Source organism: Pteropus medius, unplaced genomic scaffold, assembly GCF_902729225.1.
Source record: "Pteropus medius unplaced genomic scaffold, Ma_sr-lr_union100, whole genome shotgun sequence".
NCBI classification, from domain to species: Eukaryota; Metazoa; Chordata; class Mammalia; order Chiroptera; family Pteropodidae; genus Pteropus; species Pteropus medius.
Genome location: NW_024344378.1, coordinates 38,675,268 through 38,747,356, shown reverse-complemented (window position 1 = coordinate 38,747,356; position 72,089 = coordinate 38,675,268). Strand labels below are relative to the sequence as shown.

The following is a 72,089-nucleotide window of genomic DNA, read 5'->3' as shown; positions in this document are numbered from 1 at the left end:
ATTTCTACGAAAACCAAAATGACACAAAAATCAGAGCCTGGTGTAAATGAAGCAACAGAGGTCTATAGAAGAAAAATGATTTGCCCAAATTTCCACAGCTTTTTTTCAGAGTTCCACCCAACCTAAACTCCAGGACTTAACTATTCTCCTCTGAGGGCCCCAGACTCTCACCTGCTTCCACTGCTCCATACTGTAAGTGAAAATACTGGGAAAATGATAATATGCTGGGTTTGATGTATTATTATTATTATCATCATCATCATCCATATGAGGGTTGTTGTGGCTGGCTTATATTATGGCTAGCTTATATGCTCTTACCTTATTTCTTTAAAAAATGACAAAATTTTATTATTAAGAAACCAAATTTTAGGCTTCTGGCTTTATATTTTAATAGTAGACACAAAAAAAACAACAAATTTTCCTCTCAGATCGTGAAGCATGTTTCCTTTCTTTATAATTCCACCTGTGTGCAGATACTATGGTGCCAAGGAGATTCAAAACTATTTAAAAATGAAATTACAGCCTACCTTCTTCCCCTACCTTCCCCCGACAACCTCACATTAACTTTGGCTTGAGTCCATTGAAAAATGGGCAAAGAGTAAAGGTAGAATTCTTGGTGGGAGCTGTGCAGGGTGATCCAAAGAGAAAAATATCTGCCAGCTCTTCTTCTGGGTCTTGCACAATTATTGAAATGAGAAAAGAAATTGGAGGAGGGGGGACAAAACATCTGGGGATGATAAGGAGGAAATAAGCAAACTTGGAAATTAAAAAAAAAAAAAATACTGTCATCCAGAAAGGAGCATAGCACTTCGAAACAGATGTTTCGACTTGAAATTTTCCAGAATGGAACAAATGAGAGGGGAGAAGCAAGACGAAGAACAGAGCATAGTCAGAACATCATAAAAGAATCACTGGCCCTCAAAGAGTTAATATGCTCAAGTCCTTCATCTTCCACTTCCAAATTCATTCCCTTTGAAATACGCTTATTTATCCATACCACATCTCCAAATGCAAGGAGAAGTGTACCTTGTGGCCAACTCCCATAAAAATAGGCACACCTATGTAAAACACCTAGCTGAAGGCAAATCTCCTTTGATAGGAAACTGATTCTGGGTGGGGAGAAGGAGGAAAGAGCTGAGCGAGACCAGTGGCATCCACTGGAATGGCTAAGTTACAAACACAATTGATGGTCTAAGTCTAAGTGATTGTTCCTTTCTATTACATAACCTGGGAGTTAAGCATGTGCATTGGAGTGAACGTTGAGAAAGTCACAGACCACAGTGTCTCTGCAAGGACCACGTAGAGTTTCAACAGTAACCTACAGCTGGAGGAGACATTGCTTATTCTCAGCCTCCTGTGTATGTGTGTGTAGGAGAGTACATATTGAAGGATTTTAAAAACTCAGAACAGGACTAAACAAGTCATGATTTTAAGATTATCATGGCTACCCTATAACAATATTTCTATTCAAACATCCTTTAGCACTGTGCAGCTGTTGGAAAACTTTGTTGATCCGACCATGTTTTGTCTATATTAATAACGCAGTTCTTTCATGTTCTAACAAACATCTGACTACATACCAGTGATGTCCGAAAGAGATATGAGAGCCACATATGGAATTTCAACTTTTCTAGTAGCCACATTTTTCAAAAGATCAAAAGAAACAGATGAAACAAATTCTAATGATGTATTTAATGTGACATATCTAAAATATTAGCATTTCAACATGTAATCAATATTAAAATTTATTAATAAAATATTTTACAATTTTTTTGGTACTAAGCTTCAAAATTTGGTGTGTATTGTTCCCTTGCAGCATGTCTCAATTTGGACTGGCCACATTTCAAAAGCCCAATAGCCATACGTGAGTAATGGCTACCATATTGGACAGCACAGGTCTAAACAGTCACCGGTTTGACAGAATGATTTCCCTTTGATTTCTTACTTCTGGAAAACTATACCCTAGTCTTGTATTATGGCTGGCTTATAACAATGTTTCATTTAAACAATCACAGAATATAATATGCATTCTCAGTTGAAGCAAAAACAAATTTACACAATGATGAAAATTTGTTGGCACTCCCGTGAAAGAGTCACAATATGTCTGTGAGTCCTGACCTACTTGTTAGGACCCACTGGTATAGTGAGGGAAAGAGGGGCCAAGGGAGAAACAAAATGTTTCTAAGAGAAGATTCAACCAAAAATTATCAGGTCTCTTTGATGACTTCAATAATAAATTGCCTACTCAAAGCACTCGGGAGCATCTGGTTCAACTTCCCTCAGTTAATGGAGATAGAGACCCAGAAAGATTAATGTTTGGTTCAAGGTCACCCAGAAATTAGTGCCACGGCTTAACATCTAATAGAACATTGAAGATTTAGTTTAGATCAAGAGAGTTAAATGACCACGAAACTATATATGTAATAAATATATGTAATATATATATTATACATAAACTGTATATACTATTATACACATTTTAGACTTATCTACATAGTTTGAAAACTAGTTATAATATTAGATAACTTTCATCCAAAATCATTTTATATTTTCATCATGAGATGTTTTAATACTGTTAATGGTTAGTATGCTTTCTATGTAAATAATATTTACTTTAAAGTTTAGAAATGCCCCCGTGTTGATAAAAAACAATTAAATTAACTATGGACATAGGAGTTGAAGGAAAGAGCTTTTGCCTTCTGGCAGAATAATTCACATTTTTGAACAACAGCCAAAACAGTTAAAGAACATGCATTTGCATTCTGCATTTAATGTAACAAGCAACAGACAACATAATTTAGATACACTTTCCTTATTAATTTGCTTTTCTGAACTCTGTTGTAAGTATGTCAATTTCCCCCTCTCCCTTTGTTTTTCCCTTGGGATGGTGCCTAACCACAATAAGGCCATAATTGGAGAACATAGAAGGATTGATTTGAAAATGTCACGAGTGCTGTTAATAAACTCCCATTGACATAAAATCTTCATTAATTCATTCTGCAGGCAATCAAGTTCCCCATGTCTAAGGCATACTGTAAAGAATGAAACTAAATGGCTGAAAAGGCAGATAAAAGGCATTTTTGAATATTTTAATTTTAAAGTAAAATAGGAAAAGATGTAAATCTCAGGGTTAGAGTTGCCAAAATACATTAGGCCTTTATGTATACAGTATTTCAGCTAAACAGCTCTGGAAAAAATCCTTTGACCCAGAAGAGTTTTCTTTTCACTCCCTAGGAATCTCAATTCCCTGTTAAATCTTCAGTGATAATTTAGTCTCTGCAAATTATAATTAATTTATTTTAGTGACCAAAAGAAGGAAATAAACTGCATATTCCTGAACCACTCAGTCCATTCTAAAATATTATTTTTACAGTAGATGTTTAATTGACTTGATTTTTATAGTTGCTTTTCGATTAGATCACAATAGCTCTTTCTGGGATGTACAAAAAACAGAAACGTAAAGAGCAAACAAACACTTTTTTAAAGTGGATAAAGTGCTACCCACAACGTTATTAGATGTATTCTTCTATTGCTTACTATTTATTAGAATAGTGCGTCATTAGCCTTTGTCATATATGGTCTACAACTCAAACTTATACTGAGAAAATTTTAATTTTGCCAGGCAATTAGTCTATTAGGATTTCATTTGCCAACCGAAAAAAAAATGTGAGTACCTCAATGACATACCATGTAGTTAACCTCTGTATGAAACAAAGTCTGGCTAACGAAGTCATCACAGAATTATGAAAGCTCTTTGTCATAAATTGCTTCTTAAAATATAAAAAGAAGGACAAAATTTATCTGAGGACAAAGATTCAAATATCTTTACATGGCTTAAAAATTATTTGTTAGAATGTGCTACTTTTACTCAGTATTTCCATCACTTATTATCTGGTACCTAGAGTTAATAGTTAATGCACATATGCCTTGAGCCAGTGGGTTTTTTGAGGAAATCAAGGAAAGGAGGTCACATTTTACATCTTGATAGTTTAGAGCCTGGCTTAGCTGAGAGAAGAGAAATACAGAGTGGGTGGGATTCAGAGAGCCACCAGAGAGGAACACAGAACTGGTAATGAGGATGGAATTGAAGCTCTGGGGAATGTGCACAAATCTTGAGAGGCCTGTGGTTGGAGGGGCTCAAGCTGACTTCTGCAATGGAGAGAGCTAATAAGAATCCCTGCCCAACTAAAGGTGACTGATTCCCAAGTCTCTATGTGAGTAGGGCTGAAAAGAGAAGGCTTTTCATTTTTAGCTGCAAGAAAATTATCTCTGAATTTTATATTCCTAAAAAGTACTGTATTCAAATTTTGCCCAGGCAGTGCTCACCATATAATAAGTGTCTGTTATATAATAGTTATATGAATATATAATTATATCACAGTTATATATTATATATAATAAAATATGTTAAATATATATAGTAGTTGAAACTGCAAAACCAATTGAGCAAAGCTAAGGGAGGTCAGCACATTCTAGAGATGAGTCTGCTCATGTGTACGCCCAAGCAAGAGCTGTTAAACAGTAACTAAGCAAGAACGGGTCAGTCAAAATCAGTAAAACAGAGATCTTCACCTGGATAACTCAGATCTGCACAAAATGATTTGACTTCCTTTTCTTAACCAATTTACTTGGAAGGCAACTTTTTTTTTTCAGCCAACACAGGTATTCGTACATATTCCAACACACTGTACGTTCAAAAGAAAACTGAATCTGGCTTGAATCAGTAGTAACACATTAATCCTGAAGAAGATAGATTCTTTTCTCAAGACCACCAAGAACAATTTGCAAATATAAACCAACCATAAAATCCACCACTGACTTCTGAAAGTGGCATTTTTACTGGACTAAATATAACTAAGGAACAACAATGGCAGCTTAGTCTTATGACAACCTTGACTAATGATTATATTCTTGGATGTTCACCAATAGACAGTGACTTTCTCTTGCAACCAGAAGTACCCAGCTTCGCATGCTTGTAACTTGTTTATCAATACTCTATCTTGGAAGAAGGAAGCTATTGCATTCATTGAGAGCTAAAATGAAAACTCAGTTTTTCATGTTGCTATTTCAAGAGGGCATTGTTGAAAGATAGCTCAATAATTTGCTACCAAGTGACATAACATGTTCTGTATACACAATTATTGCATGCTTCAACTTTTGAGGTAGGCTACTTTGCAATAAATCTGAAGACAGCTAATTATTAATGAAAATGGGTAAGAGTTTCATCTTCAGTGCTCTACTTATGGAAATGAAGTAATCAAAAATAGGTAAAGGATTCTATCTTTGTGGCAGCAAAGAAAAGCTAGGCTATTAACCTACCGGTGGCATACAAATTAAAGAGGGTTTCTTGGAGGTGGTTCTTCAAATTAAAAGACATATTTAACAACTATAATTCATAATATGCTCCAAAAAAAATCCAGCAAGCCCAGGACTCTCCAATCATTTCTACACAATTAATATACAATAGGAAAATGAATAATACAGGGGGAATAAAATCATCAAGGAGCTTGTCTTTATATAATACAATCTCTCTCTCTCTCTCTCTCTCACTTGCCTGCTCTCTCCCCCTTTTCTCTTTCTCCCTTCCTCTTTCTCTCCTTCCTTCATTCTCTCTCCCTCCTTCCTCACTTTCATGGAAGTTCACAAAATAGTTCAAAAAAGACTTTGGGGTCAAATGGATCTGAGTGAGAATCCTGTATCAGTCACTCCTTAGTGATGTGTACCTGGGCAAATTACTAAATTCCCTGAGCCTTATTTTTTTTATCTATAAAATGAAGGTAATTATCATTAGGATAATACTAAAAGCATTTACTTCACAAGGTTGTAAGGATTAAATGAGATTAAATGTGAAAATCTGCTATAAAAGGATAACCAGCAGGTACTTAAGACACTTTCTTTCCTTCTCCCTTTAAAGACAAATTAGAATTACAGCACATCCTATTTAATCAGCAAGTTATCATTGAATATTTTCTCTATGAATCATCTTGAGGTAAGGGGAAGTAACAGCTTCATAGGAAGATAAGACAAACACACTAATTTAAAACATATTTACTTAATATATATGCAAACTCTGGATGGCTGTCCTCCCATGCGCAGACTCTGTTATTGTCTTGTATAAACTTTGAGGTCTAACTGAGCAAAGGCTTAGCCTCAAATAGCAAATCCACCCTTCTAAACATTAGCGAGCAATATAGATTTTATTGAAGCTTTTGTGAACAGACATGGGAGAGGGTTTTAACTACATATAGAAAACAACCTGAATAAACTTCTCTTTGAAACTTTCTATTTTCTCCCATAGCCTTTTTTAGATAACAGCCACTGGGTCTCCCTTTCCCATCACAACCCATTCTTCAATTCTCTGCTATTGTCCCAAACATTTAAGCTCTGACCCTAAAGCGGTATGCACTATAAAACAAAGCAAAAGCTGGTATAATTAACCAGACCAAAGCTCTCTGGAAGTCAGTTAAGCAACTATCTGTGGTTATCCCAACATGCCCCTTGGGGTGAAGATATCATCTCTAATCCAAATGTCTTATCTAATTATTCATTTAACAAAAACAAACATTTCTGGCTCAGGGAACTGGGGAGAGAAAGTCTCTGTCAAGAAAAAGAAAAAAAAACTTTCTCTATGTGTTTGCTTTAACAATATACCAGGCACCAAAGCAAGTGCCATGGAAGATATGATTTTGTATAAGATACAGTATGTGGAAGATTTAGTAATGATGTATTTATGATCCTCATTATGACAGAAAAGCAGAGAGTTCTGTATATCAGAAATTTCCTATAGAATGTTTTTATGAGTAACTCACCTTTGAGAAAGATGATAGATAAATCAAGGTAAATATTTTTTAGTTTGAAATATACTGATTTGACATTAGCGAGTCAAGTATATCTTTGTATTGGTCAGTGAGCCCTGGTCATAAAAATGTTCCAAATTACTAGTATTTGCCTTCTTAGGTAATATTAAGCAGTTAATCCAATAATCAAGGTCCAAAAAGCCAATAGGCTAGGTAGGCAGAGTCTGTCTTCTGATAAATAGGAACAAGGAGTGCTAGAAAAACAAAAAACAAAAAAAACTGAAGCAGCTACTTGCCTCATAATATTAGGAATCCTGTTATAGAAATCTTCCACCTCTGGGTTGAGGGCTTCTAGTCTGTGGCCAACAGGAAACCACTGTGAGTTCATGAAGAGGAAAGTGAAGTGATATAATTGATATTTGTGAAGAGTACTTTGAAAACTTTTTGCAAAATAACTTAGAAGTAGGAGAGAAGGAAGGCATGGAGGTCAAGAGTGAGGGTCTAAGATAGGTGGTGTGCTAGAAAGGAATGGACGCACAAATATTGAGAATCGTTTTGAAAAGTTTCCCCAAAATTGCTGACTAATCGGATGTAGAAGAAGTGAAAAGAGGAAGAATCAAATACAATTCTGATTTGGATCTCAAATTACTGATATAGTAGTAATGCCATTTACAGAAATAGGGAACTTGAGATGAAGCCAATCTGAGGTCGGGCAAGATTAGTCAGTCAAACAATATTTAATATACTTGGTAAGCTTTCAGGGATATGGGATAAGCAAACTTGGCATAATGCTTATCCTCAAGGAGCTCACGAATGGTGGACAAAACCAAAATTACATAAATAATTACATATAGTTCACTAAATAACAAACAATAGACATAATAAATTCTATAGGGTCCTGAGAATAATAAACGTTTTGTGTTGTCATTTCAGGTTTAGAAATGTTCAAGCCATCTTTTATTTTTAAATGACTACAGAGAGAAGAAATAGGAGTAAGCAGTTCTCAGAGCTCAGAGATCATCTTGTATCCATAGCAGCATTATTCACAATAGCCAAAAAGTGGAAGCAACACAGAAGTCCATCAACTGATAAATGAGTAAATAAAATGTGGTACATCCACACAATGGAGTATTATTCAATCATAAAAAGGAATGAAGTGCTGATTTGTGCTATAAATGGATGAACTTTGAAAACATTATTCTAAGTAAAAGAGATCAGTCACAGAGTATCACATACTGTATGATTTTATTTAAATGAAATGTTTAGCATAAGCAAATCCACCAAGACAGAAAGCCAATTAGTGGTTTCTTAGGGCTTCGGGTTGAGAAGATTGGAGAGTGGCAGCAAAGAGATATAGAGTTTCTTATCGGCGTGATGAAAATGTTCTAAAATAGATTGCACTGATGTTGCAGAACTCTGTGATTATACTCAAAGGCACTGAATCGTACACTTTATGTCACAAGAAAGCTATTTTTAAAAAAATCACCTGTGTGGCAGAATAAAGAGGTGAACTTTAGGAGGAAAAATACCTTTTAAAAGCCCAAGAAAGTTCATTTTAAGTTCAGTTATATCTAACATGGTTAACAATAGGTACAATTCATGAACAGTCTTCCACATTAGCCATGATTTATGATTTGACCCAATTATCTAAATATTGGGATTTAAATGTCAAATGGGTAAAGACAAGTTCTGTCTTTATTTTCAGTTTTAAAAATTTATTAGTTTCAAGTATACAGTACATTGATTAGACATCTATATAGTTAGTAAAATGATCTCCCCAATTGCTCTCTCCCTTCCCTGACCCTTCCCTGACCTAGCCAATGTATTAATGCTAATTGCATTCCTTATGTCATGCTTCCTATCCCTGTGACCATCCGTCAGCTACTAATTTGTACTTCTTTAACCCTTCACTCCATTCTCCCAGCTCCCAAATCCCCTACCCCTCTGTCCATCACCAAATTGTCCACTATATTTGTGAGTCTATTTTTGATTAGTTTGTTCCTTTTATTCCTTAAATTCCACATATAAGTGAAATCATAAAGTGTTTATCTTTCTCTGTCTGACTTAAATAACTTCTAGCTTCATCACAGCAATATCTTGTTCCATTTCCTTCTTTTTCATATGTAGGGGTCTTGTTTTCTTATTCTTTTAGCCACTCCATCCCTTGATTGAAGCACTTAATTCTTTTTGCTTTAAGGTACTTATTGATAGGAATGTAGTTGTCGCCAGTCTTTATTCCTATTTTTGATACATGTTTTTTCTTCTTAAAGAAGTCCCTCCAACATTTCCTATAATTCTGGCTTGGTGGTGATAAATTCCTTTAGTTTATTTTTGTCTGAGAAGCTCTTTATTTGTCCTTCAACTCTATAAAGGATAGCTTTGCTGGATAAATTATTCTTGGTTGTATATCCTGGGTATTTATTCTTTTGAAAATTTTTTGCCAAGCCCTTCTGTCCTGAATAGTCTCTCTTGAGAAATCAGCTGCCAGTCATGTGGGTGTTACTTTATATGTAATTATTTGTTTTTCTCTTGCTGCTTTAAATTTTTTTTCTTTGTATTTAACTTTTGGCATTTTAATTATGATGTGTCTTGGTGTGGGCCTCTTTGGATTCTTGATTTTTGGAATCCTCTGATCTTCCTGAGGTTTTGTGTCCATTTCCTTCACCAGGTTAGGGAAGTTTTCCATCACTGTTTCTTCAAACAGCTGTTCGACATCTTGATTTTCTTCACTTACGCCGATCAGACGAATATTTGGAGCCTTAATAGTGTCCCATATCATTTCTAGATAGGGCATGTGATCCTCTTCTTTATTCACTTTGTTTATTCCTTCGTTTATTCTATTTAATATACTTCTCATCTCAGATAATGTGTTCTCCATTTCAAACTGGTTCCCTCTTATAATCTCCATCTCCATTTTTATCTCTTTGTTGGAATCCTCTACTTTTCCCAAAAGTTCAATGAGCATCTTTATAACCAGCATTTTGAATTATGCATCTGTTAAATTACTTGACTCCATTATATCTAGATCTCTGTTCTGTTCTGTCCATATGGTTTCTGCTTCTTTATCTTCTCATTTTGGCTGTGTTTCTACATACTAAGCAAAGCTCCTAAGTCTCCTGGTCTTATTAGTGTGGATTTGTGATGTAGGTGTCCAGTGGCACAGTTCTGAGAGGGGTTCAGCTGCAGGCCAAACTTAGCCCAAGCCTCTACTCCTCTGGGGCCACCTGTCAAGATCCAGCAACTAATCCACAGATGCTGTGCTTGTAGTTGCTTCAAAAGGCCACATCAGAAACCGAGGCTAGCTGCCTCCAGTGTGAGTCTAGGCGCTGCTCAGCAAGGTGCATCTGACTCGCTGAGGATACACCTAGATGTGGCTTGAGTGGAGCCTGGGTTGAGGGAGGCAGGGTTTCAGAGAATCCTCTGGGCAGAGTAACCTCTGTTATCCAGTTTGATGACATCATGGCCATGGTGGTGCTGTATCTGTGCATTGAGAGTGGGGAGGGCTCAACAAGGAACAGTGGATACTGCAGGTGCTTCTGTACCAAGCAAATCTCGCCTGGGTTCTCACTCCAATGATGTAAGTCCCTGGTGGTCGCTGCGCGCAGCCGACTTGGCACTGGTGCTCAGAGTGAGGAGGTCTGTCACCATGAAAATCCGCTCGCAGCTGCGGCCCCTTTAAGAGGCGTCTGCCGCCGCTGCTGTGGCAGCCTCCGTCTTACTCAGCCGCTCAGGACCCCGGTGCCCGGCATCCTCGCCCGTCCTACTTTCTGCCATTGCAGGATGCTTTCTTGGACTTCTCCTTAGTTGTATGGCTTGTTCTTCTAGATCCCAGGTGACTTTCCCTTGCTGCTGCTCCTTGTTTCCATCAAACCTTGATTTGGTTGCCAGAGGGATGAACAGAGCCTCTATCATCTATGCCATTTTGAAGCACTCTAATTCAGCCAGTTCAGACAAGTTCTGTCTTAAAGCTATGTAACAACTTCGGATGTTAGGGAGCAGAGCATATCACATTTGATCATACTTAGGACGTTTGCTTAGTCACTGAGTTGCCTAACTGAAGCTGTTGGTTTAGTTCACTAAGTTGTAAATTCGGCTTCCCTATAAATATTTTACAGCATGTTTTCTGAAAAACAAAATATTTTTCATCCCAATTAATGTGCTTCACAATTTCCCTTGAATTGAAACTGATCTATTTCTTCAAGGGGGACCAGTTTTTATTTCATATTTTTCTCTCTCAAAAAGGGATTTTAAGTTATTTTTTCTTCCAAGTGCTAAGGGAGCCTATGATGAGAGTCCAATCTAGTCTGGGTGGTCAGGGAATGCTTCCATAAGGTAGTGACGTTTAAATTGTGATCTGTAGGGATTTGATAGGCAAAGAAAGAACATCAGACAGAGAGAACAGCATGTGCAAAGGCTCTAGGTCAGAAAGACCATGGTACATGTTGAAGGCTGTAAATATATCAGAGGTGATGAACTACCAAAGTAGCATTGTCTGACAGTTGGTTTTAGATACTGGATTGGAGATTAAGATAAAAGGAGAATCTTGAGTTGTCATCAAAATAAAAGTGACCCCTGAGGAGAAAGAGAGCAAAAAGTGAGAACTGAGACTGGGGAGATGCCTACGTTTAAAGAGAAAGCTGTGGAAGAGGAGCTGATGCATTAACAGTTGGACAGGAAGGAGGGAAATCAGGAGAGCAAAGTCGCCACAATAAAAGGAGAATTTTAATATAGACAGAGTGGTCAGCTGTGTCAAATGCTAGAGATATTATTGAAAGAGAACAAAGCTCAAAAAAGGCATGGACTTTGTCAGTAAAAGTTCAGAAGATTTTAGAGTGTTTAATAATTGTCTAACTCCCCCTTCCCACATTAAGAAATAATCAAAATCCCTGGGTCTTAGGCTGTCCTAACGGGGCCAGTAGGATCAAATCATCGTGAACCTGATATGCTTCCCCCTACAAAGTGAGTTTTTATAGGGACATATGCTTTAGTTGATACTAATTCGGGAGGGGATGAGTTTTTTAAAAAGTGTCTTTTGCGGACATAACCAACAAAATCTCAAAGAGTTATTTTGGAGGACAAAATCAGGTTGTCCTTGAGCATTTTTATTAGACTTAAATAAAAACAAAAGTGAATTTAGTATCCAGGGATTGATTTGCCCATTTGTTACTTTTTACAATAAGCTTTAGCCCTGAAACTCATTTAAACATTGAACAGAAACAATTGACTTACCTGTCGATTTTTGATGGCTTTTTCACCCTATACTCCTTCCTTCATTTATTTAACCTTACATCAACAATTACTTGAGCCTTACCATATGTAAAGTGGAAAGCTTCACTTCCTTTTAGAAACACAGACCTCCCATCTAAGTACAGTATTTCCACAAATGCAAAGAGTCTTCTGATTCAGAGGAAATTACATGGTCTATATTTCAACAGTTCTTTTACAGTGAACTAACAAGACATTGTAGGATAACGCCATGAAATTGGGCTTTAAAATTGATGTAGGGGGTGAGGAGCAGGAAGATAACAATGGAACTAATGAAGTCAGGACCCTTTAGATGTTGGCTTAGTTTCCTATTGCTGCTGTTACACATTTAGTGGCTTAAAAGAATACAAATTTATTCTCTTACAGTTCTGGAGGTCACAGGTCCAAAATCAGTTCATGGGGCTAAAGTCAGAGTGTGGAAAGGAATAGCTCCTTCTGGAGGCTCCAGGGGAGAATCCTTTTCTTTGCCTTTTCTAGCTTCTAGAGGATGCCTGCATTCCTTGGCTCATGACTCCTTCCTTCAATCACTCCAACCTCTTGTTTCTGTTATCATTTTGCCTATTTCCTCCTCTGATCTTCTTGGCTCCCTTGTATAAGAACACTTGTGATTACATTTAGGGCCCGTGCAGATAATGCAAGATAATCTCCTCATCTCAAGATCCTTAACCCAATCACATCTGCAAGTCCCTTTTGCCATACAAGGTAATATTCACAGGTTCCAGGAATTAGGATGTAGATGTCTGTTGGGGATAGGGTGGGATGAGGGTGGGGGCATTGTTCAGCCTACCATGGGTGTCGTCCCAGCCCTTGATTTCCCTTCTTTGAGAATGAACTCTTCATCCACAACTGGGATGGGATCCTGCAGCCACGCACTATACCTCTCGGCCAGAGCAATTTGAAGTGTGGATGGACACTCTCTAGGGACTTTATAATTAGGAAACAGATGCCAGCAAGACTCTGCTGAAGTTACCCATCTCAGCTGCAGAGAGACTCAGAGCCCAGCTGAGTTTTCAGCTTTGTCTTAGGGTGGCTTTTCAATGCATGTGCTAACTTAACAAGTTGTCCGCCATTAAGCTGTAAACACTGAAAGGATGAAAGCTAGGTTAATCTGTATTTCAAGGCTTATTTGTCTTGTTTCTAAAGTTTAATGACATTTAGACAACTTTTACCAACCATTAAAACTTGCCAATCATTTCTTCCTGTCACTCATAATGTCATCAACGGTTGTAAAGAGAACCCAATGGGGAAATTCAAAGTCAAGATTAATGCCCTACTTATTTGTATAAGTAAACTCAGTGGTTCATTTATCAGCTCCCACTAAATTACATTAATTGTCTCTCCAGATTATAAATCGTTCTTATTAAACCATTTCAGTAGCAAAATTGGGCACTGTAGCCAGGGAGATAACTTACCCCCAAATGCTCTTAAGACAGAGGGGTCTGAATCATCTTTACTCTAAAATCAAAGCTCAGATTTCTTATTATTAGGTACATATTGTTTCTCCTTTACCAAAAATATTTGATTTCACATTGATGCAATCACCATCATGCAAATTACTAATTTCTCTATTTATTTGAAATTCTCCTTAAATGCATTTCCACCCCCGCTGCCTTCTACCCTCCATGAATCAAGATTTAACCAAAGACAAAAGTACCCCTTGCACAATCACATTTAAATTTTTTTTTTTTTTTAAGGGCAAGAGTTTCTTGGCTCACTGAGACCATCCTGATGTGTGGCACAAGGTAAAAAGGTGCTATGCTTTCTATAAAGATCTTAACTGCAATGGCTGAGTCCTGGAACCACATTCTAAATTACCCATTGTCCTTTGTATGCATTTGCTGTGTCCCATTGTGTCAGATAACCACAGCTAACATTCTGTGGGCAAACATGGCCCTTTTCTTTCCATCAAGCAGTGAATAATTCATATAGCAAGTCTTACCCTGGGCAAAATACACTGACATTAGAAGGCATTAAACTGAAGTCATTCAAGAAACAAAATGGTTATTCATGCTTTCAGTGTGAACCATTAAATCTTGCCAGTTAAGTTAAAGAATGAATTAATTCAATTCATTGGACATATCACTCGGATCCATAAAAAACACAATTGCACGACCAAGTTTCTTACATGGGATATTCCTACCTGAGAACGGAAATAAACGTTAGTCATTTTGTCAAGCATGTCTAAACTGGTTTGGGGGATTGGGGGAGGGTGGTGTCGCAGGAAAACAACTGCTTCCCTTGAGAGCCCCTGAAAAGAAAAGGTTTCCATTCATCATTTTTGTTTCATCTCGTTCCTAACTCCCCTTCCTTTCTTATTTTACCACCCACCAGCGGCCAAAGGAATGGCTCAAGGGCAGCTGGCTTCTCTTTACAGCAACTAACCTGTGCCGGAGATGATGGGCTTGGATATAGTTGGCATTTGTTGGCTATTGCTGACTACGTGTCCACTGCTTGCTTTTTAAAAGAAAGATGGGAATGGTGGCTATGCATGCCTTTTGGAATTAATTTTCCAGAGCCAAAGACACAGTATATTTGATGACTCCTGAGATGGTGCTTCCCTTTGACCTCCAGTCTCAGCTCTGGCTCTAGATTAGAACGGTCTCCCACATACACCTGACTTAGCCAAAATCTTCCTCCCAAGTGGATCTCCGAGAAGAGTAAAAATTTTCCAAAAGATGGAGCAAGAAAAGAAAGGGTTCCAAATGACGCGCATGTGCACACGTTATCCAACTAACTTCCTCCCTGACACTGACCCAGCCTTTCTCCTCAAGGAGGAAGAGAGACCCTTGGCTCCGTTTCCTCAGCACCTACAGTCATATGCTTTATTGTGAAATCTAGATTGTTGTGTTTAAGGTTTCCAGTCAGACTGAAAGAATCTGGGGTAAAGAGTAAAGAAAGTGGCTACCAAATACATGTTAGAGGGAAATAATCAATCATACTCCTGGTCAAAATGTCGAAACCGCCATTATTGAGGTGTTTTATAGCATCACAATATTTTTATTCCTATAACTACTCCCCAGATTGTAGGTCAGGTAAACAGTAAACACTTGTGAGTTGATATTAGGCCCTTAGCATTTAAAATAGAAAGGAGAGGGAGGACCAACTCTGTTTTCTCATTGAATCCCAGATCTGAGACTGCATTACTAACATCTGTATTCTATAAATAAGGTCCAGAGAGGTAAAAGGACCTATTTAGCTAATAAGTGGCTAAACTGAGATTTGACCCCTAGGACTTCAAAGTCTATGCTCCTTCAATTTCCCTACAGTGCTGGAAGGTTATGATGTAATCTTTCTCTCTGGGGGGGTTGGGGGGAGAATTAAATCCTAAGTGAAGTATATAAGTATTCCAGGCTATACCAAACTTACCTATTCAAGTACACCTCCCACTCCTGTCTCACATAAACTTTCTGTAGCCATCCAGGTCTCTCACCATGTCTCGAAACTGCCAGGTGACATTTAAAAGAATTAAGGAGACATATGCATGGTGAAAATGAATATAGAGATGAATGACTAAACTTTTTTTCAGAAGGTGCTGATTTTCACCATGAACCAGTTTTTTTATCATTGTAAATCTCAAAGACTTTCAGTAAAAGAATTAGCATGGAGGAATTTGTTCTTGCACAGGTCTAGACACATCAAGGCCAAAGTTTCCTGCTTAACACTTTTCAAACAGTTTTCACTCTTCTGCCTGTCTCTTCCACCCCTTTATTCAGTAGTGAAACAAGAGGAAAGGGGGAAATGGGAAGATCCATATATTTCATTTTAGGTGGATAAATGATTTCAACATAGACTTAACCTTGACCACTATAAAAGTTTGAGTCAGGGGTGGTGGGGTGGGAAGAGTAGCTATAAAGACACTATTGGGAGAATTGATGAATCCGATAATGTTAAGTACCTGATTTTGATAACCATACTGTGCATACATAAAAGAATATCTTAATTCTTAGCAAATTCTCCCTGAAGTATTTAAGGATAAAGGGGCATGGTGTCTCTAACTTACTCTCAAATGGTTCAGAAGAAAATATGAAAGAGAGAGAGAGAGAGAGAGAGAGAACAATACAGCGAATGGGGAAAAATGTAACCAGTGAGTGAAAGCGTATATGGAAATGCCTTGGGTACCATTTTTACTTTTCTATAAGTTTTGAGTTACAGCAAAGAGTTAGGGGAAAAAAAATGTTCACAGAATTAGGCTCAGGGTCTCCTAGGAAAAAATGACTGACCATTAGGCCCAGACATCTCCTAAGCAAATTCTATTTCAGAGATGGGGAAACTGAGGCCAAGAATGGGGTTAAGTATACTATAAACAGCTATAAAAGGCAGGGTACACACAAGCACAGCACCAAGTCAACAGGCTCCTAGTCAAATATCTTTCAACTAGGCTACTCCTTTTTTCTCAGATACTTTTTCTTGACTAGTTTATATCCCCTTTGATTACCTCTCTGACTTTCTCAGCTTCTCTCAAATCATTTTTATACACTTCTCCAAAAGTGTATTCCATATATAGCATGCTAATTCTGCAGGATTTTAATAGAAGTCTGTGTCCAAATAAGCTTGGAAAATATGGGGTCAAATAAGGTAAAACAGATTTCTCAAGGCCTTTAAAATGCTAATGTGTACATTGTGGGTTAGCAAGGCGTATAATATACAATGTTTTCCAAACATACTTGGATAGGGAATAGGGAAGCCTTTTTTTTTTTTTTTTTTTTTTTAGAGTTTTTTTTTTTTTAGGGGCTACACATTCCAACACATTTTGGAAATACTAGTGTAGAGTAGCAAATGAATCATGACTAAACACTGCATGACAGATGCCACGTGTCATCTCTCCCGTTCAGCATGATGAGGCTCCTACATTTCCGGGACTGCTAGGACTTATGTGGTGTTGCGAAAGGAGGGATAGAATATAGGGCTAAGTCCTAGTTTTGGCTTTGAATTTACAAACTACAAACTACTTGTGGACAAGTCAACAAATCCCTTTGATCCTGTTTCTTCATCTGTAAAAAAAAAGAGATAATATCTATATTGCAGAGTACTTTGTATGGGTTGATGAATTTTACCTATGAAAGTTCTTTGTGCTTTATAGAGAACTGCTTAAATATGTCAGATAGCATATGACTGTACCACTAAAAGTGAGGGTATCTTTGAAAAAAAAGTATGGCCACAGACTATGAAAGTACAGGGAGGTAATTTGCATAGATGGTGATTCTGGCAGAAAAAGTGGTTTGGAGAGAACATTTTTTTGAGATTTCAGACTTGTTAACAACTATCTTTGTAAGTCCATTTGAAAAACAAAGAATCTGGGTATGCACTGGCAGATGCTCAGAGTTGTTAAAAACGCAATTAGGGAAATACGGGTATTGGACGTTAGTTTGAATACAAGTATTCTTTGCAGGGAAAACTGATGAGACACCTCTATCAATATTTTGCATGATATTTTAACTAAAAGGTCTCAACTGCCTAAAAAGCAGCCGACTCTTTACCTCCTGCAGAATGAGCTTTCCTTGCATTCAGCCCAAGACAGTGGGAACAATAGTTACTTCCTGTTGCCCAATACATGGTCTCAGCTGTGTCAAAGTATTCGGACTCTGTTTGCTCCATCTCCTGCCAAAGCCACCATCTAAATGTTTCATAGCTCCCATCACAGCCATAGTTTTAACCAACACACATCCCAATACATAAGCTAGTTCCACCATGGTTCCAGTTGCTATTTTGATATCCCGTGCATACTAACATTTATGACCTTGAGATTCTTTTAAATAAAGTATTTAATTTTAATTCTCTTCACAGCCATTCTTTGAGGTGGGTTTAACTGATACTGTCACCCCCATTATAGTAGAGAGAGGACACGAAGGCCCAGGGTGGTAAGTATAGTCCTACACTGAGTTCACGATTCTGAGATTAAACTCCGTTGATTCCTGGCCCTGCACACCAACCTGCCTCTTAGTACCTTTGATTCCAGCATCTTGCCCACAGGTCAGAGGCAGTATTGATATTAGGGCTTGTCTCTCATTTTAGTTAAAAAAAAAAAAAAAAAGTGGATTATCCAGTGTGTGGATTGGTAAAAAATATTGGTAAAATTTGGTAGGAAAATAGTCCATTATTCTAAGTGTCTCTCATATATCTCCCTACTTGGATACTTCAATGCTAAAAGCTGAACCATTAAAGAATCGTCCTGTCCAGTTCCGTTGAGTCCAATTCACCATGTAAAATCTCCCAGAAGGCCACACCTAAACACAGCTGGAAGAAGGTGAGAGGAGAAAGCAACTGACTGGCACAGATCCTCTCATCAGGTACTAAGAACAAACAGAACTCCAGGCACAGACGGAGAGAAAGCTGTTCAGATGGGGAGACGAGAGGGTGGCTTGGATCAGTTGAGACTTCTTTGTGCTGGTCACGAAGGAGAAGACATGGCACTGCAGAGACTCCCAGGTGTGTGTGCACTGGATGAATTGGGCTGGAAGCACTGCTCTAAGGTGCTGCATCTCCAGGATCCAGGAAGCGTCTGCTTGCACATGTGAATTCCAGAGAGGATGGGAGGCTTTCATTAAAACACAGGATCCTGCAGAAGGCCACAAGCTGAGGAAAGGAAGTGATGGAAACAATTAAGAAATCTAAGCAGAAACGGTTGCTGGAGAGAGGGCCACAACTGTTCTTTCGACCACATCCGATATTTGCTTCAAATTGTTATGCAGGACAGTAATTGTCTCCTGGGAGGGCAAGAGGCAAACTGGGCCAGGCTGGCCTCTAATAGGTTTCAACAGCAAAGCACCCTCATAAATAGTGCATATTGTGAAACCAGAGTTTTCTCTTTTTCCAGTAGACCTCTCCCAACCCTCCTCCTTTAATTAAAGAAATATGGCTTACCAAGAAACGAATACCTCTTTTCATAAGACATTAAGTATAGATTTAGGAGAAAAAAAAAAGAGAATTCTACACTGAAGAAGTGAACATTCAATAAGCCATTCATGCAGAGACTGTGATATATAGGTAATTCCACGTCTATGATCGTCAACATTGCTTGATGATTCCCCGGCATCGCCTGTCTGCCACGTGACAATATCATGACCCCAAGGACCATGGCTTGTCTGGAATTAATATGCATTGGGACTCAGTCTGGAGTTAAGCTTTTTTCCTCATTAGTCCAGTTTGTCACCACCCCCAATCTGTTACCTGCACCAGTCTTTCCAAATTTGCTCACAGTGTGTTTTCTTGTGCCATCTGGTGGATTTCAAGTGAATATTCAGAATCAAAACAAAAGAAAACAAAACAAATAGTTCCATTTACTTAAGTGTTGACTAGTTCCATTTCTGAACTCACCTCAGAGAACTTGATGACATCTCTAAAACCTTCGTTTTCTTGATCTTTTCTAATCAATTTACCTGTCCTTTTTACACATTTTGACTTTTAAAAATCACTTACATTTTTGAATCAGTAAATCAAGCACATCTTATAAAACTCAAATGATGTATATGGTGAAAGTCAATCTCCTCCAGTTGCCCAGTTCCTATTCTAAGAGGTAACCATCACTTCCCTTATTCTAGGAATCTATGGCACATATATACATATCTTTAACAAACTTAACAAGTTTTGCATGCTGACTTGTTTTGCTTTATTTTTTCCCACTTAACATATCTTGGCGAGCTTTCCATATCATTATACATCACTGCTTTGTTGTTTCAGAGAGCTATATCATGTCCTCTATCATGCTGTAATGTACCCAGTTCTTTTCTATAGATATTTAAGTAGTTTTCAATTTCTCAGTATTCAAATCAATACCACCAATGAGTACTCTTGTACATCAGTTACTTCATTCCAATGAAGGTATTTATATGTTGTGGAAGTGAGATTTGGAGATCAAAGGGCATTAGAGATACTTTAATTGTTGCTACGCAGTTTCAAATTACTCTTCAAGGAAGTAGTAACAGTTTACACTTCTATTTGCAATGTATGTGCATGCCTGTTTCCTACAATCCAGCCAACAGCACATTATCAAACTTTTTGAAGTTGTCCTTTAAAATAAGTTTTACACTTTTTTGCATGTGAATGTTTTCCCAGAATCTGACTGCTTCTCACCATCTCCACCGCTGCTCTCCTGGTCTGAACCTCTAATATCTCTTTCCCGGATTAGTGCAATTAATCTTAACTGGTCTTCTTTCTTTCGCTCTTGACCACTTGACAGTCTGTTCTCAACACAGCAGCTAGGGAGAACAGTTAAAACACAACAAGCAGGTCATATCAGCTCCTCTGCTCAAAGCCCTGCTTGGCTCCAGTTTTCACTCAGAATAAAAGCCAAAGAACTCAAAGGGACCATATGGCCCTTCATAATCTGCCTACCGATTCCCTCACCTCATCGGCCCATTACCTCTCTGACCTCAGACTTTTATCCCACACTTCTCATTCCATGCTCACTCCACTTCAGTCACTCTAGCCCCTTTGCTGCATGTTGAACATGATTTGCATGCTCTTTTCTTGAGCATTCTCACTGGCTAGTCTCTCTGCCTAGAAGAAGTCTTGCTCAAAATATAGAAGGCAGATTCTCTTACCTTCTCCAAGTTTACCCAAATTGTATCTTCTTAATAAAGCCTACTCTTATGCCCATATTTAAAATTGCACCCTATTCACCTACCTCATCCTAAAACTTCTAATACCTCTTACTCTGCTCAGTTTTTCCTATAGTATTTATCACATTCTATTAAACTATATCATTTAATTATTTTTTATGTTTATTATTTGCTGTTTATCTCTCACAACTGAAATATAAGTTCCATGAGATCAAGATTCATTGCCTATTTGTCCGCTGATTAAAATACTTAAAACAGTCCTTGGAACATAGTGGGCACTTAAGTATTTGTTGAATGAATGAATCAATGAATCAATGAATCAATGAATCAATGAATCAATCAATGGTAGGCTCTTTTTCATGACCCAATTGTCCAAGGGAAATAACTCATACACTCTTGACTCTGGTGGTCCAGGCCATTCCCAGCACAGCCTCTTTTCTTGCTGGACTTTCAGAACACTGAGCCGGCCATATTCTCTTCACATTCCATTGATCAGGCTCGACCTCATATCAGCCCACTGTGTTTAATGAACAACTATGGAGACCATCAACCTCTGAGTGGTCCCACGGGAGCTTTTTTCCTTTGACTTGAGATGAAAGCGTGCACTTCACCCTTCTCAAAATTATAAAAGCAGGAGAGACTCTCATGGACACTTATTCCAGAGCAAATCTTTCTTTAATCTCCATTATCTCTCTTGACATCTCCATCTTTTTTTAAAGACTGGAATTGTTGTCAATTAAGGAGCACATGGCTGGACTTCAAATAACTGCTTCATCACTCCTGAGTAACTGGTCTACCATCTCTTTTTTAAATGTGGAAACACTTTTGCCTTTTGACTTGGAGTCCCAGTCTAAACTGAAATAGTCTTATTTTAATATCTTGTTTCATGTAATTTCATAAACAATATAGAATATTGTTTTGTGTGTTTTTAACTTATAGTGAATGGTTTCATAGTGTGTGTAACACTCTTCAGTTTGATTTTTCTCTATTAACATTATGTCTTCAAGAGCTGATACTTATGTTGATACTTAAAGATCTAGTTCATTCATTTTAATTGTTGTCTAATAGTCCATTGTATGCCACGGTTTACTTAAACACTTTTCTATTCATGGATATTTGAGTTGTTTTCAATTTTTTATTATTACCAGCTGCAACAACTTCTTTGTACATGTCCCCTTGGACACATGTAAAATAATATTTCCAGGATATACACCTACAAGTGAATTTGTTGAGTATGCACACTTTCAATTTTAAGAGCTGTCGCAAAGTTATTCTTCAAATTACACTCCCACAAGCAAATTACTAAAATTCCCTTTTTTCTAAATAGTCACTTCTTTGCCAACACTTGTTATAATCACAATTCTTAATTTTTACCAATTTTCTGAGCATCTCATTGTTTAAAATTGAATTTCTTTGATTACCAGTGAGGGTGAGTATCTTTTCATATTTTTAATTGAAATTTTTGTTGAGATAATGTAAATCCATTTGCAGTTGTAAGAAATAATATGAAGGGATTCTTTATACATTTTACCCAGTTTTCCAAGGTAATATTTTGCAAAACTATAGTACAATGTCACATCCAGAAAATTGACATTGATACATCCACTGATCTTATTCAGATTTTCCCAGTTTTACTTGTACTCATTTGTATGTGACATTTTCTTTTTTGTTTTGGCTATTCAAATTTTCTTTTCTGAAAATTAACAATTCAGATCCTTTGATGATTTTTTAAAGATTTTTGGGATCTTTTTTCTTATTTATATGTAATATAGGTCATTCTGGATAATAATCTTTTGTCTGTCATATGTGTTAAAACACAGTACCTTTGTTATTTCTAGTTTGTCACATATTTTAACTTTATTGTGAGTTTTTAAAATTTTGAGTAGTCAAATTTAATACTTTTCTATTTTGATTTCAGCTTTTTATCTTGTTTGATAAATCATTTCTTATCCTGAAAACACTAGACATTCTCTGATATTTTCTTCTAACACTTTTAAAGTTTTTTTTTTCACATTACAGTTTTAATCCATTTGGGATATTGTTTTTATGTATGCAGTGTAGTGATCTAATTTTACTATTTTATATGAAAACCAATTTTTCCTGTGCAACAGTTATTTATTAGTTCATCCAATATCTATGATTTATCTTATTTTTTTTTCCTCCTCTTTTATATACCTAGGGACTGTATATGCTTGATTTCATGCCTAGGCTCTCTATTCTGTTTTGATGATCTATTTGTCTCTTCATGCATAATGCCACCTTACCTTACCTTAATTACTGTAGCTTTATAATTAATCTGCATATCAAGCAGCACAAGTCTGTACTCTTTATTAATAACTGTTCTTATTTGAGAACAGTTTTAGCTATTGACTATTCTTGATTAATTTCTGACTTCCTTATGAAAAATAAAAATTTTCAAGATTCGTGAAAAATCTAATTCACTTTTTATTGACACAGAATTGAATTTATGGACTACAAATTTTCTATTTGAATAGAATACTATTATTTTAATTCAGTACTAAAGAGTTTTTAATTTCCATACTTGTTCTCTGAAACAGTTGCGGTTTTTCAGAAATATAGTTCTCCCTTAAAGGTATGACCGCTGCCATTGTTTTTAATTGTCTTTTTATTGTTGTTTTCTAATTTAGTAATTTTATTGTGATTAGATAACATGGGCCCTATGAATAGATTTTTTGGAATTTGTTGAATCTCTTCTCATGACTTAATATGTTATCAATATTTATAAACATTTAATGGGTGTTTTAATAAATGCATTCTCAGTCAGTTGGGTACAAAGTTCTATATCTACCATTACATAAAGCTTTTAAGTTATGTTGTACAAATCTTCTACACTGTAACTGATTTTCTTTTGTCTGCTTAATCTACCAGTTTCTGGGAGAAATGTATTAGGAACTCCTGCTATAATTCTAGACGAGTCAGTTTCTCTCTGTAATTCTCACAAATTTTGTTTTATGTATTTTGAGGTTAGGTCATTAGGCATATGCAGGCTTATGATTTCTATATCTTCATGGTGGGGTGTTAAACTACAACCACAATTCCAAGAAAGCATTTGTTTGTTCCTGAATCACATAAATCACAAAATATTCCAAATCGCAGGTGTCAGTGTACAATTAAGCTACTTCTCATTTGGGCCACTCTGTTTAGCATGCTCCAAGTGGAGTGGCAATAGCAGTATATTTATGTATCCCACATGCAAATATATTATATAAAGAAAATAACATATTATATATTATATATAAAATACATTATATAAAGAAAATATTTTAGATCTTTATTATTATAATAATTCTTAAATATCAGTATAACTCCAAATTTATTTTTATCATTTATTTTAAACATTATTTATTGAATACCAATGATTGTCCTGAAAAATGACTGGGACTCTGCTAATTTAAAATAAAATATCTTCTCCTGCTGTCCCCAGTCCACTTTGGTCTCATCAGCCTCCTCACTGTCCTCAAATTGGCCAGTGCTTCTTGAGATGTTTGCCCTCTTCCTGTCAAAGTTAGATAAATTCTACCCATCTGTCAAGACCTAGTTCAAGTTCCATTTGGTGTCCCAGAATGCTTTATAGGAGAAAGCTCTAAACTAAATGGCCTCAGTATCAAATTTATGTTCAACACTTAATTGCTGTATGCTTATAGAGAGGTTAAGAAATAAAACTAAGTCTTTTCTGTGTCTTAGTTTTTACGTAGATTAAATGGGTGTAATGCCTGTCTCAGAGACTTGTTTGAATGATTTTTTTTTTTAAAGAATGTAATGCTTCTAGGACTTAGTTATTTCCTCTTTCTTTTCCTTCTTTCAATATTTTATCTGGAGACCCAGTGCACTATGCTTTTTTATATCTCTGGTCTCATATTAGCTACAACCACAAAGCTTAGTACACAATTTGTTTCTATTTTTTCACATAAATGAATTTTGTGTCTTTCACTAGGCTGAGAAGGTTCCATGAAGGTGGGGAATATTTCCTATGTCTCCTTATATCCTCTGTAGAGTTTAAAAGAACATCGAGTCCACAGTAGGAGACTTAGCAAATTGTTGACTATTGATAGAATGACTAAAAGAAAATTTACCTAATTCTTTTTTTTTTTTGCTCAACGTTTGGTTGAGATAATGACTAGCAGAGGAACCATCTAATTAGAGAAAAGTGCCTTAGTTATCAGACCTTTTACCATAGTCAGATTTCCTGTACCCAAATCTCACTAACAAGGAGAGAAATAAACGAATAGGGAGAAAAATCAAATGGATGCCTATAGCTTCTGATACAAAATTTTCTAGAAAAACAGTCAGATTTCTTAGTCATTAAGTTTGGCTTTGCAAATAAGAATTTGAATGATTTCTTTCCTCTGGAAAGTTGTTATTATAACAGGAACAGGTTTTCTAAGCACAAAAAGAAAGCAGTGCAGGGATGTGGAACTGTGAGCCTCTCTATCCACGGAGATTAGCAGACAGCCTGAGACAAAGGAAGCTTTCAGGAGATGTTGTCAATGAATAACTGAATGAATGAATACATTAATGAAGCACAAACAATTATATAAACCCAGAAACTAATGCTTACTTCCATGCAGGTTCTGATGTTTCCTTCTCTGTGCTGCCTTTCCCAGGAATGCGTACATGTAGGCAGTGGCCTTGCCCCAAGAAAGCTTGGTAGAGAAAGCAGCTGCTCTGAGATATACTTAACCTCTGTCAGCAAGAAGAAGTGGTACCTGCAATCTCTACAGTTGGGGTCCCCTGGGAGGCTGAGCTAGGCCAGGAATGGCCCATGGCAAACATGTGAACAGCAAAGAATATGTTCCTATTATTCTGTCCCTTTCTCTTCTCATGCTTGTTTGCCCTTCTTCACATCCCCGCTCCAGTTGCTAGAACACTAAGCCCTATAGCCATCTAAGAATTAACATTCTTTCTTCCCCATCTAAAGAAAAGAGAGGGAATAATGTTAGTGCATTAAGGACAGTGAAATAAGATGGGAGGTAAGGAAATGGGTAGGGGAGAACAGAGAAGAACAAAGGGCAGTAACATCTATTCTGTTTAGACAATGTAGAAAACTTTATATTGAACACTTGTTATATATTATCTCATTTAATCTCCCCAATAACACTATGGGATTATTATGCCCTGAGAGATTAAGCAATTTACAGGAGCTCATCTGGCTAGGAACAGAACACAGGCCTCGAATTCAGAAGTGTCTGAATTTCCAAAGACTTTCCAAAGCCAGAGTGTCTCCATGACTTATGCCAAAAAGTTAATTTGATTAATTTCCCAAATGGTGGTAAAGAGCTGTTTAATACTAGCTTAAAATGCAGGATGACCATAATATCTGGCGACAGATAAATTACTTTTTTACAGACTGATCCCACTTGGTGACTTCTTCTGGGGTATGCTAAAGAAACAGGTTATTCAGAGCATATCAGAGATACAAATAAGGCAATACATCACATATGCATGTATGGAGATTGATGGAAGCACTGCATTAATAAATCTTGTTTCTTGTGATTTTTCACAGTGCATCCAGATATGTATTTTTAACAAGGGGTAACACAGTGAACATATTATGTAATGCCATGGAATATGTCATGTCTTTTTATGACAATTATCTATTTATCTTGTGTAATAGCCTATGTTTCCAGACTTTCTGGCCATCCTGTATAATCTAAGAATCAAAGAGTAATAATACCTTGAACCCAAAGGAATAATTGCATGATGATTTTCAGACAGTGTGAGAGAGAAATAGGATAGATATTTTTTTGGAATAGCAAGGGATCTTCTCTTCTTCCCCCTCCTAAGATAGGATTGATTCGGGGCCTACTTTTCATTTTATGCTACTTAAGTGGTCTGTCTATATTGTCATATTGTGCTGAATCTCCAAAATTATCTGCAAGAAAAGAATCTTAGCAATCAGTGATTCTTTTACCCCAAATCCTGGAATCCAAGTCCATCAGAGAGTAGTCACCCTTGTATTCCTGTTACTGACCAGTCTGGGATTACCTAAGGTGCTGTGCTTGGATTCTCTCCCTCCCTCCACCACCACTGCTCTGGTTTAGCACCTTATAAAATAAAAAATGGCAAAGACTGGTGAAAATAGGAATGAAGGAATTAATTAAGCTATGGTCCTTCACACAAGTCTGTAACATCTATCTTACTGAATCTCAATAAATGCTTACAACTCATCACTACTAAGAATCTAATTAGACATTTATTGCTTATGTAATTCTGAGTTAATGGCATAGCAACAAGATTTATATTTCACATATTTGTTACACCTCAGCACTCTCCACTTTAATAATCAATTGATATTTAGTTAACATACATTAACTATCTTATTAAAACTAAATTAAATGCTATTCTGATTTGATATTATTAAATAAATGTTGGCAACGCTAATGAGGTACAGGCCATTTAAATTATTTGGGCCCCTCTGATAAGTGAAGTAATTTCAGTGGGGAAAAAAATGAGCAGATATGTTCTTCAAATTGACAATTTCATAAATACTGCACAACTCAGTCATGATGGATTCCTGACCAACATCTCGGAACACTAAAAGAAACTCCTACTAAAGCTGTGCTAAATATGCCTTACAGAAAAAAATATTTTCCCCTTGGCCTCTGTTGTAAGGTCCCCAATCCTGAGAAGTGCAAGACAGTGTTGCCTCATGAGAGGAAATTAGGTTATTCTCCAACTTTTCTGGCAAAAGTACTTCTGAAACAAACTAAACTGGACTTCTTTAAGCAGTGATTATTCCTCCTTGGGTAGGGAACTGGCTTTTGTTTTACCATGGAAATGGATCTTAAGAAATGAATAACACAATAAATATTCTTTCATTCAACAACTGAGTACCTGCTATGTCCCAAATGAAATAGAAAATGACCTTATATTCTAGAAAAAATATTCTGAAGCTTCTTCCACTCACTATGGCAGGTTCTGTGAGAAATAGAGAACAGGTTCTATGAGGGATAGGCTGTGTCCTCAATATCATTAGAGAGAAAAGTCACAAACATGTGAAGTTTACCTATACCTCATGCACTAGGAGTCTGAATCTGCTTCTCATGATTAAGGTCACCATTGTCGCTCAAGTGTCTTGTAAATTGCCCAGCATGTAAAATATGCTTAATAGATACGTGTTAAATAAACAAAAGCTTCTTTGACATAATGAACATGATCTATCTATCTATCTATCTATCTATCTATACATATATATACATATATAAAATATATTATTAATGTCTATCTATCTATACATATATACACATATATATAATATATTATTAATATATAATATGTAATATACATATATATATATATATATATATATATATATATATATAGAGAGAGAGAGAGAGAGAGAGAGAGAGAGAGAGAGAGAGACCTGCTTGTTGAACTCAGAAGTCATAAGTCATATTATTTGCTTTGGCCAATGTGGGTGGAAGTGATCTGTGTGTTTCCAGACAAAAGTTTTAAGTGCTGACACATGGATCACTGCCTTTTTCCTCTTCTGTGAGATCATAAACGTTCCACCTAGTGACTGCTTCATCAGCATTGGTCCTAGAGTGACATAAAGCAGAGCTATAGCCATCCCACAATGGGCACATAATAAAAAAGAAAGAAAGAAGAGAAAGAGAGAGAGAGAGAGAGAGAGAGAGAGAGAGAGAGAGAGAGAAAGAAAGAAAGAAAGAAAGAAAAGAAAGAAAGAAAGAAAGAAAAGAAAGAAAGAAAGAAAGAAAGAAAGAAAGAAAGAAAGAAAGAAAGAAAGAAAGAACCTTTGTTCTTGTAAATGCTGGTATTTTGGAACCATTTGTTACCTCAGTAAAACCTAGTTCATCCCGACTGATACAAAAATTATTAATTTGTATAGGACAGGTGCTACTGAAACAACAACAATAACAGCAATAACAACAAAACTAAAATAAGTTGCCCTGGTTACAGGGCTCATTAGTAGAAAGCAAGGAAATTATTAGAATTGGAAGGATAATGATCCATATCCTTAATAAACTTGCAGCTTTAGGAGAAGATGTGGGCAAACAGTGTGTTAACAGCTTCAGTTGGTTGGTATTTGGATGCATTCGACTAGAAAGAAATAAACTCAAAAAGAATTGGTCAGTTTAGAAGTAGGAAGAAAAAGAATAGATACTATCCAGAAACTTGAGGATTTTCGTGTTTTGAAAGATACAACTGATTCTTATTTCCAATCAATAAACCACAGAAAAAGAATATCTTTGAACAACAAAGTCTTACTAAAACTTAGTCTTATGTCAAGGACTAAATAAGGGGTATGTCATTTGTTGAAAAATGTTAACCTATTAAGATTGCATCTAGCAAATTCTTTTAATCAGACAAAATGCCTCGAGGAGAAGAGATGAAAGCTGTTGGCCTCCTAGGGAAATCTAATACAAGATACTAGCAATTAAAGGTCTATAGAGGCATTTTTCAAAACAGGATAGAAATTCTTTGACAAGAATCGAATAGATAAGTTAAGAATTGAAAGCATTGTACCACCAAGAGAACCACTAGCCTAGATTGAAAGATTGTTCAATACTTAAAACAACCCTTGCATTTTCCTCATCCTTCCTTCTTGAGCTGGAAGCAGGTGGAGAAAGTCTTCAACCTCCAAAGATATGTTCTACAATTCTTTCTTGAGATGTAGCCAAATAGTGAAAAAGAAAGACTCCCCAAAGGATTGGGCCAAGGGCTAACGAGAAAAATGTCTGAGGAGCCATTCCCAGAGAGTGAAATCAAGGAATACTTCCCTCTCTCAAACATCTGCCCAAGGAGATGTTAGAATCTGTGGAGACTGACATCTCTGTGTGTCCCATTTTTCACCTTTCCAAATGAGAGTTCTTATTATTGTCACACTCTCCCTGTTGCACCACTGCATATTGAGTATGTGAGGGGCAGCTTTGGATCAAGAAGAGCTGCATCCAGATCTGATATAGAGCCTATCTCACATTTTTAAGAGATCTTTGCCTTTACCTTAGAAATAAAGGTAAAGACCAAGTTACTGTTTGAGACTTCTGGTTGTCTCTTTCAGAGGAGTAACTGTGTTCAACATGTAGGAAAAGGAGGATAATGAATAGCTGAATATCAGAAAGGTGGCCTGTGGGAGTTTGTATTATGGTCACCAAATATTTTTGTTTCCATCCTTATGTGCCTCTCCCTGTGGGAGGATTATATATACCCCTTGTGTTGAATTCAGGAGTAGCTTTGGATAATAAAATGTGAGTGAAAATAATGATTATCATTCCGAGGCAGAGTGTTAAGAGACACGAATCACATGTCTCTTTTCTCTCTGCCATGAGATTGACAATGTTCCAGACAGTCTGGGTCCCAAAATGAAGATAACGTACATCTAAGTCTCAGATTACTTGCAATGAACATTTAATGTGAGCAAGAAATAAACTTTTGTTGTTGGAAGCAACTGAGACTTGGGTCATTTGCAGCATAACCTAGCTCATTCTGACTGTTGCAGCAAAACAATGCTAAAAATAGTATGATCATGTAAACATTATTCACCATAGTCCCAAATAATGTGACTGGACCTATAAAGAAGATATAATTTCACATACCTAAAGTAGAAAGCTTCCAGCATTCAGTGACACAAAAATCTTCCTACATTTGTTTGCTTTGAGTTTTAACTATGACTTTCTTATATAGCATTTAGTTTTTCCTGGACTCTCTAGTTATCTTTCTTTTTTCACTCTGAAAAATTTGGTAATCTTTGTTTAATCCTTGGGTTCTGAAATTTTACCAGAATATGTTTAAGATATGAGTCTCTTTACATTTATTTTGCTTAATGCTCTCTTTCTGAATACAGTCCCCAGCTCTTCACTGCCTCATCTCAAAAATCTACCCCAGGCTTTCATTCATTATTTAACTTTTATCTCATATAGCTCCTTGCAGTTGTCTTATATTTACATTAGGTCCCTTCTCTTCCATTAGATTATGAGTCACTTGAGTGCAGGGCTTTGTCTTGCTCCACTTTATTTCCTTTACCTAGCATGTGAACTAGGCAGAGAATAGACACAATAACAAGATGCTGAATTTTTTACTTCCTATATGATTCCTAGTGAAAAAAGTAATTAATCACAGAATGGCAAATTGGATTTTAAAAGACAATTATTTTCAGCTTTCAGTAGTGCATGAGGAACATTGCCCACTAGTTGCAAGAAAAGACAGGAAACACGAATGGGTTTCAGTATACAGATACCCTAATGGCATGAAGCAATATATGGTGTTTCTCTGCTTCCTAAAATCCAGACAGTGCTAAGAGACAGTATTCAAGACCTAGAACAAGGCTGTTTCAATTATAAAAACAATTCAGATCAAACTCTGTACACAGTTTGGCATCTCATTTTACTTCCTTAACTACTTAACTTACACATTCTGGCTTTTCTTCAGAGCTTCCATGGAGGAGGAACTAAAGAAGTCTGTATTTGGACTTCCTAGCACAAGATTTCATTTGATCTTAATGGCTTCTTTGACATCAGGTGTCAGAACAATATCTTCCTCTAGATATAACCTCAACTATGACCTTAATCAGGGCCTCATGGAGTGAGCAACAAGTGTATGCTGGAATTTCAGAGCTTAAAAAACAAACTTTTTAAAAAACAAACTTTTTACTACCTGGAAGGCAATATTATATAAAGCACAAGGGCAGCATACATTGCCTCCTAAACAAGGCTCTGTGGAAACTCTATGAAACTGAGATGATTTTGAGAAACGAAGTTTAAAAACCACTGCAAAGCTCAAGGCTTTATCCCCTAAAGATATTGTATAAAAAAATAACTAAAATATATCACCAATCAGTAATACCCCAAAGAAGAGGAGTTTGAGGTCCTTTCCTAAGTGAAAGAATTTCTCTCGAGTGAGGAGAAAGTACAATAGATACTGGTCCCTTGGGCATAGGAACCCTTTCCCCACCCTGCAGAAAATAGACATGAGGCAGGTACACAAAAAGTTCTTCAATGAGCCTCGGGACAACTTCTCAGAGGGTAACACCTAATACTGGCTACCTCTTTACAGTATCCTAATATTCCTCAGATGTAGAAGCTTCAATAAACCCCATCTGAGTTTTAAGAGGGGCTCCATAAGTACAATTGAAGTTTAGACAGTTCAGAGTCTGGTGGGTTTCTGGAAGATTCCAGTCCAGCTCCCAGATGCATGCACTTGATTGGTTGGTAGCATAATTGGGCCTGTCGCAGGAAGGCTAGCTCCTTCTAGACACAAGATTTTATCCTGCCACTGTGCCCTCGGGGCCAGAGAACTCACTGGGAGGAAATGTGACTCTCACTTCTTCAGTTGAAGAATTTGGAGCATTTCCTAGATGGGGCTCCATGCCAGATATCTGATCTCAGCTTGGTGGGCTTAAGAGGAAAGTGCAAGGGCTCTGCCTTTTACTCCGAGTCTCCTAGCCTTTCTCTCTCTGGTTTTGTAAGATTGGCTTTTTAAGATTGTATGAGGTAGAGGTAGTTTTCTTTAATTCCACTTCATAGTTGAGCAGTCTAAATTAGTGAAAAGTCACATTTATATAGCATTAAAATTTTTTTTTAAATTGAACTCAAGTCATCCCAATAGTAAGGTTCCTGGAAACCTTATCATATTTGATGAACCATTTGTCCATTGTGAAAAGTTAAGAGATGATAACAAACTTTTATCCCTTCATGACTAAGACATGAAAAGGGCTGGCCATGGTCCAGAGCAAGGCCACATCTTGCAGAGTGGCCAGGAGGCGCCATGAAGGACAGAGGGCCGGTGGTGGAGCTCTGGCTATGCTGAGGTGCAATCTCATCAGGACACAGTCTGACAGGGATTGGCTAAAGGAACACTGCTTATTTGTGGATGAGAAAGCAGATAAGGAGAGACGAAAATGGAAAATGTTAATGGAAAAGTTTGTTAAGTGAGCAGAGCAGGACCCAGAGAAATTAAACGTGTGTCAGAAACACACTGTCAAAGGCAAAACCGGGTGAACTGGTGCTACTGCACTGTGAGTCTGGTCAGGGCTGAATCCTCTTCTTCCTTGGTGGTTATGTCAATTTAGAGAGAGATATGTTCAGTTTTGAACTCATCTGAGATTTTTTGTAGGATAGCCAGATAGAGACTGTCATCAAGAAATCAAATATAGGGAGTCGGTCAATATGGCATAGAAGGTAGATGCTGTGCTTGCCTCCTCTCACGACCACACCAAAATTATAATGAAACTGCAGAACAATCATCAGTGGGAATTGCTTGATGTCTAGCTGAACAGAAGTCCTACAACTGGGGACATACATAAGAGGTCACATCGAGACTGGTAGGAGGGATGGAGATGCAAAATAGGCCTGTCCCATGACTGCATGTGGGGGTTGAGAATTGGGAGGGGTATCTTGGCTGCAGAGCACCTTCCCAGAGAATCAAGGGGTCCCAGCTCCACACTGCACTTCCCAGCCCCGGATTCTAGTGCCAGGAAGAGAAGTCCCCACAATTCTGGCTGTGAAAACCAGTGGAGATTGTGGCTGAGTGAGATGGAGGACTGCAGGACTCACAGACTTTCCTCTTAATGGGCCCATGCACAGATTTACTCAGTGATGAACTCTCACTCTGAGTTGCAGTGCTGAGGCACTTCTCTAAAGGCACCAGGAACACACAGGAGAGGAACTGATTTGTCTGGCTTCAGGGAAAGAGCTGGAGGGGTGGCTCTCTCCTGAACAGAAGTACTGTAAGTATCCATTGTTCCCTTCTTGAGCCCTCTCCCCTCCCAGCCTGAAGATGCAGACAGCCACCATATCTGAGTATCCATCAGCCTGACTATCACAGATTGCTTCGCCCAGGTGATTCCTTAAGACCTCTCCTCACTTAACTTGTGGGCCTACCCAAGCTGCCTCTGGTGTTGCTTCCATACAAATGGCCTGTCTTGGCTCATGCTGCAGACTCTAAAATCTCTCAAAGTCTCACAAAACCCAAGGAAGCAGCATCTGTCCTTGGTATATCCCACACCACTTGCTGAGCAGCCCCAAGCCCAGCACTAGTGGCAGCTGGCCTCAGTTCCTGGCTTGGCCTCTCAAGGCACCTATAAGCCCAGCACAAGTGGCAGCCATCTGCAGATTGCTTGGTGACTCTTACTAGGTGGCCCCGGAAGTACACAGGCTGCTGCTGAACTTGGTCTGAAGTTGGGCTCCTCCTAGGAGGCCCTTGGCCTGGCACACCCAATAACCTGCTTCAACCAGAGCCAGAGCACCACTCGGGGCAGCATTAGGACACAGTCTGATAGGACACACCCGAAGTGCAGACTGGGCAGGCCCCCAAGCCCTGCTAAAGTGAATCCCGCTTTGTAGGGTTGGCCCCTCACTGACCAGTTCTCACAAAAATTAGCCCAAGGGTCAATCCATCCCATCAATGTGCAAACAGCAACCAAGGCTCAACTACAACAAGAGGACACACCCAACACACACAAGGGACACACTGCGAGCACCTGTCTCAGGTGACCAGGAAAGACTGTGAGACTACGCCACTGGGTCCCACATATATATATGTGTATGTATGTATGTGTGTGTGTATATATATACACACACACATACGTACATACATACATATTCTAATAATACATAGGGAGGCAGCCAAAATGGGGAGATAAATAAGTATGTCCCACCTAAAAGAATAGAACAAAGCTCCAGGAAAAGAACTAAACAAAATGAAGACATCTGGTAGATTACCAGATGCAGAGTTCAAAACGCTGGTTATAAGGATGCTCAATGAACTCAGGGGAAGAGTAGATGAACTCAGTGAGAATTTTAGCAAAGAGGCAGAAAAGATTAAAATGGAGATGGAAAACGTCATAGGGAACCAATCAGAAATAAAGATTACAATATCTGAGATGAATAGTACATTAGAGTAGGGATCCCAAACCCCTGGGCTGTGGATCAGTACCAGTTCGTGGCCTATTAGGAACTGGGCTGCACAGCAGGAGGTGAACGGTGGGCGAGTGAGCAAGCTTCATCTTTATTTGTAGCTGCTCCCCAGCACTAGCATCACTGCCTCAGCTCCACCTCAGATTATCAGGCATTAGATTCTCATAGGAGCACCAGTCCCTGGTGCCCAAAAAGTTGGGGACTGCTGCATTAGAGGAAATCAACAGACTAGATGAAGTGGAGGACAGAATCAGTGATTTAGAAGATGCGGTAGCAGAAGACACACAATTAGAACAGCAACAAGAAAAAAGAATCCAAAAAATTTGGATAGTTTAAGGGGTCTCTGGAACAACATTAAGCATATCAAAATTCTCATCATAGGAGTACCTGAAAGAGCAGAGAACAAGGAATTGAAAACCTATCTGAAGAAATAATGACGGAAAACTTCCTTAACGCAGTGAAGAAAATAGACATACCAACCTAGGAAGCTCAGAGTCCCAAACAAGAGTAACCTAAAGAGGCCCACACCAATATACATCATAATTAAAATGCCAAAGGTTAAAGACAAAGAGAGAATCTTAAAAGTAGCAAGCTAAAAGCAGATAATTACCTACAAAGGATCTCTCATAAGATTGTCAGCTGATTTCTCAACAGACACTTTGCAAGCCAGAAGGGATTGGCACAAAATCTTCAAAGTGTTGAAAAGCAAGGACCTACAGCCAAGATTACTTTACCCAGCAAATCTATCATTTAGAATCAAAGGATAGATAAAGAGCTTCCCAGACAAGAAAAAGTTAAAGGAGTTCTCATCACCCCCAAGCCAGTATTACAAGAAATGTTGAAGGGACTTCTTTATGAAGAAAAAAATGTTTCAATAGTATAAATAATAAAAAGGCAATAACTATATATCTATCAACAAGTACTTCAAATAAAAAAGAATTAAATGCTTCAATCAAAAGATAGGGTGGCTGTATGGATAAGAAAATAAGACCCTTACATATGTGCCTATAAGAGACTCATTCAGGTCAAAAGACACACACAGATTGAAAATAAAGAAATGGAGAAAGAAACTTTGTGAAAATGGAAAGGAACAAAATCTGGAGTAGCAATACTTATACCAGACAAAACAGACTTTAAAACAAAGACTATAACAAGAGACAAAGAAGGACCCAGTAATCCTACTTTTCTTTTCTTTTTTTTTTACTTTTATAACTTTATGTTTATTTTTTTGTTTATTGGGGTAACATTGGTTAATATAATTATATAATTTTCAGGTGTACATTATCATTTGACATCTATATATTCTATTGTGTGATTACCACCAGAGTCCAGTTTCCTTCAGCTACCATATATTTGATCCCCTTTACCCACTTCACCTTCCCCCATCCCCTTATATTTGACCCCCTTTACCCTGTCTACCTCTTCCCTCCTCCCCCATCCCCTACCCTCTGGTAACTACTAGTCCGTGGTCCATGTCTCTGAGTCTCTGTCCTGTTCATTTGTCGCTTTTAGGTTTATATCCCACATAACATATAAGTGATATCAAGTGATTTTCAACTTTTTCTGTCTGGCTTATTTCCCTTAGTATGATTATCTTGAGGTTCATCCATGTTGTCACAAATGGCAGTATTTCATCTCTTCTTATGGCTGAGTAATATTCCATTATATATATATTGTATGTGTATGTGTGTGTATATATATATACACACACACATATATATATATACATATATATATATGTGTATATATATATACACACACACATATATATATACACACACACATATGTGTATATATATATATACATATAATATATATATAATATATATATAATATATATTATATGTATATATATACGTACCACAGCTTCTTTAGCCAATCATCTATCATAGGACTTTTAGGTTGCTTCCGTGTCCTGGCCACTGTGAATAGTGCTGCTATGAACATCGTTGTGCAAATATCTTTTCAGATATGAGTTTTCAAGTCTTTGGGATAAATACCCAGTCGAGGGATTGCTGGATCATATGGTAGATCAATTCTTAGTTTTTGGAGGAAACTCCATACTGTTTTCCATAGTGACTATACCAATTTGCAGTCCCACCAGCAGGGTATGAGGGTTCCTTTTTCTCCACATCCTCTCCAACATTTGTTATTACTTGTCCTGTTAATTATAGCTATTCTAACAGGTGTGAGATGGTATCTCATTGTGGTTTTGATTTGCATTTCTCTAATAGCTAGTGATGTTGAGCATCTTCTCATAGAGTTGTTGGCCATTTGTATGTCCTGTAGGGAGAAGTGTCTATTCAGGTCCTCTGCTCATTTTTTGATTGGATCGTTTGTTTTATTGTTGTTATTGAGTCATATGAGTTCTTCATATATTTTGGATATTAGGCCCTTATTGGAGGCATTGTTTGCAAATATATTTTGCCATTTGGATGGTTGTCTCTTTACCTTGTCGATGGTTTCTTTTGCTGACCAGAAGCTTTTTATTTAGTTTGATGTAGTGCCATTCATTTATTTTTGCTTTTACTTCCCTTGCCTTTGAGGTCAAATTCATAAAATTCTCTTTAAGTCCAAGGTCCTCGAGTTTTATTCTTACGTTTTCTTCTATGCATTTTATTGATTCCAGTCATATACTTCAAGAAAGAGATTCTCAGCCCATGGCCACGAGATTCTCATTCCATACCCCAGTGATGGGTTAAGCATGGACATATGATATAATTCTGTCCAATGAGACAAGAGAAAACTTCTGGCAACTTCTGGTAAAACTTTTTGTTTGTTCTTCAAAAGGGATGTGTGGTGGGGAAAGGTATTCCCTTTTCTGAAAATACCTCTCAATGTTGTCATGTCTGTGCGTGACTCCTGGAACAGTTCTAGACTTTTGTGACCCTGAGAACACAAGATTGATGTTAAAAGCCAACATGCTGAGGAATCCTATCTCTCGAACACTAGTATTCCAAAGACAGAAGGTAACTTGATTGTTGGCACTATCAACGAGCCACTGAATTGCCTACCCTAAAACCTTCCTTAGGACTTCCATTTATAGGAAATGATAAATGTCTTTATTGTTTAAGCTCCTTTTTGCTTGGCCTTCTGCTACTTGCAGCCAAAAAGCATCCTAACAAATACATTAATAATCCCACAGTTGGACAACTTATGGGTGATTTAATAAATCTAAATCTTACTAATTGCCAGGCATGGTTCTACCTGATAGCAACTATAAAAAGGAAATACTACTGTTTTCTTCATTTCAAGGATGAAGAACTTGGTTACAGAGAGGTTAAATCACTTATTCATTGTTATAGAGCTAACTAGTGGTAGAACTAGTATTACAAAGATAGCAGTCTCGTCCCAAAATTTAAGCTCTTAACTGGGATATTAGACTGCCTCTCAAATTAACAAATAGGAACTGGACTACTTCTGTTGAAAGTCAATTACTGGGAACCATGAAGAACAGCAAAGGAGAAGTAAGACTAACAAAGTTTTCACTTCGTCTTCAATGAAATTCTTCCCACTCACTCTCCCTAGCATCATCCAGGTCCCTCACTATCTGCTCAGTCTTCCCTGCAAGCAAAACCTTTGCTCAGATCTTGCTTTACTCTAAAGGTGTAAATGACTAAATAACAGGATATTGGATATTAACAGCAATCAGAGCCTTAAACCCAACTTAAATTTTGTGCATCAACCCACCTGAATATAGCTGGTAAACAAGTCATTAAACTCAGATTTATTGAGAGCTGAGATTACACAGAATAAAGCAAACCCTTCTCCCAAGGGACCTATAGTCAATGAGAGGAAATGGACAACTGAACTAGAGATGATCATGAAACTAAGGATATAAGTTGTAGAGAACAGTGTTTGCCTCTTGAAAGGGCACTTGGGGTAGTGGGGGTGGGGTGCTGTAGAAAACCAGCTGAGAAGGACTCAGTTTCCACTCAGAATTTTACTGTTCTGTACTCTTGGAACATTTTTTTTTTTTTGCCATATGTATATATTACCTATTCAAAAACAATTAAAAAATTTTCCAACTCAGTAAAATGTGATAAATTCTTCTAGAGGTATATACAGAATGCTTTAAGAGTACAAAAAGTAAAAACAAGAAAGCATGGAAAATATATACATTTGCTAGGGCTGCTGTAACAAAGTACAAGAAGCTGAGTGGCTGAAACAACACAAATTTATTGTCTCAGTTCTAGAGATCAGAAGCCCAAGATCAAGGTGTCTGCAGGGCCATGCTTCCTCTGAAAACACTAGAGAAGGATCCATTTTAGGCACCTCTCCTAGCTTTTGGTAGCCTCTGGTGTTCCTTGGTGTATAAATAGTCATCTTCTCTCTGTGTCTCTTCTTATCATCTTCCCTCTACGTGTGAGTCTCTGTGTCTGAATTTCCTCTTTTTATAAGGACATTGGTCACATTGGATTAGGGCTTGTTCTTACAACCTGACTTTAATTTGATTACCTCTATACAGACACTATCTCTAAATAAGGTCACATTCTGAGGTACTTGGGATTAGGGCTCCAACATATGATTTGGGGGAGTCGAGGGGTACAGTTCGATCCATAACAGAAAGGCATAGGAATGCTTTCTGGAGAAAATCTATTCTTCAAAACAGTACTGACAGGAGACCATTTTGAGGCTTCTTCTCTCAGAACAATAAATTTTTTCAAGTCCTTTTAATAAACATCCCTTGACATTTTAATTCAGTGTGATGAGACCACATGAACTTGGTTTTGAGGGGCACATTTTAGAAAAAGGATAACTATAATACATGAGAGGCATATGCTGAATCAGGGAGCCTGGTATCTCAGTAACAGGCCATTTGCAATGCTGCGCACCCAGCTCTGGCTTACTTCCCTCATGTAACTGTAAAATCAGCTTGAACACTTTTAGGCAATTTCCATTCTTATGCTACTGATATTGCATTTGTGGAAACATAAGGAGTCCCCGGTGGCTGATTCAACATGCACTAATTTGTAGAATTTTACTTTATAACCAAATAACATATCCCGCTGTAGAGAGCGTTGCCTCATGCAGAGACAAGGTAATTTAACAATCATGTTCAAGTTATGTTTACAATAAAAATTCAAGATAAAGTAATGTTTTCTTTCTGGTTGATGTTAAGAGTGTGACTTGCTAAAGAATGCAAGAAGTCAGAGAAGAATCATGAGAATTGCTGTACATCCATTTTGGTATACAGTATGGGTTGCCAGGGTTTTGCGATAGTAAGCCATATGATGAAAAATTAATATGAATATGGACAGTTTGAACTTTTTAAATTAATAGGTATTGTGAAGTATTGTTAAAATTAATAAGTAAATTAAAATTAATTATACATTTAAATTAATATACAATATAAATTAAAATCAGTAAGTATTCCAAACATGGATAACAGTAAAAATAAGAAAATATGAATCAATCAAGAAATCCATTAATCATTATTTTCAATAAATTGATCTGTTACATACAAATTTAGTACATGTAGCACTTAGAATTGGCATGGGAAAAATAGGTTATTTGATCCTTACCTCAAACTATAAATAAAAATAAATACCAGATGTATTAATGTTGTGAAAGTTTTAAAAGTAAAAAAAAAAAATGCATGCACAAAAAATATGAGTCCATTAAGGAAATCAATCTATAGATGAAAGTATATAAAAATTTTAAATCTTTTCATGTTAATGAATTACAAAAATTAAAAGGCAAAGAATGAACTAGGAAAAATATTTGTAACACTTAAGAAAATAGTAAATTTTAAAAAGTAAGGACTCTGACAGAAAAATGGTCAAAGTAAATGAAGAACAATGCACACACACAAAAATACTAATTATACTAATAGATAAATGAAAAAGTTTAACTATAACACTGATCAAGAAAATGCAAATAAGATAAATTGTTATACATAATGATTTGAGTAAGCATGGTAAAGCCAACACTAGTTGTAGCATAGAAGGTATGAAAAATTGGTATAACATTTCTGTGGGCCAATTGGGCAATCAAAAATATGTGGTATCTTAGAATTTTATTTATCCTAAATTTATCCAGAAGGAAGCATCATGGAAATATGCTGCAGCAGATGTTGTGAATGCCCATTCATAGTCCTTCTGTGCATGTAACCTGGTTTCCATCTGCCAGCACTGGCAGCTCTCTGCCTGAGATTTTTTCTGGCTAAGGAAGTACACCAGATCAAACATGTGGCTGGCTAAAATTCCAAAGAGTTAATATCCCTGGGAGCAGTCCTCAACCAATGAAGAGCAGAAGTTAAGGATTCCATACGCTCAGTGTAGACAGCTGTGAGATGAGTTCAATCCAGATTCTCTAAGGTCACAGTGGAATTGAGCCCTCAGTTGCCTGTGGTGGTAACCTGCTCATTAAAAAATTCTGTATTGACTTTTTTCTTTTCCTTTTCTTACTTCTCTTGCTGATGTTTACTGGATCATTCTCAAATAAGCTAGTGGTGCTCAATTGCTTATTTCCAGGTCAGCATCTGGGGAAACCCAACTAAAGATATATGCAAACATTTATTGAAAAAGATGTTCATCACAATGTCATTTATACCACTGGAAAACTGAAAATATCAAGCATGAATAATAATAATAACTATTATTATAATAACTATAATACTCATAAATAATAATAATTATTATTATTATTTATGAGTATTATAATACACATATTAAAATATGATAGAAGGTCACCATTAAAAAATTAATAATTAATTTTTAAAATTTCTCCCAATCTTAAAAAAAGTTTTAAAAATCAAATAAATAGAGAAATTAATTAATAAATTAATTAATTAATGTAATAGAAGGGGAGGTGGGGAAGAATAAATAGGCAGATAACAGAGGAATTTTAGGGCAGTGAAAATGTTCTGCATGATAACCATCATCATGGACACAGGTCATTATATGTTTGTCTCAACCCACAAAATGTACAATATCAAGAGTGAACCATAATGTAAAGTATGGAATTTGGTTGGTTATGATGTGTCAATGTATCATAACAAATGTACCACTCTGGAGGGGGATGTTGATAATTAGGGAGTTTATGCAGGAGGTATATGGGAAATCTCTGTATTAATCAGGAGGTATATGAGAAATCTCTGTACTTTCTCCTCAATTTTGCTGTGAACCTTAAACTGCTCTAAAAATAGTCTTAATAAAAAGTATGGTAGAAGAATACTTAATGTCTTGAGAAGGAAAACAGTATAGTGAAATGTTACGATCACAGGTTCTGGACTAAGACATCATTTTAAGTTCTGGCTCCATTGACTTCTAGCTCTATGACTTCAGGCAGTTAGTCAGCCTCATTATGTGTCTGTTTCCTCACATAAATGAGACTGACAATAGTATCTCATAGGATTATTGTGAGGATTAAATGAGATAATTCCTATAAAGTACTTAGCCTGGTGCCTCGCATGCAGTAATAATAATCATCACTATCATTATTAGTATTAAAATATAAAGTTTAAGGTACAAGTTTACAAGAACATAAAATTTACAAGAATATAGAAAAATTCTAACTCAGATATACAATAATAGATGCAGAAAAATGGAAAATATATGCGAAAAATATTAACTGTGCATGTGTGTGCTAAGATGGTGTATTTTTTATATGCTTTTATGTATTTTCATAATTTTTGTAATTATTACTTTTGCATTCATATGACAAAAGTTACTTTTAATGATTTTTATGAATAATTTTAAAGTGATTAAGGAAGATATTTAGCCCAATTTCTTCACATAAAAACATACAGTTTTTAGCCCAGGGCTAGTCATTCTTGTTGATGAATTCAGGGAGAATATTACTATTCAGTCAATTCAATCTTCTTGAGAATGCATTCAATCAGGGACCACTGACACTAGGTTTATATTGTTGATGTTGGGTCTCTCTGTCAGTGAAATCAAATGTATTGTCACAGAGCCATGCAAACAAAAGCATTGGCCAAAGGCTGAGCCTGAATAGCTCTAGAAACAGTGTCACTGATATAACAGATACTTGAGCACTCAGGAACTTTCTGGGTTTAAGCATTAAAAGCAAGCAAATATGCTTAAAGCATGATTCATAGCATCAAAATGAGTGAATTGTTTGTGAGAGTGATTTCATTTCCTTAGATAGCTCTGCACTTCTTCAGAATTTCTGATCCCATTAAGTTCAGGCCAGGTCACAATGGAAAATAAGGTAAACTTCTCTCTGGGGTCTAACAGATTTATTCTCTTAGGGTACCCATTAATTCCAGAAATCTTTGATCTAAATGTGTTAAGTACCTTCAACAACTTTCTGCCACTCAGTCACCTAGTCAGTTAAAATCTAATCTTCCCAGTTAACTTCCACTTCTTCCAAATAGCCCATAAATTGTCAAAGGTCAAGGGCATTAGAACAAAGAAAATCCACAATTTTGATCACTTTTAGCATTGAATCATGTGATAAATTAATTTGAAAGTGTTACAGTCTAAATTCTGATGAATCATACAACAGAAGAAGAAAGCACCAAACTTCTCTTTGGATTTGGAAAAAAAAAACCCCACAAAAACATACTTTATTTTTCATTGGAGTTATCCTATCTATTAAAAATAAATTCCATTTTTTTTCAGGTTTAGAGAAATTTTTTTGGATTATTTTACTTATAACAAATGGTTAATGTATATTTAATTTAATAATGATTTTTTTTCCTTATGAAAAGTCTCTGTCAGTTTAGCCACTCAGATAACTTGTTGAATGCTCTTGTCTGGGCAAGAGTTTGAGAAAAGATTGAAGACCGAAAAAGAAAGTAAAAGACTATACATACTGAATGTGACAAGGAGGCCGGAGCTAGGATCCAAGAAGCAGAAGATCAAGACCCTGTACTGAACATGCCACCAAATAGATTATGTGACCCTAACAATTAGTGACTACTCTTCTGACTTCAGCTATGATGTCTCTAACATGAGAGTCCATAAGTGATGATTTTCCTATAATCCAGCTCTAGAATCATTATTCTTCACCAGGATACATGTGATCTAGAATTCGTAGAAGAAAGCAGGAAAATGAATACATCTGTCAAACACCGGCAAAACACAGAAAAAAGGAATAAAGCTAAAATGGATTGATTAGACTGATTTTATGTGCAGACTCTATTAGAGGCATCATCTCACAGGCCTCCCATCAGCCTCAGGAGGCAGATCAACCATTCATTCATTCAACAACTATTTCTTGAACATCTACTAGGAATAAGGTTATGTATAAGGAGCTTGGGATGTCACAGTACATAAGATAAACACTCCTTACCCACATGGAGCTTGTATTCCAGCAGTGAAGACAGATTACACAGAAAATGATTTTATTATAATTCTTTATGCGTTGAGAAGAAGTAGGACCATGTGTTTTGAGTGGGCACCCATGTAATAGTGGCCTTGCATAATATGAGGATCATGTCTGGATTTTTTTAAAGAAAATTATATTTACAATGGGATATTAAGCATGAATAAGAATAGACTAGGCAGGAAGATGAAACGACTTGCATAAAGACCCAAAGGAAAGAAAAAAAACAGTAAGTCCAAAAGGCATTGTAATCCTTATGCTACAGATAAGGTTTAGATATATATTTGTCTCTTAAGTTACTTACTTGTCTCATTGCTAGCTGCTGGGGATGTTGAGGTTTAATAGTAGGACTATTTGAGTTCAGAGACTTTTATTTTTCCTGATAAAGTGTGCCTGGCTCCTCTTTGATGATTCTATCTACAACCTGCTGGAGTCAAGGTTTCGAGGTAGTCCCCAAAGGCACACAGTTTGAGTCTCTCATCTGTTGGAAGGAGACTTGTTGGTAGTAGATCCACCACATGCATCCTTGAAAGTTTGCCCAGGATGGAACATGTTCATCTGCTGCAAATCCATAGCAGAAATGATGGGTGAAGAGCTAAAGAAAAGATATTTTTTATCTTCCTCATCCCTACAGACATAGAATGAAAAAGTATTCCTGCATTTTGCAATGCCCAAAAGAACACTAGGCATTATGTTTACATTGTGCAAAAGATCACCATTATGACTTATTTACCATCTTTAAAGTTTCTAGTTAATGCCTAACAACAGTTCTCAACGCACTGAGTTGATTATAGTTATTATTCAGCTGAAAGTTAAGAAATTGCTCACAAGAAATCTACATCCTGTCATGTACCAAAGCCGCACATATTGTCCCAGTTCTTTCTCTCAGAGAGCAGATAAACATTTTCCCATGTCAGGGAGCTTTTCAACATTTCAATGGCCTAGTGGGAAGCTCTTTCGAGCCTAGAGGGCAATTACCAAAACTTAAGATAAGTGGGGAAGGGAACAGAAAATGTGATTGCCAGTCCAAATAAGTGAGGTCCAGGGGACGGCTTAAGTTGTGCATTAAGTATAATCTTTTGGCTTTGACAAGAAGGTAAGGTGACCAGTAATTAGCCATTCAAGTAGAACCCTAAACAGCGTGACTGAGATGGGAAGTAGGCAGCTGCCTGGCCTACAGTTGCTGGCACTGAGAGCTTTGCAGGCAGGAACTCATCTTGAGCCTAATAAAATGATTGGCTAGAGTGAAGTTGTTTGTTGGTTTATTTTTTAATATGTTGCATTTTTATTTTTTTTTCTCCCGAAGTATTGGTAGGATAGATTAGGGAACTAGGTAAATGTTCCATGACAAAGCCTCAGAAAAACTGAGAAACTGGTGTAGTTCATTTTCATTGCCTCCTACTGCTGTCGTGCACACAACTTTCCTCCCTCCTTTGCTCAGACTCTGATGCACATCCATCCCAACCTGTCAGAAGTGGATCCCCAGTAGCTGCCAGGAAATCCTTCCCATCAGCAAGTCATTCAACAAATATTCAAAATAGGTATAAGTCTTGGTCTATGAATTCACGTTAGAGAAACATGAAATTTTTTTTATTTTATTTTCTTACCTCAAATTAAATGTAGATTCTGAGTAACCAGCCCACCAGCTGGCAGAATATTTAACCCTGCCATGCCTAGGATGCTCCCATGCACAACACACCAGGATTCTACAAAAGTCTGGGTATAACAGAGTGCAGTGCCTTATACGGTGTAGAGGCATTGGGAAGATCCTTCAGTATTCTGTCATCTGTCTATGCTGAGTATCACTGAGATAGCAATTGTCCCAGTCTACACGATGTTCTCATGTTCTACCTCCGCTGCTTCCAGGCCACATGTGGGTGGGAATCTCTGGTGAAGTGAGGAGACCTGCACCTGGGGTTTAGCCTCCCTTAGGGCATATGCAGCCCTCCCCTCCAAGAGGTACAGTTACAGAGTGAGACCTGGAGCCCCATTACTCACAGTAACCAGGGGTCCCTTCCAGCCTAGGAAAGCAACTTCTTTCTTTCAGCATCCTTTCAAAAGCAAGCTTTCTCCTTTCTTGTCATAATCAAGAAATAACAAGCAGGCTACCTGTTTGAAAGTGTCAAACATGAAAAACAAACACAATTGAATTCACCTTCAAGAGTCACTTCCTCTGTGTGTGTGTATGTGTGTGTTTGTGTGTGTGTGTGTAGGAGGGGAAGTGGGGTTTGTAATATCTAACTGGATATCAATGAGAACCTCATATACTCAAAATTCCCTTTGTATATTGATTGTTGGTGGGGATCCAACGCTGTACAAAATATTCCTGCACACGAGAGTTTGGGAATCCCTGAATTAAACCCCCACAAAAAAGGAACAAGAAGAAAGTCTATTTGCAAATGCCTAAAATCCTTAGTATTAAAAAGAGAATGGATGAAATATTCCTATTTGCCTACAGAACTTACACCATTCTGATTTAATATACCTTAATATATGTTGATGGGTTTGTTTATTATTAAAAGGATTAAAGGAGAAAATCTAGATATTTCATGCACAGATTGAATTCTAATCTAATTTTTTGTAAGTTTTTTCCTTTTTTCTCTTGTGTTCTGTAGTTTTACTATGTATAGCTTTATAATTTTCTCTTTAAAACTATTTGGTACTTCTAGAGCACATTCAACCCTAGAATTGTTTTTCTTCAATTCTGGAAAATTCTAAAGTCAGCTGCTAATTTAATCAGGACTAACGTGACTTTACTCTGTCTCAATAAGTTATCCTTATTGAGTAGTTCCATCTGAGGCATGCCTTTACTGAAATGGGATGGAGTGGGTGTAGATAAATTCTTGTATGCCAAAGGGAAAAGCTCTAAGTGGACCTGTGGTACAATAAATATATTTGGTCATTGTCTCTGGGCTCAGCACAAAGTTTCTAAGCACCTTGAAATTTCCTGAGTGATAGGAGTGTCTTTTGTTATTCATACAAGCCCTTTTCAGCACACCAGAGTTCATGCTAATGAGGTGACTTAGGGTAGGGCCCTTGACAGCCTCATGGGGGAGCTGGTCTCCAGAAAGACCAAGCATTTGCAGGGCTGGAAATTAAACTTTATAAAAACTCTTGAACAAAGAAATTTGATGAGCTTCCAGTTTGGTGAATACCTGCAGGTGCTGGCAGGTTGGCATACCTGGAGAGGGCATGGAAGCTCCATGTCTCTTCCCCCATACCTCATTCTATGCATCTCTTCCATCTGGCTGTTCCTGAGTTGTGTCCTTTTATAATAAATCGGTAAACATAAGTAAATGTTTCCCTGATTTCTGTGAGCCATTCTAGTAAATTATCAAACCAGATGAGCAGGTCATGGGAACTCTGATTTATAACTGGTCAGTCAGAAGTAAAGTGACTACCGAGACCTGTGATTGTCATCTAAAGTGAGGGCAGTCTTGTGGAACTGAGCCTTTAACCTATGGGATCTGATGCTATCTCCAGGTAAATGTGTCATAATTGAGCTAAATTTGTAGGACATCCAGTCAATCTCTGCCGAGATTTGGTGAATTACTTAATGTGGGGAAAACCACCCACACATTTGGTGACCAGAAGTGAAGTGTTCTGAGTGTAGTGGGTAAAGGAGAAAGACAAGTTTTTCCTCACAGGAACTTTGTAAGGAAAGCCAAGACGAGGCATCACACTCAAGTCCTCTGAAGAGGTGGGATGGAGTTTCTTCATCTGCATCATAACAATGTTCAGAGGTCTTTCTCTCTTCAGACAAAATCTTATTCAGGATCCCAACCCGTGAAACAGCTGCCCTGACTGAAACTGCATTCCTCTTTCCCCTCTGCCTTGGGGCAGCCCTGGAACTCCAAGAACACCTCTGAAAAATTGAGAGACTCAGCCAACTCTACCAAATCTTCCACTGCTGGGTTTGTGGCCCACATATGACAGAATGCCCCTCAGAAGCTAATTAAACTGACTTCCATGGAATCCCATCTTCTATAGTAAAAGAATGTGTTTGCCTTTGTGGCCTACTCTATCATAGTTCTGGAAGAGTCAACTCTAGAAGATTCTGTTAGTTATGCAGATATGATTGTGTTCTTGAAGAAAAGCATGGTTCTTTCTTTGGGGTGAAGGAGATAGTTGGAGTCTGAAACTGGAGGCACTGAGAAGACTTTAGATGACAGAGAAGATCTGGAGACAATCACTTGAATTATTTGACTTTGATTTTTTCATATGAAATTAAAATATTTTTGGTGGGGTGTGGCCCTTAGTTATCACAAGTTCCATCATTCCCGATTGCTTTACACCTGTCTAGATTCACACGTTTATGGCAACTGCCTGGCTGCTGAGCATCTGATTTCATGGACCCTTGGCCTATGTGTAAAGCCAGCAGTGCTTCCAGATATTTCTAAATCAGTGAAGCAAAAAATCCTGCATTTCCTTAAATATTTTAGCTGTTACATTTTAGTCTGGATGTGTATATATTCTCTGCTACCTCCCATCTGTGTGTAATTTTCCATAGTCTCCCCTGATGATCTGCATTTTCTCCTTTAAGTCCCTCCTCTAAACCCACTTCTGTGGATCTTGCCTTCACATTATGCCATTAAAATCTCCAGCTGGAAGGAAGTGCCTCTGAATGGAGTCCAAGAGTAGAAACAAAGAAGATGGAAACCAGATGCCACTTAAGTCATCCCCGTGTGAGTCATCATTTTCTCCTGGAAAGTGTCTATCTCAATGCTGTGCATCTCTGCAATTTGAAACCCACTAGACAGAAACCCTCCCACACCCTATGTGTGTTTTAGCCATCATAGTAGACCTATCTATTTTAAATACTATCGTCATACAATAAATATACATGGTACTAACAATAATATAAATATTAGTTAGGTTTTAGATCCAACATAAGATAGTCATTTCCTTCATGGGTCATTTATTCCAGGCCCCCTCCTACCATTCCTCACCAACTACTTTCAGGATTTGAAGTGAATGTTCTACTTTGATAAAAGCTTATGTTTTAGAATTGTTCAGGATTAAAATAAATAAATAAATAAATAAATAACAACAACAACAACAAAAACCCTTCTAACCTCCAGAAGTTAAAATCAATTGATATTCATGTATATCTTTTCCTTTTTTTTTTAGATGCCAACTTAATCTGATGTCTGCATAATGGATGACATCATATCTGAAGTTGAAATCTGAAATCATTTATTCATCCAGGTAGCAAAACAAATAAACCAAAAACCCAGTTAACATTTTTTTTTAAAGAAGGAGAGGAAGAATCCTGTTTCCCCAGAGTGACTTCAAGAGACAACTTTTGAAATTCTACTAGAACAACATTCAATTAAGCTAGTGGCAAAATGTAATTGGCAAGGTCTCATTTTGTTTAAAAGTTTTATACACACACACACAGACAATATTATATATGTGTACATTCAAGATTGGGCACATGCATTTATCTATACTTCCTTTCAAAATTCTGCTGAAGAGTCAGTAAAGAGAATGAATTGATGCTGAAGATAAAAAGAAGACAGTCAGCAGAGATTCTGATAATTTTCTAGAAGATGGAAAGGAAGTGAATTGTGTAAATGGATGAAGCAGAGCAAAGGAAGCAACAGCCTAGATACACTCAGGAGAAAGAGTAGAAATGTTCTTACCAAAGAAGCCTGGGGAGTCTCCACACTGGGCATTAACACATTCTGAGCTTGGGACTGGAAGAAGATCCAAATGTTGTCCAGAGAATGGCTGTACCATTTGGTCTTTCTCATCCTTCTTCACCTTTCCCAAGCGTGCAGATGTACCAGCAAGGGAAGATTCAGAAACTCTCACCCCCTCCTCAAGACGTGCTCTATTAAGAAAATAAGATTGCTACCTGGGCTGCACTATGGCTCTTTGTATGAGATCTGATAGTCTACAGTGAAGCCTTTTATTTTGGGTGTTTTGAGGGGAAAAGAACATTTTTGCATGATCCCCTATGTGTGTACCTTAAAGGGAAACTTGTTAGTTGGCATGTCCCACCCATGTACAAAGCCAGTCCCCACCTTCAGAGAAATATGCTCATTAAGGGAACATTCCTACTCAGTAGCAGAGAACTGCACCACCCACACCCATCCCCTTTTATCAATTATCTGGTCATTCCTTCATAAATTTTTTTTTAAAAAATACCTTGAATGATCAAGCTGATATAAGTGGGAAATGTGGAGTGAAAATGAACTCATAAGTGTGATGTTAAGGAATACTATCCAAAACCAAAGGCTCAAGAAACAGAAGTTCGGGTACATCATTGTGGTTTGCCTTTTCCCATTCATGGGGCCAATGGAACTCTGATCTTTGTTTGAGGTAACCATTCTTCTTCTACTCTTTGTCCATGTGCTTTGAGAGAACCTGAATGCTTGCTTTGCCCCCACTACAAAATATGGGACCTAGACCTACACCGAAGAGTGTGATCCATGCCTTTGGCCACAATCACTGGTTTCGAAATGAGCAAGCCAAGCCTATATGCTTAGAAATATTCCCACCCTTCTCACTTCCATGGGAGTATACCTCCCCATTCTGTTGATTTGGGGTGGGTCATATGACTTTCTTTGGCTAATGGGATGCTCTTGTACATCTGGTCTTGTACCCTTGTACATTCATCATCACCATGAGAACATCCTTGGGGGGAGGTCACCAGTCCTAGAAGGAAGATGAGAGACACATGGAGCACTGCTGAGCTATAGCCCAAAGCTGTGAACAGTCCCAACCTAGATCAGCAGACGCACCCAATCAAGACCAATCTAGATCAACTGACCTCAGCCAAGCCACAGATATACAAGTTAAATAAATATTTATTATTGTACATCGTTGAGGTTGTGTGTATATGTGTGTGTGTTTTAAATCAGCATTATTGTGGTCTTAGTTAAATAGCACAACAATAAAGACACCTGCATTCTTTCCTGCTAGTCTGGAATCTAAGGAGATAGAAAGCTATAGCTCCTGAGGCTGTGGCCTCTACAAAGAATTTAAGGATGAAACTTACAGACTGACAAGAGCTGACTGGAAATCGCATCCTGCTCACATCGTTTCAGCTCTGAATTCAGCCTTCCTAATGTCAGTTTTGCCTCTAATCTTCTGGTTTATATGAGCCAATAAATTCTGTTTTCATCACCCAAATCAGATTTATTTGGCTTTTTTTCCCACTTGCAATCAGAAGAATCTTAACTGACACCAAAATATATAGGTAACCAGTAGAAGAACTAAAATAATTAACAAAAACTAGAAAGAGAGAAAGTTGTGAAGGAAGAATACACAACAAACTAATTCCTCATCTTGCATGGCATAGTCAAAGTTTCAAGTAGGTAAATCAAGAAATATAAATATAAGCACACATTCTGGATTTAATAGAGATGAAGATGAGGAAGGTCTGAAATAAGAAATAAACAAAGATGGTTATCTGTGATTACCGGACATGGAGTATAACAAGGGGACGAGGTACCCCATCTTTTTATCTTATATAGATCTGTGCTGTCCAATGCACAGCCACTAGCCACAGGTAGTATTCAGATTTAATTAAAATTAAATACAATTTAAAATTCAGTTCCTCATTTACATAGTGATATTTCTCATGCTTGATAGAGCTGCATGTGGCTAGTGGCTATCATACTGGACTGGGCAGATGTAGAATAGTTTCATCACTACAGAAAGTTCAGTTGGACAACACTATTGTAGTGTCAAGAGTCACTGCATAAAGACAGTTAATCAAAAAAACAGAAGTTTAAATATAGCACTCAAAATTGTACATAGAGTTTTAAAGATACAGGCCCTGGAGATAAAATGTTTGGGTTCAAATACCGGCTCTGACAAAAAAAACCCTTGGCACAGCATTGATCTTTCTACACTCCAATTTTCTTACCTGTAAATTGCAAAATACACCCAGACCCAACTCACAGCATTGTTGTGAGGATTAAATAAGCAAATATATGTAATGTTATATATTTTGTGCTCCTAAGAGTGCCTAGCATTTGGTAAGCATTCAGTAATTATTATTTTTATTCTCTATCCTTCTGTAAGTTAGATTTTGTTTTGCCATATTCACATATTTTAAATAAACCATATGTATATATATATAAGATTGATATGTAATATTTTATATGTGATATGTATACACACATATCTCAGCTCCAGTTCATGGGATATAAATGCTTCCATTTTCTATCTTATTTTCCAAATTTTTACACTGACCATGTATTATGTTTATCATCAGATAAAATGAAGTTTTTATTTTTAAAGACAACATATTTTGAGATGAATAACATGCTACATCTGGATCATTTGCTTTTGCCGATTTAGTCTACAGGGGCCCATTTTTAAATCTTCATCATTAGTCAACTGGGGCTTTGTGACCTCTTTCCTGGACTATTACAAAATCCTTGTGGCTGGTCCCTCCTCTGTCCAGCTCTGCTCCAGTCTCTCAGTCTAGTCTCCACGGTGCTGCCAGAGTGATCCTTCCACTTACAATATGACACTTATAACACTCCCTAGCTTAAAACCTGTCAATCTTTTCCCATTTTTTACAAATTAAGTGCCCAGTCCAAGGCATGACCCACCAACATCTTTCCATTCTAATCTTGCCTGTGTCTTTCTAGTCTCCTACCACCCCCCTAAAGTATCTAAGTTTCTACCCATAGGCTACAAGGAGGAGCACTCTTCTTTACCTTTTCCATCTAGAGAAGCCCTATTTATTGTGTAAGACCCACATAACACCTGCCTTCTGCGAAGGTTTTCTAGTCTCCTAAAGCAGAGCTCAGAGTTCCCACTCCCACTGGCACCTCTGACTCAGAGCCTGTCCTACTGAACAACAATCATGTGTTTACATTCCCGACTCACCCTCAATTATGTGCTCCTTGAGGGTGTGGCATCTTTGCCTTCTTGTGTCCAGCTCAGACAGAAATTGAACTTAAACAGTGCTCAGTAAGTGGTTGCTGCAAAGATAGATTCAGGAATAAGTTATTTTAAAATAACTTTTATTGTCTTTCAAAACAATAAGGGTTCATGGTAGAAAAACTAGAAAGTTCAGATAAATCAAAAGCAGAACATGTAAGCACACGTAATCTCACTTCTCAGTAGCATTTAACACCTTGGTATACATCCATGCACTACTTTTGAGGTTTTCAAATTTTCTTGGTTCATGGCACATTTAGTGTTTCAGTAATTTCTTCTGGTTCTTCAAAACCAGAAAAAAATTATATAGTTAGGTCCAAACAACTTAATTGTAGTAGTTCACAGAGTGTCAAAAGGTGTTGTGTTTCTCTTAAAATGTTAAAATAACCTGTGGGATCCTGTGAGTTCATTGCAGTGCCCCAGGAAACCTTGGCACAAAGTTTGGGAACCACTGGTCTAAAATTTTTAAAATGATATTATAAAAGAAAATTTATTGTTATGCTATACAAACTCTTTTTGTTAACCTACTGTTCCTAGTTAATAATAAGTAAAAAACAACTTCCCCGGGTTGCTGTTTATCTAACATTCCTAAGATTTGATGAGTATCTACGATTTGATGAGTACCTTATGAAGAAGGTATGTCCTTATCTTTATGAAGAAACTGAGGCACTGAGAATTTAAGAAACTTGCCTGATAGTAAGTAAGTAAGTGGCAAAACCAGGTTATAAACCCAAGGAATGTTCTAGAATCCCTTACTCAACCACCTGACCTCACTACTGCCTTTTAACATTCACAGCATCAATTCACTGGGGGAGTCAAGACACAATGATGACTAGAATAACACTATTATAAAGATATATTATCATTTACTTTATCAAATCCCAAATGTTAGACATTTAAATTGTTTCTAATTTCTCACTGTTCTGGAGAACCCTGAAATGAACATCTTTGTAACTGAATCAATCCCTTCAGGCTTTCATGTTTATTTTCTTGGGGAAAATTTTCTAGAAGTAGAATTACTTTGTCAAAGAGTAAGATGTGCAAACTCCAAGGTTTTTGATATATATTATCAAGTTTTTATTCTACCAGATAAATCAGATAAATTTCTATTCCACTCTGTTTTTTCTCACCCTCACTGAGTATTTTCAGTATTTTTTTAAAAAAAATCATTACCAATAAATCGAGAGAAAAACTTGTAGCTTATTATGTTCATTTGTACTGCTTGATGTTTAATGAGGTTGAGCATTTTTATCTTAATAACTAGAATTTTTACTTTAGAAGAAAGAGGCAAAGGCTTAGAAGCAAGATGACAGCCGAGCGTGGTTGGGAAAGCCCTTTGCTGGGCTTCTCCAGGCTCCAGTCACATTCAACTCAAGATTCTGTCCCATGATGTTTTAGCAATGAGACGTCATACTCATTATAATGCACAATCTACATTTTCCAAGATAGGCATATTTCTGCATCCTAGTCTTCCTAGGGGCAGGAAAATATACCTTCTTTTTAGGAGTATTTCCATAACAAAGAATGTATTTATGGAATAGTAGTAGAATCGTAGACAAGGATTCAGGGGATCTTGAGAGCCTAGCCTAGGAGAATCATTAAATGTCTTTTACTTTCAACGTATCTACTAAAATGACCAGTGGTTCTCAAACTTTTCACAGAAATAATCCAAAAATATAATCTGGGATGCATTTGACCTAAAGAGACTCATTGCAGGTGTGCAATTTTTCTCTTCTTTAAAATTCTTTTCAAAACTGCCTTCTTTTTCATAAGATGTTGGTGCTTTTAACAAATAAAAACATTTTGTTTGTTCTCTTTGTTTGTTTTTTTCTCAAATTGTATTAGTGCTCTGAGAGATGTGCCACAATTTAATATGTAGGTTCCAGACCCCATGTACTCCACTTTGAGAAACAAGGAACTCTCTCTAAGATGCCTTCAACTTCAGTCTGTGTAAGATTCTAAAGAACAAGACGCGTTCCTCAGTTAACCATAAAATGTGAGGTCACTATTCTGGGGGTGGTTAATTTTCCCTTGGGGTCAGCATTCTTCCTTCCTTCCTATCAAGTTCCTTGATCCCTGATACAGAGATGACCCTTCTAGTAAGCCTGGATCAAATCTGGCCATCACTGAATAGGCTGACAGTTTAGGTACACAAGCTAAAATCACTAATGATGATGATGATGATGATGATATTCCCACCTTTACTCTGAAAGCGGCACCCAGCTTTCTCAAATAACTTCCTTCTTTCTACTCTAGATTTGTTTCATGATAGAAGTAATGTGATGGAGTAACAGAGAAATGCTGTTCTTAGCATAGAAAGATCTAGGCTGACATCTTAGGTCTTGGGTAAATGACAACTTTCCTGAAACTCAGTTTCTGCATTGGCAAAATAAGAATAATAATGGCTCTTATCTCGGCTATCTGACAGATGTGTGATGAGAAACTTATAAACAAACTTTGGGGCTAGGAGTAGGTATTATTATTTTTTATTATTTAATATCCATCCTTTATCCAGAAGGAAGAAAACAATTACTTATTATGACAATCCTTCAGTTTGGAACGTTGGTCGTTGGGAACTGTGTTCCAGCTCTGAGAAGGCCGAATCCTCAGCTGGATGCTGTTGTGGACCTGCCTGTACAAGTTCTCACCACACACAGGTGAAATTCTTTTGGAAACAATGATGGGCATTGTTGAGCTGGGTGGAGCAAGAGGGGGAATGTTGATAACTACCAACGAACCTTAGCCAGGCCCCCATGTGGCAAGAAAAGCTCTTTCTCCCGTTATTCCATTTTTCTGATTAAGAAGTAAAGCTAAGCTATAAGATTTAAAAGTCCTGAGGCATCTAAGCCTCAAAGCTTTCCAGGGGCAGGAGGAATGAAGGCTGGATCCTCTGCACTAGCTTCCACTTTCTTGCTGCCACCAGTCCTCCCCTCATCCTCCACTGAACAAGTCATACTAGGGAGGAGCAGGAGCCAAGCTTCTTCTGGCCACCAAATGATGAGGACCCTTGAGGCTAAATTAGACAAACTATTAACTAGCCGCTCAAATTGAGCAACTCCAGCGAGGAGACAAGCACAGACAAAGACCGCAAGCAAAACAAGGGCAAAAATCACAATAAAATGGAAAACACAGCCACCACAGCAATCAAGGGGAAAAGGAGTTTCAAGACCTAAATTAGAGTAAGCAGGAAATAAAGGGATCACATGTATGGGAACACTCACAGGGTAGCCTTCCCCAATCTGTAGCCATTTTTTCTGGCACTTTCTGTACCGAAGCTCTATTTTGGTGCAAGGGTAGATGAGTTTACAGGTGTAAAAGCTGGCCAGTGAGCAGCTGTCCTCAGTTGGGAAAAACAATGAGCAGATCCAGATGTTTGCTCAGATTTGCTGAGTTCACCCCTCTTGTTCTCCCAAATAATGGTATGTTTCAGAAAATGCTCTTGCTTTGACAACATGCAATGAATGCGGAAAAAAAAAAATATGAACTTTATGTCATGGGAGCATGTGTATTTCCTAAGGTATAACAAGTCTCAGATATTAATTTTATTTACCAAGAACTAGAGCCAAGAAATGTTAATTTAAGCACAAGTCACACATTTTTAAATTATTCTTCCCATACTGGTTTTTTACTATCTTTAGTTATGTGCATATGCCACATCAACTGGTCATCTGTTACTGGTTTTTTGTTTGTTTCTTTCTTTCTTCGGGGTGTTTTTGTTTATTTTGGTTTGTTTGTTTCTTTGTGTTTCCTTCTCCTAGACTCATTTAGAGAGCCATAAAGCAGCAGAAAAGAATAGTGATTAATAAATAGCACAGCTTCTGGAGTCAAATATGCAACTCTACTCCACAGGGCAGAATTTTCTGGGCCCAGTATAAAATAAAAGTGCAGGGCCCCTTGTGCAAAAATTATTAAAGATTTCAAGACAGTAACCCCAGAACATTAAACCAAATATGGAGCTCTTCTAAGCACAGGACACTGTATGACCGATGGCCCAGACCGCATGTCCAGGAAGCCAGCCCAGCTTGCTCCACGCTAACTGTGAAGTTTTGAAAAGTCACCCTCACAAACTTCAGTTTTCTTATCTTTAAATTAGAGATAATAATAATACTTATCTCACAGAGTTGTGGAATGACTAAATCAGATGATATTTGTAGATTGCTTAACACGGTACCTGGCATACAGCAAGTGTTTAAACATTATTAGCTACTGCTGTCACCAATTACCTGCTTATACCATGATGCTCTTAAGGACCTCAATTTAAACAACAATGAGATACCATCACACACCTGTTAGAATGGCCAAAATCCAGGATGCTGACAATACCAAATGCCGACAAAGCTGTGGAGCAACAGGAACTCTCATTCATTGCTGATGGCAACGCAGAGACAGCCACTTTGGAAGACAGTCTGGCAGTTTCTTATAAAAATCGAACATACTTTTACCATATAATCCAGCAGATCCAGCAATTACAACTCCTTACCCAAAGGAGTTGAAAACTAACATCTACACAAAAGATCTGGATGTGGACATTTATAGCAGCTTTATTCATAGTTGACAAAACTTGGAAGCAACCACAATGTCCTTCAATGGGTGAAAGGGTAAATAAACTGTGGTACATCCAGACAATGGCATATTTTTCAGCACTAAAAAGAAATGAGCTATCAAGACATGAAAAGACATGGAGGAACCATAAATGCGTATTACTAGGCGAAAGAAACAAATCTGAAAAAGCTACATACTGTGTGATTCCAAATGTATGACAGTCTGTAAAAGGGAAAACTATGGAGATAGTAAAAAGATCTGTGGTTGCCAATGGCTGGTGAGTGGATAGAGGGATGAACAGCTGGAGTACAGGATTTTTAGGGCAGTGAAAATATTCTGTATGATACCATAATGATGGATACATGTCATTAAACATTTGTCCAAACTCACAGCATGTGCAACACCAACAGTGAACTATAATAGCCATACATAAACTGTGGACTTTGAGTGGTTATGATGTTTCAATATAGGTTCATCCTTGGTAGCAAATGTACCACTCTGATGGGAGATGTTGATAATGCAGGAGGCTGTACATGTTGGGGGCAGGAAGTACACGGGAAATCTCTGTACCTTCCTCTCTCGATTTTGCTGTAAAACTGAAATTGCTCTAAAAAACGTAGTCTTTTTTTTAAAAAAAGAACCTCAATTACCAAATAAAATTGGGAAATGGGGCTCTAATTAGATAATAGAGGAAAATAACCTCTACACTCTTTTCTCTGCTTTTCTTTGAATTAACTGAACAAGTAACATAAATTACCCAAGTAGTTACTTCATTCCCATTCACTCTGGTGATGAGTAGATCTAGTCAGATAAAATTTAATATGAAGTTATAAAAATATATAGTAAATGTCAGATGTTCTGTTAAAATGAATCAGGCTAAGACTCACACAAAAGAGTTGAGGAGCTAGAATATCTGGAGATTGAAAAACTAATCTGAGGAACCAGTGCAAAGGAAGAGGTGCTAGTGACAATTTTAGAATGATCGTCATTTATTGCTACTTTCGACAGGCCTCAGAAATGAAATCCTATATAAAAATTCTGTCCCTTCAAAGACATGTTGAAGGTTAAAGAAGAATTTTTAATCAAAATTTTATATTGTGAACTATTCCAATGATATAGAAAAATAAAGAGTATAATGAAATAAGCACTAATAATATATCCCACCTCATGGCTTTATCAAATCTTAACATCTTTACATACTTGCTTCGAATTTTAAGACTTTTAGTGTAAAGTATAAAAAACAAAAACGGAAACCCCACAAAACAAATATATAGTTTAAGATAAGGTGAACACACTTGTAGCCATCATTCAGGTCAAGAAGCAAAACTCAGACACCTACCCCGGAAGCCTCCATGAGTCCCCTTCCATTCACAAGCCTTTCCCTTTCCCCAACGTAACCACTATGCTGACTTTTATAGATATCACCAAGGAAGATCTTTTTATTTTGGATCAAGACAAAGAGAGAAAAAGAAATTAATTCTGACCATGGAATACAAAAATAACACAACTAATAAACAGTATCATATGTAAGAACAAAATTTTTAAAAAAGAAATTTCTCTTGGGTAAAACAATACTTCCTTTACTCCCCCTCAGATGATTGAGAGTCTTGCTCTCTTTTCCCTTCTCTCATACATGGATTCAACATTTTCCAGATTGGACTCATTTTGGCATTTTGCAACCTATTCCACCTCTAACAGTGAAAACATACTGCCTCTGTTTCTGTAATTATTTAGCAAAAGCCACAAACACTGGGCAATGTTCAAAGTTGGGAAGAATAATTATCAAGTCCACCAGGGTCCTGTTTCTAATATCGGTAACTATACTTTCAATATCAAAGTTATTATATATCATGTTTTTGCTTTTATTTTTATTTGTTAAAGATTCTACTTTGAATAAACTCACCTAGTGCCTGTGTAAAATTTCCTCTTATTCCCACATATGATGGATCCACAGCTAGAACCTAGGTAAGACCAATGCATTCAATTTACTAAATCCAGTCTCTTGGATTTGTAAGAAACCTTAGATTTTCTTAACCTCTCCTGACTTGGTCCTAATACCTGCAATAGACACATAATATCTTATTTAAATTAAAGGGGATGGTTTATATATATTAGACAAGACTAGGTGCAAGTAAAAGAAAAACACTCAAAATAGTTTAGGCAAATACGAAAATTTACAGGCTAATGTAAATAAAGTGCAAACACAAAGGACCGAAATGATTATAATACTTTCATAATTATTTTTATCTTATAGCGCTACCTCCACATTGGTATTCATAGCCCCAGACGGCTTTCAGAATCCGCAACTGGAGTCATAACTGCCCACTCTGGGCTCACATCTTTGAATCTCAGCCTTCCAAAGAAGAAAAAAGCTTTCTCTCCACTCCCGACGAAAATAAATTCCGAGTGTAAACATTTGTCAAAATCCTGCAAATGTATAATTTCAAATGTGCATTTCATTTTATATTTTTATGCCAAAACGAAACCCCACTGTAAACATATATTGAACCTCACTTAATGAATGCATTCTAAAGTACTTATAGAGACATGTACAATATCTGTAATCTACTTTGAAATACACCAAAAATCATCTAAATTAATAGCTGGATAGAGGGATGGATAGATGGATATATGATAAATCAAATGTAGTAAAATATGAATAGTTAACAGTATAGTTTAGGTCATGAGTATTCGCTGTAAAATTCTTTCGACTTTGTTGTATGTTTGAAAATTTTCATAATATGTTGCGAATAAAGGGAGTCAAACCTGAAGAAAGACTCTAGTTAGACCAGCTTGGGTTCCCTCCCAGCCTTGACTCAAAGTAAGCTGTGAGACACTGACTGTTCAGTTTAGGTTAATTGCCTATTATTAAACCATCCACTGTGTCCAGCAAAGCACTGTCACACAGCTCCAGGACACATGATAAAGCAGGGAGCGGAAAGTTGAGAACTGCAAACAAATGTCGTTCCCCACAAAGAAAGGGGTGTGCCACAGACATGGCATCTAGATCACATCACAAGGCAAGGACCCACCCCAATATGACCCCCAGACAGTCTTCAGAACAACAGGGCAGATGATAGGTTATAACTGTGTCCTTGCACTATGACTGTATGTCTCCTTGCCATTCGCAAACTAAAACTAACAATAGAAGATCTGACTTTTCTTAGCTAGTGACTTTAAAATACATGCCACCAGGAGTAGCAAAAATGAACAAGAAATGCCAAAGAGTGTAAATGACTGGTATTTCAGAGTAAAGATATACTTGTTCAAGGAAAGGCTAGCTTTCAACCATTTGCTAGACATTGGCTTAAGAGTGCATCAGTTTATTTATTCAGCATTTGGCTCCTGTAAAACCCAGATCTACATTTTAAAAAGCAGCTATGAGATTGTTTGTTTTGCTTGTTCATTTGTTGCTTTCTGTTTTATATTCCACATATATATTGTCCCGGACAATAGAAAGGTGGTGACCAGAGGGGAAGGAGAGTTGGCAGGAGGATGAAGAAAGTAAAGGGGGTCAAGTATATGGTGATGGAAAGAGACTAGATTTTGGGTGGTGAGCACACAATGCAATATACAGAGGATGGATTATAGAATTGCACATCTGAAACTTATATAATGTTATTAACTGACGCTACCCCAATAAATTTAGCTTCAAAAACATCTAAACAAGGGTTCTCAAACTGGATGTTGGTTTGGTTAGGTGTAAAGAAGAGGGGTTAGCCTTTTCTTTCCAGCCAATCAAGGACTTAAGGGGTTGTTCTTTAAGATACGACTATGCATTGATATATATTTTTGTGCTAAATTATTAAAAGGCCCAAATTTCTTTTTCTCTGACCTTCTCTCTCTTGCTATCCAACTTTTGGAGATTGAATTTTATCAGGAATTTTAATAGTCAGCATTAGGAGGTAATACACTCTTGCCTAGGAAATTCAAAACACATTTGCATAGTTCTTAATTGACAGGAACATGAGGTCAGGTTTGCTAAATGAAGCTGTGTGTCCTCAAGTTGGCTGGGAATGGACATATGTAAGCCAGGGCCATCTCTGCATTTTTGTCTTTTTCATTTGATTTAGGATCATCCCCAACACTCCTCGGCTCTTCCTTTCACTACTACCTCCCACACATTAAACCCAGTAAGTTGGGCTGCTTGTGTTAGTCCAGACCAAAGCAGGGGAAGACCAGTTCCAGAAACAGCCAGCCTTCTACCCAGGCTGGTGCCAAAGCCCAGAATTTTACAAAATGACCAGTAACTAGGGAGTCAGCTACACTGAGTTGTTTGAGTGGATCTTCTCCCCACCTCAGATTTTATAGCCATTAATTTGTGCAAAATCTACAGCAGTAGTTCTCATATTTTATTATGATTTTTAAAATCCCTGGGAACTCTATATCTGAAACAGTTGCTAGTTTGCTCCTGCCTACTCCTCCAAAGTTATAAATGTAAATTTAGGTAGCAATAATGATAACAGCATCAGCTAGCACTTAAAAGAACTTATACAGCAGGCACCATGCTACTCCCTTTATGTCAGTGCTCATTTAATCTCTCCAACAACCCAGTGATATGGTTTCTATTAATATTTCCATTCTACAGATGAAAAATTTGAGGCATACAGAAGTTAAGTAACTTACCCAAAATCACATGGCTATGAAGTGGCAGAACTATGATTCAAACCCAGAGACAGGCTTTTAACTATTATGCTGTGAAATTAAATCGAAGAATTTGAAAAGGTAAGTGTCTTGCCCAAGATCGCACAGGAACAGGGACTAGAAATCTAAATCCGTTACTCAAAAGCTGGGTCCTTTTCTGGCAAGGCACAAATAGAATGGTGGGACTTTTGAATAATTTCTCATAAAGAAGGGATAGAGGAAAGAGTCACACTAGAATGTAGTGACTTGGATTTTCCAATTCCATACTGACAGAATTTGGCTAAAGGTCACAAACCGTGTCTATATAAATGTGAACTGTTGATTTGGCCAAATCTGTTCATCCTCAATTTACAAAGGTATCTGTGAGGTAGGGACTTGAGGTCCTGGGTCTCTGGTACCTAGGACTACAGTAAATGGAAGATGCTGGATCTCTTTGGCCCATTCCAATTGTTTATACAGAAATGATATAATGAACTCCATATATCCATCATCCAACCTGAACAGTTATCACTATTTAGCCATTCTTGCTTCATGGATCTTTTTAAAAGTAGAAATTGTAGGACCCTGCCCCAGGTGGGGTTCTGGAATCTGTCTTTTTTCAAAGCTCTCCCAGTTATTCGGAGGAACTGCCAACTCTTGGTTTTACGCTGGCCTGAAGGAGATAAGAAGGCTTCCCTGATGCAGGTGGCATGGTGCTCTGTGACTTACAGAAGAGCCTCGAACATCCAGAAGTTTTTATGTAGGGGCCCAAGCAGGAAAGAATTCATGTGAGCTGATTTGAATGAATAGGCTGTGATAACAGGATGGAGGAGAGGGCGGGTTTAAGGAAAAGTTAAGGAGGCTGAGGCTCCCAGAGAGTAGCAATGATTACCAGCCAGGGGGTGGAGGGCTAGGGGAGGAAATAGAGTTTTTAGAGCATAGTGAGAGCTGGAACCCTAGGTCCAGGACCTGTAATTTAGAGTAATTGAGCACAGCTATTTCTAGAGACATGTTACAGAAGCACAAGGATTGGAAGATATATACTGACCGCACTCTCCTCTCACACTCTTACCTGGGCTTCTCATTGACCAAACTCAACTGGAAGCTAACTGACAAGCCAGGAGATGCATTGCAGGGGCCAGCCTCCTGGGGCCAAGAGCAGGGCAGAGAAAGGCAGAGAATACAATCAGAGAGTAGAACAAAGCAGAAAATGGGAGCAGAGAATAATCAGCCAGGAGAGCAAGGTGATTCTTCCAAATTCCGACATAAGAGGAAGCTGTGGACTCTCCCCTGAATCAGTCTGCCTTTCAGACCTAGAAGAAGCCAAGTCTAAGTGCAAAAGGATTGTCTGATCCTTGGTAATATCAGCCACAAAGCCTTATCATGGGTGGCACTGAGTGGGCTTGGGTGTAACAGCCTGGCCCCAGATTCATATGCCCCTTCCCTCAAAGTCATGCTGTAGAGAGGTGGGAAGGGACAGTGTGGGGAGCAAAAGTTTAAGGACTATAATCATTGCCTATTTCAGTTGTCAAACTGAAAAAACCTGGCTTAAATTTTTTGTAAGTTAACACTATTTACTGGTCAAAGGAACATTAGTTTTCATTGAAATGCAGTTAGAAGTGATTACTTTCTGGTTACCATTTATAGTCAATTTATCAACTAAAAGAAAAATGTAGGAGTTCTTATTACAGAATTTTTATGAAGCCCATTTTCCCCTTGAAATCTTGAACTCTATTATTTGCAAGTTATTTAAAAGCTAGCATTTCAGTTTTCAAAGCTACAATCACATTTATTTTCTAGTTAAAGAGCAGAAGAACAACAACTCCCCAGGTCCAAGTTAATCTTTTCAACTCCTTCTCCCCAAGGGACATATACATATGCAAGCTTGCACTTCTAGACTCAGGAAACATGTCAAGGAATGTAGCTCCATAGATTCAGGCAACAGTAATAAGACCCGAGCATCCAAACACAGGCAGAAGAGCCCAGGAAGTAAGGTGAAATTCTGAGCAATCTCCTTTGAAAGGGTCACTGACCAGCTGAAACATGTCCAAAGGACGGGGTGACCAGAATGTCAATGGACTTTGAGGAGATGATTGTTGTCTTCAAGTTTCTGAAGGAATGAAATGGCTAATTATATGGTTTCAATGGGCAGAACTAGAGCCGGCCATTATAGGAAAATTACTTTTGTCTCATAAGAAAGAAGTTGATAATTGTCTGATTGATTCACTGCTCCATTGACAAGCCTAAAGCTTGACATATAAAAGGCACCCGGTAATATTTGTTAAGTGAATTGTAATCTCTGGTACTGGTCAGTGCCCCTGTCAATCTAGAGAGCTATCTGTCACTGATTAAAGCCTGGATGAGCACTCGTAGGGAACAATGTAGAGGGTATCCTTGTATCAGATAGAACTCAGTTTCTAAAACTGATCAATTTTAAAGATAATGCTGTTGAGCTAGACTAGGACTTGGTTGGAGGCAGAGGGTTAAGAAAGTTATTAAGGCAAGTCCATCCTCATTCTTAGGGACGATTAGAAGGTAAATCATATAAATTTTTCCAATGTGGGGGATAAAAGTGGCCTCTGAGAACAGAGAAATAAAAATCCAATGTGACTCAAATATAAGAAAATATATAATCCAATTTAAAAATGGACCAAAGACCTTAATAGACAGCTCACCAAAGAAAATCTATGGATAGCAAATAAGCATATGAAAAACTGTTCCACATCATATATCATCAAGGAAATGCAAATTAAAACAACAATGAGATATCATTTCACATCTATTAGAGTGACCAAAATCTAGGACACTGACAACACCAAATGCTGACAAAGATGTGGAACAACAAGAGTTTTCATTTGTTGCTGGTGACAATGCAGAGTGGTACAGACACTTTGAAAGAGAATTTCATGATTTCCTAGGAAACTAAATATATTCTTACCAAACAATCCAGCAGATTCAGCAATTGTGCCCTTGGTATGTACCCAAAGGGGTTGGAAACTTATGTCCACATAAAACCTGCACATGGATGTTTATAGCAGCTTTATTTATAGTTGCCAAAACTCAGAAGCAACCAAGGTGTCCTTCAATAGGTGAAAGGGTAAATAAACTCTGGTACATCCAGAAAATGAAATATTATTTACCACTAAAAAGAAATGAGCTATCAAAACAAGAAAAGACATGGAGGAACCTTAAATGCATATTACTAAGTGACAGAAGCCAGTCTGAAAAGACTACATACTAAATGGTTCCAACTACATGACATTCTGTAAAAGGTAAACTATGTGACAGTAAAAAGATCAGTGGTTGCTAGGGCTTGGGTGGTTGGGGGAGGGATGAATAGGTACTGCACAGAAGATTTTTAGGGCAGTGAAAACACTCTATGATACCATAATGGTGGATATGTGTCATTATATATTTTTCCAAATCCACAGAATATGTGACACCAAAGTGAATTGTAATGTAAACTATGGACTTTAGGGGATCGTGATGCATCAGCGTAGGCTCATCAGTTATAATAAATGTCCCCCTCTGGTAGTGGTGGGGGGTGGGGGTAGAGGAAGCCATGCATATGGATACAGGAGGTACGCGGGAAATCTCTCTACCTTCCCCTCAATTTGTAAACTTAAAACTGCTCTAAAAAATAAGTCTTACTTAAAAAAAAAAATACAATATTCTCATTCAGGGGCTCCCTGAGAAGGCAACTGAAAGTTTTCATTTGGTAGGAAAGAAGAAATCAGGAGTTGAATCCACTATAGCCTGTCCTTGGAGTCAGATTTCATGAGGTAAGGAAAAGGTGATTTTGTAAGGGGAGGTACAGGGAAGCCAAGAGGATTATTTAGAACTTGATCTTTAAGCACTCAAAACAAAATCAATACTTCAACCCCCTAAGGGTAACACATAAGAAAATGAATCCATCATTTCAACAACAGCAATCATTGTGTATGCCTGTGATTATTTCCCTCCACCCCATCTACCAAGTGAACACCTTTAAATATCCTCCTAATTTTGTACACAGATAATTAAAGAATGCAGTTTGATTGCTCATCTCATCTGTTCTATAGTTGTGAGTCAATGCATGGAATTTACACTCTGGCTGTGGTTCATCTCTCAGCATAAAATTTAGCAGGGAAATTTTCCTTTTCTCTTTCTACTTGGGGTCCTAGCTCTTTAAATTCTATCCTTATTGGCAGGCTGTTGTCATGGAGAAAAATAACTTTAAGTAGCTCTTTGAAAGCTTTGAGTTGCTGTTCCCTGCTATTTAAAGATCCCTCGATAAAGCAAAAAGTACACTCTACTTCCATATAAGGCTCTTCCACTCCAAGACAAGAGTGTCACCAGGGCTCGGTTCCGTGTGCTCATAGCAGAATAAGACATGTCTCGAGAATCTGAGGGTCACATTTACTAGCATGTCTACTCAGCTTGGGAAGGTAAAAGACAATAAGAAATCAGAACTCCGCTATCTGAAACCTTTGGCCAACCAGGCTTCCGAGTCATTATAAGCTGAAGTAAATGAGACAAGCCAAATCCTATAATCCCTACCTATTTGCCTCCCACATGGAGGATTTGCTCTATGTGGCCTTTGAACTAATCCATTTCCTTGCCACCTCCTAGTCAAATATTCAGTATCAAAACTTTCTTAATTTCAGTTCACAAACATTTACCAGACACTTAGAATATGTCTAGCTCCTGATCGGACACTGCAGAGGATACTGAAGTAAGAACAAAGTCTTAATAGAGTAAGATTTGAGAAATAAGACAACACAGATGAAACAGATGAAACATCGAACACAGATCGAACACCCAGTGATACAGAATATTAGTGAGTCCTAACTTTGGGGCAGAATCAGCAGATGCATGACTGCCATAAGTGCATGACTGAGCTCTGTAAGACCTCTGAAAAGAACAGAGGTTTCTCTCTGATCTTCAGTTTTCTCATCTCTAAAATGGCCTCTGAAGTACTTCTTTCTCTGACACTCTATGATTTTATTTAAAGTACCAGTATGTATGGTTTTGTTAATAATCAACATAAAAAGTCAAAGAGGGCTTCATGGTCAATGTGGGATTTAGAGGAGCAAAACAAATTCCAACGAGTGTACGACGGCTCTTGCCATGAACTTTAGAATCAGACATCCTTGAATTTGAATCTCAATTCTGTAGCATACTGGATGGATGACTTTAGCCATGTAATTTAACACCTCTGCGCTGACCAGCAGCTCCATTTCTTATCTTAAAAAAGGAGATAATAATAGTACCTACTTCTTAGAGGGGTTAGTAGATTCTAAGAGACAATGTATATAAAGCTCATGGTAACCACTCAATGGTTATTGTGAGCATTATTCTCCTTGTTATTTGTGAAGAGAAAAGAGTAAGGAGCAAAAGATCTTGAGCAAATGCAGGAGAGAGATAAGTTTGGATAGCACAGGTAGGGTCAGATTCTCCAGTTTGTTGTGCAAACTTCTTGGCTAAAGAAGACCTCTTCACTCCCTCCAAACAGATGCTTCCTCACTTCCTTGTAACCACACACTATTAAAATGGATTCCCCAACATCAGCTATTTAAGCAAGAGCTTTCTCTCATCCTGCACAGAAATAATCTAGATGGCGCCCCCTTATACAGTTGATCTGGTTATGCCACGGTGGACCATACGCAGTACAACCTACTTCAGCTGAGCAAGAATGCACAAGTCTCTGTAAACACAGCTCTAAAGGAAGTGAGGCTATAACTGGCATGGAGATGATTCAGCCTCCCAATAGGGTCAGAAATGCTGGGTGAGAGCCAGATGACCACTTCGAAGAGGAATCTGTACTCACCATTGTGTCCATTGCAGGTCAGATCTATCCCTGTCTTGAAAGTGAACTCATTTTTCAGTGAACGAGTGGGCAAATCTAGTTATCCTCAGGTTCTGGGGAGGAGTATGTGGAAAAAAGTATTAGAGAAGTAGTCAGGAATGTTTAAGGGGTTGGGGACCTAGAATGTTTCATATTCATTTCCACGCACCCAAGTATTTTAAAAAGAATCTTATTTTTGGTTTCGACTTATTTATATCTGAGACTAAGTGAATCATTTAAATAGTTTGTCTTCTTGGTTATCAAAGAAAACATTTTGCCACTGGTAAAAGAGGATTTTCTACTTTTTTAAATGAAACATTCTGCCTCATCGAATAAATATTAGGTTTTAAAGAAATGACTTTAGAGATTGGACTTGAGTTTGAGAGATTGTGTTATCTTTGCATCACTTATTTATTCATTCTGCTATTTACCGAGTGTCTAATATATACGAAGAACTTTGCTAGGCACTGGGGCAATGACTAAAATCATGGGTTCCTGGCTTGCCTTTCAGGATTTTCTTTCTGTAGTTTTGAAGTAGGGACCAGGAATGTGAATTTTAGCAAAGCTCTAGTTTATTCTGAATTATTAGACTATGATTTTAGAAGTAGTAGTTTCAAAGATGCAAAGAAGAATAAGACAATATATCTGCCTCAAGGACTTTATAGTAATCTCTCTCATACCCTCGAAGTAGCCAAATACATTTTTCTGCTTCCAACTTCATTTCCTCCTCTCTCCTCACCACCTATTCAGCCATTGTTTGTATACTCTGTACAAGGCACAGAGCTGGCACTGTAGATAGAAAGGTAAAAAAAGAGAGACCTCTGCCCTTTAAAAGCATGTATTTATAAAGCTCAAAATCATTAAAATTTGCATGGCAAAGTGAGCATAAGCTACCCTCTGACAAATACATGTATCTTATAAAAAGGACCCATGTAGAGAAAGTTCTTTATCCCAATTCAACAGTGTCTTAAATAAGCATATAAGATTAATTTCAAGAAGTTCATTTGATGGGGAGAAAGGGAAGAGGAGACAAAGGAAAACATGTAGATTTTACATATTTATTTAACCGCTACTCTATATCGAGCACTGGGCTAAGTTCTCAGGAGTATCAAAATTAAAAGGAGATGTTTTCAAGGATTTTAATATTCAGATTGTGTTGTTTAGGATCATTTTGGCTCCTAGGAACAGAATAATAAAGTAATAATGGTATAAATAATAAAGGCATTGAATTAAATGATATAACAAGAAGCTGAAAGGTAAGCATCACAGACCTGGTTTATCAACTCTACTCTGTCAAGAGCACAAAGTTGGCATCTCCAAGAGCCTCTTGGGTTTCCCATTTTTTTCACAGATCCAGACATTACATTCTTTGTAACCTTATCCAAAGGAAGGGCAAGAAAAAAGCCAAGGCCATGAGAAAGCCTCCACATATACCTTTTCCCTTTGTCCTGGAAAACATATCTTTCTCAGAAGATACCAGTACATTTCTCCGAAGATACCATTATATCTCACAGGCTAGATAGAACTGGGCCACATATCTCATCCCTAGCTGCAAGTGAGGCTGAGAAAAAGAGGGATTGTTGGGTAAGCCAGGCAACACTCTTTTTCAGTGGAGATGAAATGATTATAAAAACCTAAGAATATACTATTTAACCAATGGCTCAAATATGTGAGTACTTCTGAAATAAAGAAAAGAAAGGAATACACATAGCATGCAGGAGAATTTAAAGAGAGACAGAGAGAGAAAGAAACACTCATTAGAAGATGAAAGATGAGGTGGACTTAAATTATGGAGAATAAAGGGGGAGGGTCTCTCAGGTAAAAAAAGAGATCAAGAAAGGAAGAAATGGCATTAAATACTCTGTAATGACTAGAAAATGTGCAATATTATCAGCGACAAGGTTATTGTCTTATCAATATTTATATCAGCATTAGGATAATTTTTTATTTTGCATGCTAGATAATTTTAACTTTAAATTAACAATATCTTTTTTTAAAATGTGTGCACGTGTGTGTGTGTGTAAGATATTTCTCAAAAAGTGCTCCAGCTATCTAGAAAAAAATGGTGCAAGTTAGCCAGTTACATTACAGAAGTTTTCATTCTGTAATGTGGAATGGAAAGAGGTATATTCCTTTCATTCGATGCCTCTCTCAATGAAGTTTTACAAATATCTATGAGAAGTATACTGAGAAGGGATGTTAGTGCTAGATATCAACCATTAGTGATATTCCTGGCTTCAAAGGCAGCAAAATGCTGAGTTATGAGAACATTGACAGAATCTATGCAAGTGGAAAACAACCAAAGTAGGGGATATAACATGTCTCTGAAATCCACTAGTTAGATGGAGAATAGCAAAGCCTTCGGTAAAGTAATATTTGATCTAATGTAGTATCTCTTTTCTAACTCCAGTTATTCTATATCTCATCCTCATATTTCTTTCCTTCATCTGTCTTATTAAAGCTCAAAGTTATTTTATTGATGTGTTTGTTTACCTGGTTTTTGTTATCTTTCCTCCTGCGAGAAATCCTCCCTGCAGACAGACATATTTTTGTTTACCATTTTGTCCCCAGTGCCAGTTACGGGGCCTGTGGGCTCTCAATGTATATTAAATAAATGCATGAGTGAATAAATGGTCTTATCTGTTAACTAATTTTCCAGACAGTTACTTGAAATCTACAAAGCTGTCCAGCACTAGCTGTCCTCTGTCAGACCCATGTTGTGTATCACAATGGGAATGATATTGGGTGTAGAGCATGTTCAGCAAACAAAGTACATCAAACCAAACATCACCAGGTAATCAATGAAAGAAGAAACATTACTCCAGTACCTACCAAACTAAGCCCGTGGTTTGGCTCACATTAAGGAAAGCTGATTCATTATCAGCTGTCACCCCCTAGTGGTAACGATTATACTTATCAAGGCTCTACATTTCAGGTTAGTTTCAAAAGAAAGGAAAGAAGTCGGAGGCTTTTGCAGAAAAGTACTTCTGCTACCAAATTTGAATTATCTGTAACACACACACACACACACACACACACACACACACACACACACACACACATGCACACACACTATCAGTTGTACCTTCCCTCAATGACCTGGCTTTGTTAACTTACTGAAAAATGTGGCTAGAGATGAAAATAACTTGCTTAAAATTCCCTTTGAACCTTGTCCACTTCTGTCATTCACTTGCTCTTGGAACCTTCTCCTAAAAAAGATGTAAAAATAGTGATTTATTCTCAAAGCGTCTTAGAGAAGAATATTGATTTCCTATTTAAAATTTGACATGACATAAATAGATCTTCTAGAAAGCAAGGAAACCATGACAAAGTTACATTAAAGCTTGATATAGATCAGCTTTTAAAATGAATTTCAGCAAACTACATATTTAAAATATATATTAAATTCAGCCAAACCGTTACTTATAATCATTAGTTTCAAAACAGTCAGTTATTTAACTGAATTCAACATCTCCCAGCCTCCACCTAATCCTAGCCCCCAAAACACCCACAGAAACCTATATTTGTATCTATGAGTATAGATTGAGGAAAGCTTTTAAAAATAAAGCATCCAAAATGATCTTGAATTCTGAAAACATTATGAGAGCAGAGAACACTTTTTTTTTCATACATATATTTCTGTTTGGTATTTGACTCTCCCTTTTAGCTAAAGAGCATTTATAGTGAGTTTATAAGAGAGTTTAAAGTGAAAAGATCATCTGCTTACAGAACTTGTTTGAAATGCTTGGGATGTGTGTGTGTGTATCTATGTGTGTGTACTAGCAACATTTTTTTTTTTTTTTGAGCATTAGTTATGTACCATGCATTGAACTTGGCATGGAACCCTCCTAACCAACCTATAAAATAGACACTATTTTTATCACCACTTTAAGGATCAGCCTACTCAGATATATTAATTCCTGACACAAAGTTACCAACTGTGGAGACTAGATCTTACTGGATTCCAGTTAGCTGTCCTTTTAGCAATGACTTTTTCAGTTAATTTGTCCTACTCAACAAGCAAGAACCTAGTAAGCGCAATGAAATTGGTCATTGAGGGTGCTAGGCAGGATTCAAATGCTTCAGGAAATATTTATCTCCTACTGACTAAAACTGATTGATGAAAATCGTTCCCTCTTAAAAAGTAAAAACCTAATTAATGACTAAAGTCTTATAGGGCATCAATATTATTCTTAACATTACATTTTTATATGCTATTATTGATAACCTGAACACATTCTAGAATTTAATTTAACCAAATTTCAATTATTACTTATTTTGTTGCACTTGTTTTTATTTTCTCTAAATAAAAAGTATAGTGCCCTATGCCACCTTTTCGATCACAAAAGAAGATAATTTAATTAAGGATTTTAGTTAC

General features: G+C 37.3%; 1 long non-coding RNA gene across 2 annotated transcripts; it reads right to left on the bottom strand.

The window, feature by feature from the left end:
* Positions 1 to 51,926: 51,926 nt before the first annotated feature.
* Positions 51,927 to 71,400, bottom strand: LOC120609412 (uncharacterized). Of its 2 annotated transcripts, none has more exons than XR_005654768.1 (3): positions 70,829 to 71,400; positions 67,694 to 67,785; positions 51,927 to 52,760 (listed from the first exon to the last, which is right to left on the bottom strand). It is a non-coding gene; the product is annotated as an uncharacterized LOC120609412 (long non-coding RNA). The 2 variants fall into 2 exon arrangements; XR_005654767.1 differs by lacking the exon at positions 70,829 to 71,400 and adding an exon at positions 69,146 to 70,125.
* Between the last annotated feature and the right edge of the window lie 689 nt (positions 71,401 to 72,089).